General features: G+C 42.1%; 1 protein-coding gene and 1 pseudogene across 2 annotated transcripts; one reads left to right on the top strand and one right to left on the bottom strand.

Annotated features, from left to right (window-relative positions):
- Positions 1-14900: 14900 nt before the first annotated feature.
- Positions 14901-47153, top strand: Dsc2 (desmocollin 2). 2 transcript variants are annotated; one of them, XM_087592583.1, is made up of 17 exons: positions 14901-15372; positions 22962-23046; positions 24171-24370; positions 25865-25984; positions 27031-27186; positions 27880-28024; positions 29513-29679; positions 32432-32566; positions 32813-32998; positions 35903-36159; positions 36273-36415; positions 39555-39779; positions 42325-42561; positions 43143-43267; positions 44475-44735; positions 45243-45288; positions 45375-47153. In XM_087592583.1, the coding sequence occupies exons 1-16, from the start codon at positions 15304-15306 to the stop codon at positions 45276-45278; spliced, it is 2547 nt and encodes an 848-aa protein (XP_087448709.1). In that variant the 5' UTR covers positions 14901-15303; the 3' UTR covers positions 45279-45288; positions 45375-47153.
- Positions 47154-59086: 11933 nt separating this feature from the next.
- Eef1g-ps2 (eukaryotic translation elongation factor 1 gamma, pseudogene 2) overlaps positions 59087-60389 on the bottom strand; it is a 1419-nt pseudogene continuing 116 nt past the window's right edge.

The following is a 60389-nucleotide window of genomic DNA, read 5'->3' as shown; positions in this document are numbered from 1 at the left end:
AGTGCTTGAAAGTGATGGTGTTGAGGGACAGATGGCTTGTTGGGTCATATTCCTAGGCTGGGTCTCTCTTTTGTACACCTTGTCATTATGCATGCTTTTAAAGTTTTATTTGGTGGGGGCATGACTGATACAGAATTCATAGGTGTGACAAGGACACTGACAAAACCAGTCTTTTGTGTCAAGTTAATCACATTCTGTCAAGGTTGCTCCTTTATTTTTTTTTCCAGGCTGAGAAACCATGTAGAAAAAAATTGAGAGAATTCCTAAGAAGATGACTCAGTTGGTAAAAGCACTCCCTGTGCAACCTTGAAACCCTGAGTTCTCCATTGATAAGTGGCTATTAGCCCAAATGCTTGAATTACCCTAGATGCCTAGAACAAATGAAACTCAAGACGGATGATCAAAATGTGAATGCTTCACTCCTTCTTTAAAAGGGGAACAAGAATACCCTTGGCAGGGAAGAGAGAGGCAAAGATTAAAACAGAGACTGAAGGAACACCCATTCAGAGCCTGCCCCACATGTGGCCCATACATATACAGCCACCCAATTAGACAAGATGGATGAAGCAAAGAAGTGCAGACCGACAGGAGCCGGATGTAGATCGCTCCTGAGAGGCACAGCCAGAATACAGCAAATACAGAGGCGAATGCCAGCAGCAAACCACTGAACTGAGAATAGGACCCCCGTTGAAGGAATCAGAGAAAGAACTGGAAGAGCTTGAAGGGGCTCGAGACCCCATATGTACAACAATGCCAAGCAACCAGAGCTTCCAGGGACTAAGCCACTACCTAAAGACTATACATGGACTGACCCTGGACTCTGACCTCATAGGTAGCAATGAATATCCTAGTAAGAGCACCAGTGGAAGGGGAAGCCCTGGGTCCTGCTAAGACTGAACCCCCAGTGAACTAGACTGGTGGGGGGAGGGCGGCAATGGGGGGAGGGTTGGGAGGGGAACACCCATAAGGAAGGGGAGGGGGGAGGGGGATGTTTGCCCGGATACCGGGAAAGGGAATAACACTCGAAATGTATATAAGAAATACTCAAGTTAATAAAAAAAAAAAAAGAAACCCTGAGTTCTCATTCCCAGGCCCCATTTAAAAGTGGAATCCCTACTCTTCTATAGCAGAGAGGAAAGGGGAAAAAGGAGAATTCCCATAAAACACATGAGACGTGTCTCATACAAGGTAGCAAGGGAGGGACAAAACCTGAAGTTATCCTCTGACAACCATGTGTGAGCACCTGCATTTATACATACTAATGTGTGTACACACACACACACACACACACACACACACACACACACAGAGTCATATGTACTTACCTAAACTCACAGTCACACACATGTACTCACACACACACAGACATATGCCCTCATGCACACTCACCCATGTGTACTCACACACATTCACATTCACACACATATACACATATTCTTACACATAATACATTCACATACTCCTATACACTCAAACACCACACAGGCACACACTCATATATATACTCACATGCATATGCATTCACACATACCTACACATACATTCACACACATACACTGACATACTTTCACACAGTCACTCACTCTTACACACTTACATACCACAATACTCATATACATGAACTCACACAATACTCTCACATACTCTCAAACACACTCACATACCACACACTCACACACACTTACATACACTCATAACTTTTACACACAGTCATACACACTCACACACACAATCTCACACACAAACTCATATACACACATTCTTATACACTTAACATGGCACACATTCACCCATACACATGCACATACATATACTCACACAACACACAGTCATAAAAACATACTCACACGCACATACAGACAAGTTTTCACTAGCTAATTAAAAAAAAATTGGAACCATGGAGAGCCACTTGGAAAAAGGAACTTGCGGTGAAACCTGATAACTGAGATTCAATCCTGGGGTCCACATGGCTGAAGACGACTAAATCCTCCAAGTTATGCTCCATGATGTGCTTACACACATGGGTACATGGAAAATTGCTAGTTCAATGTAATGTTAACAAAACAAGTACTGTTTAAAATGTTGTGTGCACAGCTAGAATACTGCAAACACAGAGGCGAATGCCAGCAGCAAACCACTGAACTGAGAACGGGACCCCCGTTGAAGGAATCAGAGAAAGAACTGGAAGAGCTTGAAGAGGCTTGAGACCCCATATGTACAACAATGCCAAGCAACCAGAGTTTCCAGGGACTAAGCCACTACCCAAAGACTATACATGGACTGACCCTGGACTCTGACCTCATAGGTAGCAATGAATATCCTAGTAAGAGCACCAGTGGAAGGGGAAGCCCTGGGTCCTGCTAAGACTGAACCCCCAGTGAACGTGATTGTTGGGGGGAGGGCGGTAATGGGGGGAGGATGGGGAGGGGAACACCCACAGAGAAGGGGAGGAGTAGGGGTTAGGGGGATGTTGGCCTGGAAACCAGGAAAGGGAATAACATTTGAAATGTAAATAAGAAATACTCAATTTAATAAAGATGGAAAAAATGTTGTGTGTGTAACATAAACATACTACATAATATAAAAGAATTATTAAAATATAATGCAATTATTAATATCAAATGTTAAATTTAAGTTTTGTGGTTTGATGTAATTATATTTACAGTTGAACATGAAGAAGACACGTGTCACAGATCATCATATATCTGCTGCTATTTCATGGTGCTTTTGGCAGGGTATTGACCATCTGCTCCTAATAGCTATTTTTGAGGCTAATCTTATGGAATGCCTATGTGACTAGTTAAGACACCATTGTTTACCAACCCCCTAAACTAAGTATGACATTGTCTTAAATTCTGATGAATGAGAAGTGAAAGTTCTGTGCTTAGACTTCTGGGTAAGAGTGTAAAGAGAACTGATGCAAATAAAAAAGCATTTTTCTACCTACTTTACTATATGTAATATGTAACAAAATGACTGGGTCCCAAAAAGCCATTTATGAACATCAGATAAGAGGCTATGCACTGACAGTAGCAGAACTAAGACCTGAGAAAGACTAAAGCAAAGATTAGTTTGAATTCCAGCAATCAGGAGGCAGGAGGTTCTGTGGTTAGAGAGGAGCTTGGGCTGCAAAAGAAAATAAGATTCTTTTCTAAACAAACAAACAAACAATCAAACAAACAAACAAAGGAATAGATATAGATTAACAGATGGATAAATATATAGATGATAGGTAGGTAAGTAGTTAGATATACAGATAGATATAGAGTTGAGAGAGAGAGAGACAGACAGACAGACAGACAGACAGACAGACAGACACAGGCACAGGCACAGGCACAGGCACAGGCACAGGCACAGGCACAGGCACAGGCACAGGCACAGGCACAGGCACAGGCACAGGCACAGGCACAGATACAGACAGATATAGATAAATAGAATAAAAGTTCCCATGGTAGCTTTGTGGACCTTCAACCATACTATTAAGTAAGTTAATGAACTTCTGGGAAATGCAGACATAAACTTTTATTTTTTATTTTTTTTATTATGTGGCTGATTCTAAGATGCTACAAATAACAAAGATTGGTTCTAAATTTCTTTTTGCCTAAACTAGAATTCAACAAATCAAGATTTCTAGCCCCATCCTCCTTTCCTCCATTTCCCTCTCTTCCTTTCCCTTTCCCTGTCTCCTTCCTGTCTTTGTGCCTGGGCTTATGTCTTTGTGTCTTTGTAGCCCAGGCTATTCCTGGAATTTGCTGTATAACCCCAGATGACCCTGACCTTGGGTTCTCTTTCCTTAACCTCCCTGTTGGTTAGATCAGAGGAGTGAGCACCATGTCTGCCAAGAACTCATTTTATTTTTTATTCAGAGTTCAAACTAATGAGGCCTGATAATATTTTAGGGTTCTTCTGACCACCCTGAAAGCAAAGTGTGGGGGACAATTAATCATTTACTGTAAGAAGACCAGGACAATAATAGACAGCTAGAAGGTACTCTCTTGCTGTTCCACTAAATGCAGAAGCCTGAGTTTAGAGGACTTAGGGGACCTGGAACTTTCTGATGAGATGCTGTGTGGTCCCTTTCACGCCCCTGAACCGCATTAATTAGATCTTTCAAGTTTTAAGAATAATTTTGTGGTTGATTTTATGAACTACATCATAAAGCTCTTGCATGCAAGGGACCTTTGTCTATGCTGTACTTTAGCCCTTTACAACCCGGCTCAACTGTTTCACTTCTGTTCTTACTTTTTGTTATGCTGAGGACGGTATTGAATCTTTAATTGTTGCATTAAATCAAAACACCAAATAGAAACAACTTTTGTCAGTGTAAATTGATTACAATGTAAGAGTATTGTATTTGGTGTGCTTTGTTCTCTGCTCTGTGAAAATTCCCCTTGAATGGCATGATATTGCTGTAGTTGCCTTCTATCTGCCAGATTCAATACTGACTTGCAATTTTATAGCCTGAGGCATGATTACGCTTTTCAGTCCATCAAAATTCTGTCTCTTGTATACATTTCAATCCCAAATAATTTTCTGTGCTTCCTTGAATAGACTTCAGCCTTAGAACTGGTAAGGGTGACCTTGACAGAGATGGTGGAGATATGACAAGTCAGTTTTATGGTTTCACTATATGACCAATGTTTATAACATCTTTCAATGAACTGCATTGGAATTCTGTTTCCCTGTGTTACAGACTATATAAAACATCTTATTTATTGCAATGGAAGGGCTGAGGTCTGAATTAGTCTGCAATAACATGTAATCAACAATGGCTTAAATAAAGTAGAAGTTAGTTCTTCTCTAGTACAAAGCAAGGCAAATGTTGGGGTTATATGGAGGCAACTTAATCGAAGATCTGAAGTGGTTTTTTGCTTACTATCTTTTATATAAATACAAGATGAACAGTGCAACTTTACCTGCCACATCTGTCTCTAAAGTGATTGTTGAACAGACAACTAATCTAGAACTCTACAATTATCTGACCATATAAAGACTGGAAGATGCCTGACGGTGGTGGTACATGCCTTTCATCCCAGCACTTGGGAAGTAGAGGCAGTTGGATCTCTGATTTCAAGTCTATTCTGGTCACTGAGAAAGTTTCAGGCCAACCAGGGCTACACAGAGAAAAACCAGCCAGCCAGCCAGCCAGCCAACCAACCAACCAACCAACCAACCAACCAACCAACCAACCAACCATACAAACAAATGAAAGACCAGAAGATTAAAGACAGGAAATATTTACAAATCTAATCATTTTAGCTCTTCAGTCGGTTGACATGACAGAACTGTACAACAATCATCACATGTACACAAAAGAGTCAAGGGCTTATTCCTCTCTGGAAAAAGACTTCATGGCTCAAGAGAGGCAGGAGACAGCATCTTGTTGTTACAAAAGTAAAGATGAGAGCCAAGAGAAAGCACAGACAAACAACACCAGCAGGAGAAGCAAACAACCAAGGTGCAGCAAGGAGACTGATGCTCTATGAATAGGCGGGGATTGGCGGTGAGCTGGGAGACCAGATAAGGTGCTCACAGAGGAGCTGAAGAGTCCAGCATACTTATGATCTGGGAGAGCAGCAAGAGGCCCAGGGAAGAAGTAGGGCTGAATTCCATGACTCTAGTTTCTTGATCAAGTCGAAGAAGAGGAGGATGAAGAAGTCATTAACCTCACTGAGGACAACAGAGTTCATTTTATTTTGGAGTGACGACAGCTATTCAGATTAGATATTTTGAGCATGAGCTACTTATGAGAGCTTCAGGCAATCCTTCCTATTTCTAACTTAGTCATAAAGGACGTACTAAATGTGTCTTTTGCTACTATTTAGTACCTGTGCAATCTATTCCTAAGTTTTGGAAGTAGGTTCAGGGCAGGGGTCAATAATTATATAGCTATAAAAATGACTAGTGCTCTGAGTGACTCTGTGGATATTCAACTGTGTGGATACTCAACTGTGCATATTCAACTCATGCTTGAGGACATGCCAAGCATTTTGTCTCATGTCTATTTCTTCCCACTCACGTAAATTCTTCTATCCTGACTCAAGTGCTAGGACTCTATTGGGAAAGTCACACTAATATGTTATCATCATCACCATCACCATCACCATCACCATTACAATCACCATCACAATCACCACCACCACCACCACCACCACCACTACCACCACCATCATCATCATCATCATCATCACCATCATCATTGACATATAGCTGATTCTATCCGTGAACTTCTGATCTTTCTGCCTCCACCTCTCTGAGTGCTGGAATTACAGGCATGCACCACTTTGCTCTATTTGAGGTGCTGTGTATTAAACTTAAGGCTTTGTGCATGCTAGGCAAGCAATCTGCCAGCTGAGCTACAACCCTAATTCCGAGGCTTACTTTCTCATAAAATATAATTAGTAAGAGAGAGCAATTTAAGTTCTATCTCAATAAAACTATTACAGCAAGAAAAACAAAGTGAGAAAAAAACCAAAATAGCCCCATGACTAACAGGTCGCTTGTTTTGTACTAAGCAGACATGGTTGAGTAGAGACTGATGAGAAAAGTACATTTCAGCTTCCAGGAGGTAGCAGCAGGCTGTGGAAAGCCTCTTGAGGCAAGCCTCAAGGGAGGACCATGAAGGCTTCTGAACACACTGAAATAGCCATGCAACACTTGATCTTTCAAATCTTGCCAACTTTTGGATATATTTAGCATTTGATTTCATTGGGATAAGAAATCTCTTTGGGATTTTTGTTTTGTTTTTTAAAAGTTTCAGAGGAAAGATCTTAGGACAATACCAACATAATCCATACTATTGACATCTATTAACTTCTCAGTGATGTATGGAGAAAGAGACTGTCTCTGTAGCCCAGCCTAGTCTTAAGCTCTTCCGTCTCAGTCTCTTGAGGGCTAAAGGGCAGGTTTGGGCTGTTAGATTCAGTCCTAAATTGTTCAATAGCAAAGATAACAAAGTTGCTTGTTGAAAACAGATTAAAAAAAAAAAGCTAAGTAAGACATTTTTAGCATAACCCTAAGGGGAGATAACGATGGTTTGAAGCAGAACAGTATATTGATAGAGATGGTGAGAACAAAAGCCCACTGATATTCTGTAGGTGCCTTTGGTAGGATTTACTGATTGACCTAGAATATAAGAAAAAGGGAAAAGCCAAACTTTGCCTTAACTGCTGGCAAAGGGGTGTTGGTCTTGATTGAAAGCAGAAACACTGATTTTATAAGACTTTGGGGGATATCAGAGTTAAGAATCGTATCAGACAGTTGGAATTTAGAATCCAGAGAGGTCTGTAACGGAGATTTAGACATGCTGGTCTCAGTACTCTGCCAAGACAAAGTTGGAGGCTGGATGAGCTCAATGAGGGAGTGAGAATACTGGGAACCACAATGGAAGACAAGTACTAAGTCCCACGGCACTGCAGTGCTGCCGTGTAGTACAAGGAAAAGGCACTGACTGATTAATGGCATGGGAAAGGAAAAGCAGAAGTCAAGAGAAGGATACGTTTCAATGATTCCTGCAATTCAGATATTAAGACAAAGCTGAAAAAAGAAATGTGCTCCATTTAAGTGCAAGAACATCTGTATTCTTGGGGCGGAAGAAATGGGGCTGTGTAAGGTCAAGACGTTCCTTGTTACTCTTCATGTGTGATGGGGAAGATAGAGGTGGTTTAGTGGACGATGTGGGAGAGAAGAGGAGAGTTTTCCCATCAGGGGCCTTGAGTGTAAATGAATGAAGACTTAAGAGGAGAGCCTGCCTTTAGTCATGAATGGGACAGTGCTTACTACAGAAGAATGATCATGAGGAATGGAAGAAAGGATCAGGTTCCTGGCACAGGGGCCCAGGTGTTAGGTGGACAGAAACTTCTAGAAGTTTTCTGTAATGTCCAAGTGCTCTGTGAAGCAGGAAGCTGGTCAGTAGTGAAGTAGGCAGATGTTCTGAAGTTTGGACAGAGGAGAGGTATGCAAATATTGCAAAAGAAAAGCTCTAGGCAGATTCTTTTCCCACCTTCACATTGGATAATTGCTGAGCCCACCCAGAAGCAAGAGGGTCTGGCCTATCCACCATACTGTTGTCTTTCCCACCATTATCCTTTATGACTCTGAATGTCCTCTAGGCACAGTGACAGCTGCTGTTCCGACTCTGTCAGCTGCCCCGTCAACCATTCTGAAAGCCCATTGTTGGGAGCTTCTTTAACCACACGTACTTCAAGATCAGAGCTTTACATTTTATTAACAAAACTTCAACATGAGCAGGTGGAAGCTGGTCATTAAGGCTGTTTCTGCTTCATCAGTCTGGCATCAGGGTGCACTTCCCTTGGCTATGTGTTTTTGGTCTACGTTTGATGGCAACCGCATCCTCTGTCTACTCTGTCCTTCTCCCTTGCTGTCTTTCTCTGTCCTTCTTCCTCGTTGTCTTTCCTGAGACCCCTCACTTGATCTCCACCTCCTACCCTCTCTACCCAGTCATAGGCCCCAGCCACTTATCAACCAATTGGAAATTAATGGGGAGCATTCTTCAAAGTACATTGGTTAATCCAGAGACCCAATAGCAAGTGTGGTGTGAGATACAGTATTCAGCTTCTGAGTACACAACACACAAGGCAAACTCAAACAATTATGAAGACTTGAATCTGGCCTACCTTGCAGATATTTTGTTTGTTTATTATTTTGGAATAACCTGTTGGAAATCCTGGACTTTATGATTATGTATGACAACTGTCAGCCACAGACACGTACTACCAGTTGTGATATACAATATATGTGTAAAACCAATTCTTCTAGTTTCTCTCATTTGATCGATACTGATTTCTTCTCTACTTACTTGGCTTATTAATAGTTCCTTTCATTATTATTCCTTATTACAGGATAGAAACAATTCTATAGTGCTAATGAGAAGACATGTAATAAAAAGCAATATACTGGTCAGCTTTCCCACTGTTCCTCTTAAAATGGGCAATATATTCACTGTTTTCTCTTTGTTAGCTCTTCCTCTCCTGCTTCTGCCCTCCACACATGTATTTTTCAACTCATGTTTATCTCCGTGAGGAGTTTGTTTAGAATGTATTTTTGCATAAAAGCATGCCACTGCTGTAAATTTTGCCTATTTATATTTAATTCAGAAATATTCTATTTTAGCTATTTGACTAGATTCTGTACTTAAGAATGAGTAATGCTGCTCTATGGAGCTTGGTGTTTCCTACTTGGAACAGGGATTGATGGGAGACCATGAGTTATCTACTTGCTCTCTGAAGGTAGTTATCCAGGTTGTTCCCAACTTCCTTATAATAATGAGACACTCTTGGACTTGCACAATAAAGGAGCGATTGCTGAAGCAACAGGATATGAGGGTAAAGTTAGCTTAAAATTCTTCCAAATGTGCAATTCTATCAGGGTTCTCAAATTATGGAGAACTTGTCAGCTTTTGCTATTATTTGGCAACAGGATAATTTAACATTTTAGCATACCATTCTCTGATTGTTGAAATACACATTTATAGCCTTTGAGATTCCTCTGTTTTTAAAAGGCTTGGTCCCTTTCTTGCCCATTTGTTCCTTGAGGCTCTGCTCTATTCTTGCACATCTGCTGCAATTCCTAGTCTACGCTAGGTATGTTTTGTTTTTTTTGTGTCTCACACACACAAAAAATTCTCTCAATCTAACAACTGTTACAGTGTCCTTTGCTAAATAGAAATTTTGAAATTAAGTCAAACCAAAACTCTTCAAGATTTCTTTTTCTAGATAGGAAAGCAAATAAATGGGATGTGGTGACCAGCAGGAGAAATGGAGTAGAGAGGGGTTGAGGTTTCCTTTGACTTTCCTCCCATGTTGTTGGGAGGACTGAGCTGGGTTTAGTGAATGAGGTAGGGGAGGAAGGGCAGGACTTTTGCAACAATGCCCTTGAGCCAGTGGAAGCAGAAACAGGAAGGCACAAAATGAGGGGCTGACATCAGCCAGGAAAAAGCTGGTGCTTCCGTGGGGTGTAAGAAGTCGTTTGGATTTATTTTGAAAACTCCTTTCTACCTACTTGTATACGGCTGTTCATTTTGCACTGTCTTCCAGTAACTTTATGGATCTTCAGAAGCTCCTTTGCGTGTGTGGTTGAGTAAGTGCCTGGTTTTATTTTTAGTCTAACCACGAATCTCTTCTCTCCATCCCATCTCTCAAGGATTTCTCCCTTTCTTCACAATGTCTGTGTCAGGCAAGATCCTCCAGAGGGGCTAAACTGGCAGAATGCATCTGTATTACAAAAGAAGAAATCGCAACTAGGTTGATTTACATGATAGAGGCTGGACAGTGGTTGTCTGCCTGCCCAGGAAGCCCCGGACCCTATCATTGGTCAATCTGTGAGGCCGGGTGCTTCTGTTTGCCTAATATGACACTGGAGGTGGAGGGAAACTGCAGTAACAAAGGACAGGTGCCCTCACCTGGAAGAAGGAAAGGACCTGCACTCCCCCACCTCAGCCTAAGGTGCTTGTCACCTAGGGGTGTATCTTTTCTTTTATGGAATTATAGAATTTCTCTCAAGTGACTTCAGGATTAATCACTATAGTATCTGCTGCCACTTTCATTTATTTATTTTAAAAAGATAAGATTAAGGTCTTAGTGCACGCTCATTTTTCTTAAGTTATAAGCTAAAGTCAACCAGAGTATTTGTCTGTTCTTCCACACAAACAGCAGTGGTCATTCCTTGAAGGCTCATCTTTGCCAATTAAATGTGTTCAGTAGGGTTGATATGTATTAGGAATTCCTGCCCTAATAAATATGACCCAAGGTGTTAATCTAATATGTCAATATCCATGGAGAATACTAAAAGAAATAATTACTTGTTCAAAGTATGCCCAAATGTGCATATTTGTCAACCATCCATTTGCTCATTCATTTCACAAACACTTAAGTGTTAATTGTCTGGGAATTGTGCCAGTATGGGAGACATGAGGATGAACTAAAAAACATAGTTATTAAATGTAATCTTTGGTGAAAAGGAACTAGTAATTAAAAACTCACCCTAACAAACTTACCATAGTAATTGTGATGAGTGCTTTGACCTGGTTTAATGAAGAGGATTTTACCTTGTCAAGGGATAAATGAAAGTTGACATTTGTAGAAAGGAGCACAGGATTTCTTCAAGCAGAAGAAAGAACACACCATAGCGCTTACAGCAAAAAGCCTCTGAAGGCAAGGGTCTGAAAAACACAGATGCTTGCATGTGCATGTGTGCATGTGTGCACACGCATGCACCAATACTGGAGTGCAGCAATGGTTGTAAGTCACGTAAGGGACAAGGGACAGTCTATAAACAATCAGAAGAGAATACACAGGCACAGCCAACAAGAAAGAACACCAGAACGAACAATCTTTACTTGTTTGACCTGGGATTGGAACTCAAACACACCCTCTGTCACTGGCTCCCTTGTATATATGCCATCTCATTGACATTCATTTGGAGAAGCAAGCTTAATAGAAGTATACATGCAACAGTAGAAGATAAATAGTTTATTTAACAGAAATGCAAAACTGTATTCCTTGCATTACAAAATAATTCATTTAAAAGAAAAACTAGTGCAAATTTTCTAAAAGTACACAAGCTTTATATAAGCAGCCTCATTTTATTTTTATTTTATTTAATCTTTTTTACAGTCCAGATTTTATTGCCCTCTGACTGTTCCACATCCCATACCTCCTCCCACCCCCAAGCCCCCACCAGTCTCCATAAGGATGTCCCCACCCCACCCTCACCCCCTACCCCACCAGACCTCCCCACTTCCTGAGGCCTCAAGTGTCTCCAGGGTTAGGTGCCTCTTCTCTGAGTCCAGACCCAGCAGTCCTCTGCTGTATATGTGTTGGGGATCTCACATCAGGTGGTTGGTGATCCAGTGTCTGAGAGATTGTGGGGATCCAGGTCAGTTGAGACTGGTGGTCCTCCTAAAGGGTCGCCCTCCTCCTCAGCTTCTTCCAGCTTTTCCCTAATTCAACCACAGGGATCAGAGCTCCTGTCCATTGGTTGGGTGTAAATATCTGCATCTAATTCTTTCAGCTGCTTGTTGGGTCTTTCAAAGGGCAGTCATGATAGATAGGTCTCTTTTTGTGAGCACACCATAGCCTCAGTAATAATGTCAGGCCCTAGGGCATTCCCTTGAGCTGGACGCCAATTTGGACCTGTCCCTGGACCTCCTTTTTCTCAGGTTCTTCTCCATTTTTTTTCCCTACAGTTATTTCAGACAGGAAGAGTTACCGGTCAGAGTTTTTGGCAACTCCATTTTTCACTTGATGTCCTGTCTTTCAACTGCAGGAGGGCTCTACAAGTTCCCTCTACCCACTGTAGGGCATTTCATATAAGGTTCCTCCCTTTGAGTCCTGAGAATCTTTCACCTCCCAGGTCTCTGGTACATTCTAGAAGATGCCCACACCTCCTACCTTCCATTCTTTCTGCTGGCCCTCAGGGCTTTAGTCCTTTTCCCTCACCCAATACCTGAACATGATCATTTTAGTTTTACAGTTGCCAAAGGATATTTTCCCGTGCTGCAGAGACAGGGCTAAAGGATTTGAAGGGGTGAGGAGTTAGCGTTATGACTGGTCCTAGACCAAGTAAAGAGCGTCCTTCAGACGCACACTCACAAGAACGAGACGGAGCCTGCAATGTAAGTGGCCAGAGATGGGGCAGGATGCTGTGGACGGTGTGGACGGTGCCCATCATCCTGACACAGAAGGAGGTGAGGAGCATTTACAGTATTTAGTCCGAGCACTTCACGCACTATACCGTGTGATCCCCATGACAACTCTGTGCTGTGGTTATCATCAGGTTTGCTGTTGACTTCTGCCTCTGCGGGACCTAAGCAGCGCACTTCGGTCTTGTTCTGTCTTCCTTCTTAGATTTGTGTCACACTTGCTCCGCTGTCATTCTGTATCAGGGACACACCTTAAGAGGTTGAGTCCTGCGGAAAGCCACATTCATCCGCCTGGTTCTCTTTCCTGGGCTCTGGCGATGGCAGGGGATAGAGGTGGGGATCTACAGGTGACTGCATAGCTGTGTAACTGAGGTTTTTGTTTACTTCAGTGTATTTAGCTTCTGAAACTAGGAGACTATGAAGCTATTGGATAGATTTGGTCCCCAGAGTTCAAGGTCTACAATATTCTTGGGTTTAAGGAGCTTTTGGTTCTGACTGTAATATCTATGTAACCGGCTTCTGTCTCAGCCGTTTCTTAGTAAATCTCTCAGGATCAGTTCAGCAGTTCAGATGAAGATGAAGGGGGTACCGAGGGCAGCAGCCAGTGTCCTTACCAACCGTGAGCACAGAGGCCCGAGGAGTTCTCACAACAGGGCAGGACGAACAGAAAGCTGATCTTTACTTTTGACGCTCTTAGAGTACTGCAGAGCTGGCTTCTGTCTCAGAGTTCTGTCCGCAGCCGAATGGCAGTTCCTAAAGGAGCCACATCCATCCACACCTCTCAGTCTTTCACGGTAGGATGTTTCAAAACTGGTTCGAGGAGACGTTTGCAATGGCCAGCTAGTCTAATCCTTTACGGCAGAGCATTTACTTAGAGTCTGTAATTTTTATCTAATTCCTTGAGCAAACTTTCACAAAGAAACAAATAAAAGTTGCCATTGGAAAGCTCCATTTACCTGAGATTAATTGGCACATGGCTTCCTTTTCCTTAGTGAGGAGGAGCATGAGGCATTCCAAAGGTATTGGAGGCTGAGGGTAGCAAAGCGTGTGTCAGTGTCCTGTTGGCAAGAGGAGTGGTGCTGAAACCCGCTGGCTTCTGTGTTTTCTAGAAAGCTCGGAGCTGGACAGTGCGATGTCATCACCAGTGAGTTGCTAGGCATTTATGAAATCAGCACTGGGCAAGCACAAATGAGCATTAAGAAATAAGAAAACAACACATGACAGTCAGACTCATGACCCAGGCTTATTTCACTAGCAAGGGCTGCTCATTTTATGGTTCTGGAGACAATAGAACACCTACATTGATAGAAACCACCAGGTCAGGCATTAACTATTAATTTTGAATTAAGCGTGTGGTTGCTGTTACCACCGTTCTGGGGCGTTCACAGAGGGGAAGCAGTGTCAATAATTGAAATGGTACTGAGCGCTGTGGTCAGCGCTTCACGTTTGCTCTCTGCGACTGTCTTTAAACCAGGCAATAAGGAAGGGACACGTTTGCCTTTCTGGTGAAGCCTCTATAGTGTCTTAGAAAAGAGGTGCAGATGAGTCAGCACGGCGAGGCCTTCTGCAGAATTCCGAGCTCTCAGGTTTAATCTTTCTGGTTAAGTTCTGTTATAACTCATGGGCTCAAGTGCTGTCAAGTCCAGAGTGTGAATACTCCTGCTCTTTTTCACTTTTCATCACGAATTCTAATCCTGATGTCAGAACAGAGAAAAATAATTGGTACCAGAATGTCCAGAACTCCATGTGGGACGTGCTCAGAGAAAAAAAAATCACAAAAGACAACATAGAGGAAATCAGAGGGCCCACATTTAGCCAATGGTGAGGCCTCAGTTGATGGGTTTCTATAGTAACTTGTTTTATTATTCCTTCCTTTCTTCCTTCTTTCCTTCCTCCCTCCCTAGTCTCCTTACTTCCCTCCCCCTCCTCCCTCCCTCCCACCCTCCCTTCCTCCTTCCCTTCCTCCTTCCCTTCCCTCTTTCCTTTTCCTCGATAAATTATAGAACCAGTGTCACTGTCAATCTATTTTCGGAACCTTGAGACCTTTTAGGGCGGAACTCCTGTTAGAACCTTATTTATATGTCTGTGGGACTTTGATTTACACAGTAGAATGTCCCTTGAGTCCACATCTTATCAGGCTAGCTTCAGGCAGCTGTAACTCAGCCAGTTGATCCAGGGCAGTTGTGGGTTTGGGAGTTACACCCCCTCCCCGCCTCCCCAGGTAACTCCACAGGCAGTGGGCAGTGCTCTGGGCGGGGCCAGGGCCAGAGCTCCCTGTGAGTCTTAGTACAGTCAGGCCTTCTGCTGGGCAGGGCCAGCTGTTAATCCTGCTAGACCGCCATCGGGGCGGGGTGGGGGCTGGGGGGTGACAAGGGACATATAGGTGTCGTCTGCACAGGTGAAAGGGTGGCGGCCACAGGGAGTTCCCACCGGTTGAGTTCTTAAAGTCATGAAGACTCAAGAAAAATAACAAGGAGTGGCCGATTGGAGTCTTTTGGACTTGCCCGGAGCTCCACCCTCGGCCAGAGGAAAAGCCCCTGGGGACCGAGGCGGGAGCATCAGACAAGCGCGAGAAAAGTGCCTGTGCGCGCTCCACCTCTGCGCAGCGGGTGCGGGGCGGTGACCTGTCCCTTGAGTTAGCCATGGCGGCAGCGGGATCCTCGCGCTCCGGGAGCCCTGCCCTCGGCCTGGGACACCTGTTGACCCTCGCGGTGAGCACCGGGACCAACTCACGGACGGGGAGAGGGACATGTAGCCGGGGCGACTGGCCCGGGTCGGATCACTAGGTCTCAGGTCACCTTAAACTGCAGCAGTTGTTGGCGGTGAGGAAGGACGGCAGGAAGCCGAGCGACCCGGACACCAAGGCCCCTCAGGGGAGGGAGTGTAGCTGCGAGCGAGCTGTAATAGGCGCGCGCGTGGATGGAGACGGGGGCGGATCGCGGACGCCCAGCCAAAACCCTGGCCTCGGGGTTCTCTGGGCAGAGCGGGGTGCGCCAGGGCTGAGCCCCGGCCTGGAGTACCGTCACAGGAGCCCTGGGTTCAGGCGGTCCTGAGTGAAGTCAGCTGCCTGGCAGAGGACATTAAAGGCCGGCGTGGTGCCCTTGGGGTCAAAAAAAAAAAAAGACTTGTTGCTTTTGAGGGTTCCGTGGTGCTGGGATGGGAGGATTCTAGAAGTGAGAGTTGGAATGAAGGAGAGAGAGACTCTGCACTTTTCTTACAAAGTTAGGAGATGGGTCGACACGAGGTGACCACTGATTCCCTAAATCTCTGAGAAGTGAACATCCTGGTCCCGAGATCTTGTCCTAGAAGGAGTTTTGATTTTTCTTCTCAACTCCTGCTCAGATTCTTGCTGTAAGAAGTACAACAGGCAGGACCTTCAGCCCTTTCAGAGGTGTGAATCAAAATTTATGGCTTTATTGGGGACAGGTCTTGATCTCCCTAGGGAACCAGAAGACTCAAGAATTCACCTCTGGGACTGACTAGGCCGTTGGGGAGTTTGGGAAAAGAATGCTCCAGATTATAGTTTTATCGGGGGTCTCTTGTACAAGGCAAAAGTTCACTATGCCAGGTCAAATAGCTACCAATTTGATACTGTCCTTTCCCCCATAGCCTGCAGCAATCACTCAAGCTGGCTTTGAAGGAAGCCTGGAGGAACCCAGGGAACCAAAGTGTGGAAGTGAGAGTTCTTCCATTTCTCCTCAAGTTTCCTTTCACAAGGGATTCCTGCATTTTTAATTACTGAAGAATGTGATTGGTTACTGGACATCCCAAGGAATGAATTCAATCAGAATTCCCAGAGACTATTCATAAGCACAGGTTGGGACAGGAACCTTGCAGTCAGGGTTTTATGGCTAAAGAAACCCAGCCTGGGGCAAATAATCATCACAAAATATTCTGCCGATGACAGAGTGTGAACTTTGGTTGATACCTAGTGAGGGACGTTGCCACTTCCTTTTGTAACACAGGGCCTTATTCTTTGAAAGAAAAGGCATGCTTAGTCTTCCTGATATAGCGCTGCCCTGTTGCAAGCCCACACTCCGAGATCCTTTAAAAGAAGCGTAAGCCATGGGTGAATAAGTAGAGCCCCTCATCATTTCTTGAGTCTAGGAATGTGGGTTTTGCTTTCAAGCAGGAAAGTGTAGTGTGAGTCCCTTCAGTTGGTTTTACCCTCCAGGAACCATGTAAACGAAGCTTCTCCAGCCTGAGATGGGTGTGAGAAAAGCATAGAGTAAGTAAATACAAGGTCTACTGAAGAAGTTTTTCAGGGGCGAGGCTCCCTATGTGTCTCTTCTTTCGCATACACTCAGGTAATCCTTTGACACTCCACCAGGCAGTTTTTCTCCACTTCCTAGTACTGCCCCACCCCACAGTGTCTTAAGCCCCTGAGCTTTCTTCCTGAAAGCCAAAAGGTGCTTTGTTCTCTACGGCGTCTGAGAGCTCCCTTGACAAGTTCAAGAGATGTGTTCTGTTCTACACATAATTCAACCCCATGATTCATTCATCCTTTATTCTGGAAATGAACACCTTACTTAGAAAAACTTTCTGGCCCTCGGAATCTGACTCCTTCATCCCCTACCTCGCTTTCTTCTGTGTATGACTTAAAGGTGTAACATGAGATCTTTCCCCTTTGACCGGGTTTTAAGTGTACAATAACAGAAAACTAACCACAAGCAGATACCTTACCACAGCTCTCTGGATGAACGTGTCTCACACAACAGAGACAATTCTTGTTGGGCAGCAGACCGTCCTCTTCCTATGGCCCACGCCCTGCCTTCTGTTATCGTTTCTGTCTGCCTTGCCACTGTTTTTCTCACTTGTGAATACTAACTTTCTGTGGAGCCTTGTTCTAAGTCTTGTTTCTTCTACACCCCAGGTGATTTTTTTTTCTACTTTATGCTTTAAAATATCACACTATCTTAAATTAACGTCGCTCTTTCAGACAGCACCTTTAAACAAGCCTGTATATCTCTACATGGTATACTATATCATACCATTTATTATGTTTCCAAATATTGTTTTCCTTTTGGTGTCAGAGATTTCAATATATAGAACTTCTATATATCTTGATCCTCACGGAAAATGCTAGAAGCTTTTTTTTTCCCCTTGTTACTCCCTTTAATCCGTTGTTGTTTCAATAAGTTCATCTTCATAGATTTTTTCATGGGACTGTTTACTAGTACCTATCTCTTGTTACAGGCTTTTGCTCTCACTATAATGTCATATTGGATAACCTTGGCTGTATGCCATGCACGTGTATATGAGCAGGCACATTTAGGATGGGAGAACCCGGATTGGAGATGATGAACACAAAGCCGATGACTATGGTCTTGGAGATGCTGTTCTCCCCAACCGATTGTGTACGGCAGGAAACTGTTGTACGTTTCATTTCATGCTACACCCGTGATTCTCAGCCTGTGGGTCACGACCCTGTTGGGGCTGAATGACGCTTTTCACAAGTATTGCCTAAGATCATCAGAAAACACAGATGTTTATAGTATGGCTATAGTATATTATGGTAAGGCAGCAGCAAATTACAGTTATGAAGTAGGGACTAAAATGATTTTGTGGTTTGGGGTCACCCTGATGTGACTAACTGGATTGAAGAGTCGCAGCATTAGGAAGGTTGAGAACTACTGTTTTCTTCCTTTAAGGGTTGCGGCAGTATACGAATTACTGAGATTGACTTTGAGGCTATTCGGACGAGCCACAAGTGTAGGAAGAGATAAAATTGAACCCATACTTTTCACAGAACACCACAGGAAACTCCAAGTAGATGAACTATTAAAGTGCACGTTGACGCCATGTGGGTGATAAATTCCTCTAGATCTTTCAGCTAAGAAAGCCTACCTGTGGCCTGGATTTCAACTTTTAGTATGAACAAAGACAATACAAATTCTAGAAATAAAAAATATCTTTATAGGAATAAATAGTGAATTAAAAGCAGTATTTCACATTTCACGGAGTTTAAGAATGTGCTGTGTAGGCCAGGGTGTGACGAATAGAAAACTCTTCCAGGCTGTTAGTGACAGACGTTCTGCATGTCCTCTGCGGGCTGTAAAGAAACGAGGTGCAGGCAGGCATGGCGTTTGCCTCTGACATGATGTCACTAATACTTTCTACCCACATCCTGTGCACAGCCTGGCTTCCAGGTAGTTGGACTTCATGTGCTCTTTTGGCGTCTACCTGTGCTTTTGTGGCCCTTCTTTTTCATAATTTTTCTATAACCCTTGAATCAGCTCATTTAACTCCAGGAAATACTTGGTTGAGATTTTTATAGGGATCATGAAGTTGTAATTTAATCCAGGATTAATGTATGTGTGTGCCCATTTTCCCTACTGCACACTGGATCTGCCTTTCTCTCTGTGTACATCCACTTATTTTGTGTTTGGGTTCTTCTGAGGTAGGCATGTCTTCCCTGAGGAAGTCAGGGGAGGACAGCAATTCGTTTGGTCAGGAAGCAGATGGCCTGGTGCTGGCATGTGGCCTTCTAGGGTTCTACTAGGTTTACTCCCTGGCATTCCCACATGTGTCATTGCTTTAGAAAATGACTTCTTTTGTAGTATGGTACCCTTTTTATTTGTGGACACAAGAGTAGCGATAACTGTGTTTAGCAGTCGCTTCTTTCATGGAAATTTATTGTCTGGTTTGCTCGAGTTGTGTAAGTAAAGATAAAGTAAATGCAAATAGAGAAAGTTTTCCCTTTCTTACAAGCCCTCACTCCTGTCCGAGATTTCTTCAGTGTGACGAGCAGCTATGATGACCTTGGTGACTTGGCAAACCTATTATACTTCCGGGGTTATTGATGAGATCATCTACTTTTCTTGTGGCTGTGAACAAATACCCGGGAGGAAGCAGTTAAAAGGGCGAGGGTTTATTTTGGCTACGGTTTGAGGCTAAAGTCACTCTCGGTGGGACCTCAGAGCCAGTGAGGCATCTGGTCCCATTGTATCCACAGGCAGGAGGCAGAGAGCATGGATGCTGGCACCCCGTTGTTTTCTTCTCACTCAGTCCTCTGTCCCTTCCCATGGGATGATGCCACCCACATCCAGGGCGGCCCTTCTCACTTCATTTACACCATGACCATAGGGTTGTTTCTGATGCTTTCCCTGTGGCATTGTCCTTATAATACCCAAGAGGCTTCTGACCCAAACCATGGGTTCTAATATGGTTCCTATACCCATGCCAAGGCCAGATTGGCTGTGGCTCTCCCTCATATTGAAGGCGGAATGGAGGCAACTTCCTGTACACCACAGGTGTGTACCATGTTTTCATTTTACTCCATTTCTAGTGAGGCCCAGAAACCAGAGCCAATCTTGGCAGGCCAGAAGGTGTTTCTGGATTCTTCTTTTCTACTTTCTATGTTTCTGTTTATCTGTAGATCCTACCCTTCAGTTCTCTGCTTCTTTCTTAGCTCTTCCGTGCTGTGGGATGTTTCAAAATTATGTTATTCGGCATAGCTGGTTAGTTTTCTCACAGTGTTCTCCAAGTTTTTCTTGCATATCTTCATTGAAATGAAAGTTTTTTCTCAATCTATTTCTCCACAGTGTTCAGACTTACCACTTTCCAATATAAACCTGCTGAGGTAATTTATTTACTTGAGACAGATCTTCACTTTCTGTATTGGTCAGTTTTCTTCATTGTTCTGAGACAGTCCCAAGAAAAAGACGTTGAAGGAGAGAAGCTATATCCTGGCTGGCTCACAATTTTAAGAGTTTTAGTTCGTGGTTAACCGATGCCGTTGCTTTTAGGCTCATGCAAGATGAGCAGAAACATCATGGGTGAAGGTCACGGTGGAGGAAAGCTGTTTATCTCATGGCAGACTTTAAGCAAATGGGGGTAACAGAAAGGAGGCAGGACAGGGCCCGTCATTCACAGACTCGTCTCTCAGGACCTCTTTGTGAGATTCAGAAGCCAACACAAACTTTCCACCACCTCCTAATAATGCCTTCAAATGAGGCATTCGTTAATAGCCATTCACTAGGTTAAGTTCACATAGCACAGTTACCTCCCAGTGGTTAGATGTAGCACCCAGAAAGCACACTTTTGGGGTCCCAACTTATTTGTAAACCATAGCGGCTCCGTATAATGTATGAGAGAAAGGATCCACATGGGTCGTTGGCACTACACAGGAGTCACTCCATACTTAGGGTACAGAATCACTTTAATTTTTCTTCTCCTTAGATTGTGAGCAGTGGCGTCCATCTTCCTAATGTCTTGGGGAGACTCTTTAGTACAGTTTCTTACGTTGTGGTGAGCCCCAACCATTGGCTATCCCTGTGAAAAGGTTGGTTCATCCCCAAATGGGTCATGATCCACAGGTTGAGAAGCCCTGCACTGTAGATTTCTGTTCAGTTCTCTGTCCTCTGACGTTCTGTATATTTGTAGTTTCAACCCTGCCTTCTCCTATCATGACTGACTCATGGCCACTCCTCAGTTGACCTCATCTGGTTCCTAGGTGAGGCTGGCTCTCCCTGCTAACCTCAACTTCCCTTCTGTGGCATTTCTAAACCCTACTGAGTTTATAACTATGTCTTATCCTGGGGTTGAATTTTCAGTCTGATCATGTAAGTTACTAGATAAAGAGTAGACATTTAATTAAACTCATTTAATATATGAATAAATGGGTGTTTCCAAAAGCAATTGTCTTAACTGCGCCTTTCAGCTCTACCACTAACACTTCCGCTTAAGTACGGTGTCCCTACCTTAGGACAGTGCTGTGCCATTGCAGTTGTCATCCTGACTTTCATTTGTATGTGCCTGTACTCTCGTTGCTATGCAACCAGCTGACTGACTGCTGGTAAACACCAGATAAAGCCATTCTGCAGTTTAATGCCTCTCATTGCTGCTTTCCTTTGCACTCTGAACAAGACAGTCAATGTTCCAGATGGTTCTGTATGTGGAGCTGGCTTCCTCCTCCAGTTCACAGAGGCTCAAGCCTTCTCTACCGTCGTTCTCTGCCCCTTTTCTCCAATAACTGTTATCTGTCTTGGCCGATCCTTGGTGGGATGTGACATTTGTGCACTTGTCTGTCTTCATCGGTGCCATGCAACGTGATCCAGTCAGCGCAAGGTCCTTGCTTCACTTGCTCCTGGAGCAGATGACTGAGCTTAGCACCTCCTTATCCCTGAGTGTTGGTTGAATGAATAACTGATGAGCGAGTGGATGAGTAGATGTACGTTGTCAGTCACCCTTAGCCACAGTCCTCAAAACATCTCACTGTGTTCTTGCACTCTTGGCTATGAAGCCTGGGAAAGTTCCCCTCCTTTTATTTTAATTTCAATTTAGAAGTCTTTGGGTGGGTGTGGGGTGATCTACTTCATTTTTGCAAATAAATTATAATCTCTGCTTTTTTGGATCCCTTTTATATAGTTCAAATTGGATAATTACCAGGTGCTTTAAGATATACTGGAAATGAAATTTTCATCCAAATCTATCAGATTTTAGTTTATGGTAAAGGACCTCATATTTACCAGCATAGCTGCTGGTTGGATTCCTTATTTTTGGCCAAGGACTTTGGTAATGTGAGGAAAATGGAGTGTGTGTCTTTCAGAAACCTTCACAGAAAAAGCTCACAACAGAATTAAATTTGAGTCTTCAAATGCACAACCAATTGGAATTGGCTCATTGTAGGTCACTGAATCGTTCAAAACGTTTGAAGTAACGTGTTTTCTAAAACGTCCTTAACTGTCAGCGAGGAGAAGGTGTGTCCTCAGAATGAGGTCCCTGTCGTGTAGATGCAGATCTAGATTCTGCCCACCCTTCCATGGCAGCACAGTGTCGCTCGGCAAAGCCACTGCGGTTTGGTTTAGCAGGCTTTGACTCTGTAGCTCCTGGGATGTCGAACATTTATGGAAACAGTTTGATGGCTTGGTGAATGGATTCATTTCTCTTTCCTGTGTGTGTTTGGTACTGTCTCACATGTTGCTGCTGGATCTCACTTGGCCCTCCCAGTCAGTGAAGTTACTAGTAGATTCGCTTTACGGAATAACGTAAAAACAGTCCTAAGAAAGAATTTGGGCCCTTGGGGTCCTTGAGTATGAAGTTGGAAAGAAGGGAGCCATGGGAGCTTAGCCTTTTACTCATCTCCTTCCTAGATTTCAGATTTCTTACTCTAGTACACATTTATTATTTCATTTTGTTAATTTAAATTAATTTTAATTAAATTAACTATATATATTTTAAGTAATTAATGTTTCTTTTATGCAATTAAATGGCTATTACTATATAATTTTAACTCAGGTAAATTCTATATTGATTAGAAAAACCTTGTGAGTGTATGACACTTGTTTGTTTGTTTTAGATCCTTGCACTTGCCTGTGATGCTTGTAAAGAAGTCGTCCTCCAGGTCCCCTCTGAACTACCTGCTGGGAAATTTGTTGGCAGAGGTAAAGAGTGGCTACAGTATGTGCTAGACGCTGATGTGGTGTGCTCTCTTAAAAGTTCCTGTGATGTGTAGAACATGAAGGTCCTATGAATAATAGCTAAATGTGAACAATGTGGTCATTTTAGAACATGTTATATTGTGCCGATGAAATAATTCTTATTTATTGAAAAATATGATTACCCAAAGAAGATTAAAAGATGAAGTTCAAATAATAACTTTTGATAATAATAATTTTTGATGTTTGTGTTCCAAGTATGACATTGTGTTTGCTGAGTATGCTTCTAAGTATTTGAGAAATAATATTGAAAGTATTTCCCTAGTTTAGCAGTGTTCTTGGATTTTCGTCATTAAACATCTTGATATCTTACTGAACTTTACTTCTAGTTCTTCTTCTTCTTCCCCCTCCCCCCAGTGTTCCGGGCACTACATTTGTTGAGCAAACAATTTACCCTGAGATATGTCTTTACCTTGGATGCTTCTTTTTATAAGTCAGTTCTTTACTTTAACTACTAAAGTAAGTGTGTGTGTGTGTGTGTGTGTGTGTGTGTACATGTGTGTGTGTGTGTGTACGTGTGTGTGTGTACATGTGTGTGTGTGTGTGTATGTGCGTGTGTACACGTGTGCTTCCCCCACTCACACACATACACATGCAGGGTAAGAGCTTTATCTCCTGACATCTCACTGGCCCAGTCAATTCTTTATGTGATTTAGTTGTAAAAGGAAAAAAAAAATCAACTAAATGTGAAAATATGTTAATTTTACATTTGGTGTAGACTTGAGTAGTCTTTCGATATAGTAACTGTGGACTTTGATTCAAGTAGTGTGTAGTCACTAATATTTAATTTGAAATAAGAAAGAAAATCCATGGTGTCAAATGTTCAAATATTGGAGTTCACATGTCTTTTTTTTTTCCAGGACAAATTCTCTTTAAACACATGTAAAACAAAGTGTTAGACGCAATATGTGTATTTTGGGAGGACCTTAACCATATAGTTTCATATATGATTTAAAAATACTATATATTCCACTGTGTGATTTCAGTGTTTTGGTTTCTTGCATGTAAATACTGTAAATAACTTTTGAACTCTATTTTGCTAACTTAACTGCTGTTTGTATTTTCTGCAGTGAACCTGATGGAGTGCCTTAAATCAGCAAATGTAATTCACTTGAGTGATCCTGATTTCCAAGTCTTCGAAGATGGTTCTGTGTACACAACCAATTCTGTTGTTTTGTCTTCGGGGCAAAGAAGCTTTACTATTTGGCTTTTCAACACAGACAGCCAGGAAGAGAGGGAGTTGTCTGTCCATTTAGAGGGCCCTGTAGAGGTATGTGAGATGGTATACGTGAAGTGTAATTGGTGTTTCTTTAGGGCTAACCTACACCAAGGAAGACGTGGAACCAGGGAAGACTTGGGATGGATTGGTTAGGAGGGGAGTGAGAGCCAGGGTCAACCGTGTGTTAGTGAAGGAGGCTTGGTTGTGAAACACGTTGTGAAACAAGTTATCATCCCTTTCATTTGGGATAAGCCTCAGATGACAACGGGAGGCAGGACACAAACACTTCCATTCGGGATGGGGATGTATTTCCAAAAACAAGTTTGGAAACTCTACCTCTTGAAAAGCCCACAAAAGGAGTTTGGTCCAAAGACATAGACAGTTTAAGCAGGAGTTTATTAAGCCAAGCCAAGAACACAAACTCTAGAGAGAGAGAGAGAGTGCATCGTGTTGCTGCATGGCGGTGATCAGGCAGTGAATTCTGTGTTAAGGATCTCAAAAAAAGTTTTATGAATATTCTTGAAGAGGGTACCATATTCTGGGGAAACGGTGACCCTTTGTTGGCATCAAGTTATGATGGGCCACATCTCACTTTTATAGGGTTTTTCTTTCCGTGGTCCTCTAGAAAAGTCCACAAAAGGAGCAGAGGTATGGTGGGGTGGCATAGGGAGGCACAAAGTCACAATGCAAGTTACAAAGTGATGACATCAGGCCTTGCAGGATGCAGACCCTTTGTTAGGGGACGTTCGAGGGAGAATGCCCTGCTGCCTTCGTTTCCAGTGTATTGGGAACAGTCTAACTGTGGCTTCACTATGCTTACCCTCACAGTGGTTCCGAGTGTCTGGAGACTGTGCTACCAGGATTTAGCTGCAACTTTCCTTCTTTACCTCACATTCAACTCCTTGCCTACCCCTTGCCATTAGCTGGCTGTTAGTCTTAGAAGACAGATAACAATGGAGAAGGTTTGGACCACCTGTGTGCCTGTTGATTCTGACACCAAAGGTCAAAATGACCTCTCCTAGTTCCTGGCCACCTTCACTGAGGAAGTCTGAGCACTGTCACCACATTCTCTCTTTGTTCTGACAGAGCTCTCTTGGTTCCTGGGCTCTGGCTAGTTGCCGGTGAGTGGAGTGTGCTTTTGGCCAATCTGGAAGCAAAGCCATCCAAGTCATTCTCATTGCATCTCCTGTGCTCCCGCGGGCCAACATGGCAGCCAACATTTGCTTTTCAGTGTGGCATCTACTCTCCTCTCTCTCTCTCTCTCTCTCTCTCTCTCTCTCTCTCTCTCTCTCTCTCTCTCTCTCTCTCTCTCTTTCTCTTCCGTATTTCCACCAAGTTATTTTCTCAAGAGAATGGCTAACATCACAGTAACCACAGTCTTATTCTTTTTCGAAGTTTATTTCGGGTTTGAAGTATTGTCATGGGTTTACATGTTCCTAGCCAGTCCTTATGAGAGGAGACAGATGTATCAGTTTGAATGTATGGGGATGAAGTAGTCATCGACTTTAACAATTAAGGCTCATTTTTTTTGTCTTCTAAATCAAGGTCCTAAATCAAAGACTGCATACAGAAAAAGTTCTCCGCCGCGCCAAGAGAAGATGGGCTCCCATCCCTTGTTCCATGATGGAGAATTCATTGGGTCCCTTCCCACTTTTCCTTCAACAGGTATGGCTTACTTTGGCTGCAGAAGTCTGTCATTTCCCTTTTCAAAAATAATTAATAGCTATTTAAAAATAATTATGTGATGGCTGGAAGTGTATCTCAAAGATAGAACGCCTGTGTGTTATGCTGAAGATCTTGAATGAATCCTAACTAATTAAAAACACAAAGCTATATAAAATAGTAACATGTGAATATATGAATGGAAGGTTTAGATATCATGCTTCAACATATGCTTGTAAATTTTCTTAACAGTTGTGCACACACTTTGCAGCTTTAATCATCCAAACACAATCTGTGGGAACTGTAAAGCTCATCTAGTACTCTAAAGCAGTATCAGTGTTGTTCGTTTTCAACACTGTTAAAAAGAGAGCTGCTTTCAAGGGTATCGTGTGTTGACCAAATTCACTCTCACCCACTCACTTTCTCCCTTCCTCTTCCCACCACCCTCCTTCCTTTCTCCACTCCCCATTCTGATTCCATGCCATATAGGGATGGTTTTATACATGTCTATACAGTCTAGATTCCTGAACGGGAGAAAACGAGATCTTTGTCTTCCAGAGCTTGGCTTATCCACATAGACAAGGACTTGTCCCATAGCCACAGGCTGGCCCTACCTTCTAGTTCTCCATCTCTCTTCCCCAGTGTTGGGACTACAGGCAGATGCCACCAATACCCGGTGAAAACCAGCTTTAAAATACTAGGCCAAAAACAATAAAACCTCAAGCCTTAAATTGAATGGCAGCAGATAATCATTCAATATCATCTTGCTATAGTTTTCAATAAGAGAAGTCCCAAGAGTTTGGTTTATGTATATAGTATTTTGTCTATAAAGTATTTTTTGATTTGCTGCTATGGGATTTTGCAAGTATCTTGTTTTTGAAAATTTTTCATTATAATTCCTTATTCTATTGATGCACTTTTTTCTGAAAACTATACACAGTAGGGGGAAATTGTTTATTTTAGTAACTGGCAGTGTGATTGCTTAAAAAAAATGCATGCAAGTTCTGCTGAAATAAACATGTCTCATGCTTCTACTATCTGCTCTCTAGATCCAATCCGACAAAGCTCAAAACTACACCATATACTATTCCATCAGCGGTCCAGGAGTTGATAAAGAACCCGTAGGCTTATTTCGTATTGATAGAGATACTGGAAACCTGTATTGCACTGATCGTGTAGATCGAGAACAGTATGACTCCTTTGAGGTAAGATGTAAACATTATGTGTGGTATTAAGTGAAAGCTGGGGAGGAAAGGGGTTATTTGGCTTATGTTCCACAACACTAGTCCTCATTGAAGGAAATTAAGTCAGGAACTTGAAACAGGCCAGGAACCTGAAGGCAGGAGGTCATGCAGACGCCATGGAAGGGTGCTGCCTGCTGGTTTGCTCATCTTGACTTGCTCAGCCTGCTTTTTTTTTTTTTTTTTATAAGACTCAGGACCACCAGCCCAGGGATTATTCCATTGGCAATGGGCTAGGACCTCCCCCATCAATCATTATTAAGAGAATGCCCTACAGGCTTGCTTACAGCCTGTTCTTATGGAGGAGTTTTTTTCAACTAGGATTCCCTGCTTTCAGAGGACTCTGGTCTTGTCAGTTGACATAAAATTAGGCAGAACAGTTATTAACTTCAGCCACTGTATCATTCACTCCCTTATCCCGACAAATTAAAAGGAATAAATAAAATTCATGGTTATTTCTGGTTTTATGGGGTTTTTTTTCTGTTTTAACTTCCTAAAGGAGAAAATACTTGACTATGCATCTGTTTATTAGAGGCTTTAGCTCAGTGAAAAGAACTTGACCGACCCATGTGAGGCTCTGAATTCTGTCCCCAGCATCACAAAAACAAAATGTGGTTATTTTTACTTATCTTTTTCATAATTTTATTCTATTCACAGCTGACTGCATTAGCAATGACTCCAGATGGGTATATGGTAGAGAACCTGCTGACGCTCCTCATTAAAGTAGAGGATGAGAACGATAATTACCCGATCTTTACCCAGAAAGTGTACAGCTTCACAGTTTTGGAAAACAGTCCATTTGGTAAGTAGCTACACCACTGATCCAGGGCCGATTGAATGGGCTTTGGTTCACAACCTGAGCCTTGCTGTGGTGACAGGACAAGAACAGGACTTTTTTTTTTCCTGTCTTTCGCTTGTTTCTTGGTTTGGCAATCTGCTGTTTCTTGGTTTCTTATCCAATCACTGGGTTATCTGTAGACAAGGGTATCAAAAAGACTGCATGCATTCTGGTACCCTCTAAATAAGTTACTTTACACACCTATGAGAGGTAGATGGAATGACTTTAGGTGACAAACCTTTGAATGAAGTCATTCAGTATGTGAGACTCTCTACTGCACTGCTGTGATGAGTAAATGGGGAGGAGCGTTCTAGGCATGATCAAGAGTCACTGAGAGTCCTTTGGGGACTTACCCTAGGAAGACCTGTCTGGACCAATTAGTGTTTAGAAAGAACTGCCTCACACGGTTAATTTAAGTACAGGCATGTATCATTAAATAATAAAAAAGGGATTTACCATCCCACACTACGCCAGGCACCGGAGGGCCACATGTCACCGGTAGACTGTTCTCATCTCGGCAGACTCTCTGGCCTGGAGTCCAGCTGACTCCCCAAGTTCCCATGGCGGGTCACTACCATGCCAGCCCCATGTATTCAAATTCTGCGGCTGGCAGGGTTCTCTGTACCTTTCTCTGGAACTCGGTTGAGTCACTGGGTGAAGGAAAACACCACACAATCTTCGCTCAGAATCAACAGGGAGCAACTACTAACATGCTAATTAGTAAGCCATACTAAATTAAATCCTCTGGCGGATCTGCCATCTAACCGGAGGGGCCTCTAGTTTGTTACATCTTCTACCCCAAGCTCTCTCTCTGTCCCCAAAACCACAAGTCCCTCTCCTCCTCCTCTCCTCTCCCCCTCCGACCTGGAAGTCCTGCCTACTCTTCACCCAGTGACTGGTCCCCTGAAATCTTTATTCATTAGGGGAAGGTCTTTGCCACACTTGCTAATGAAAAAAAGAGTTAAAGAATAATCAGAAAAAGGGGCTGGAGAGATGGCTCAGTGTTTAAGAGCACTGACTGCTCTTTCAGAGGTCGTGAGTTCAAATCCTGGCAACCACATGGTGGCTCACAACCATCTGTAATGAGATCTGATGCCCTCTTCTGGTGTGTCTAAAGACACCTATAGTGTACTTATATTTAATAAATGAATAAATCTTAGAAAAGAAAAGAATAATCAGAAAAAAATGTTGAGAAGTGCAGAGTTCACACAGGGGTAGTGTCATCATTTATAGAAGCCGTCATGAAAATATGGTGAGGGTGGTAACCAGATTCCCAAAATATTACAGTATGAGCATATTTTGTGTAGGTAACTACTAATTTACAAAAGCTGTATTCCTGCTCTGTCAGAAAGTGCTCCAGAAGAATTCCGAAGTAGCTGAAAAGAGTGAACTAGAAGATGTAGAGCTTGTGAGGGTTTGGAAAGTAAGTGAACGGGAGCTTTTCCTCTGCAGGTTCTCACGTCGGGGAGGTCTGTGCAACAGACAAGGATGAGCCGGACACAATGCACACTCGTCTGAAGTATTCCATCCTGGAGCAGTCGCCTTCTCCCCCCATGTTATTCACCATGCATCCCAGGACTGGTGTCATCACTACCACCTCCACCCAGCTGGACAGAGAGGTAACATGTCAGCAGGGAACGCTGCATGAGAGAATGGCTCTTAGGAGCACTGTCTCAGCAGTGGGACGGAGGGGTGACAAGTGGGCAATGGACGAATCTGGCTATTTAAGAGCATGAATCCATTGTCTCTAATCTGAAAAATCTCAAGGCAGAAGTGCACCAAAATATGAGTTCTTTTTGAACAATAATCTGATGTCACAGACCAAAAATTCCACACCTAACTAACCTCATGCAGCCAAAATACAGGCATTCTAAGAGTATATTCTAAAATCACTCCGAGCTTTGAGCATAAATGGAACACACAACAATCTGTGTCTTAACGTGGGCCTGACAACAAGATAGCCTGTGACGTGGGTTCAAGTGTTCTAAAATCTGTAAACATCTGACGCATTCCTGGTCTCCAGACCCTTCGGAGGGGCGCTTACACCTGCTGTCTCTGAGCACCACCTGTGTGTGTGTTTCTGGAAAGAGTGATTACTTCCTAACTTTGCAGAAACCGATTGTCTTCATTCTGCACATGAGGGTCATAAGTAACCCCAGGGCATGTTAATTTAGAACATCTAGATTATTCTTTCCTGAACTTTATCTTTTATGAAATCAAAATTTTCATAGAGGAAGCATCTAATAAAAAGTGAACCTTCTCAAGATGGGTGGAAACATGTCATCCATATTTTAACTTTTAAAATGAGGGAAGACCTTCAGGTCTTGTTTCGGTTCTTCCCTCTGTGTAGATAAAACATCTTTACAAGCATGGCCTTGGGTTCCAAGTTTAGCTCAAGTCCTTATCTGCCTTAGATGCAGTGTATGTAAAATTTAACTTGTCTTTCCGGTATTTTTTTGTTTTGGAAAATGACTGGAGTAAGTGCCCCAATTGATGACTTTTCTAATATCCATTTGTAGTCATGCTGTCTAAACTGTGTAGTGTCCTCTCACCTAGATCCAAAAACTCTCCACAGTATGTTGATATTCCCTGTGAGGATATTTACATGTATATTGTATACTTGTACTATGACTACCCTGTTAGCCATGTATTTACTTCCTTATCCAACTATTACATTCCCCAGCAAGGGCTGGTCATGTAAACCCCAATAGCAGTTTGCTGGTCTTGTGGAATTCTTCTGTGATCTTTAATCTTGGAATAGCGCATATTTATTGGCTATTACCATACATCTCAGACTTTGTAACAGTGGCTGGTGACACACTCGTCAGTGGGCCTGGCGGCACTTTCAGGGGACCTGTGTTTAGTTCCCAGAGCCACGTTGGGTAGCTCACAACTGGTTATAACCCCAGGGCATCTGACACCTTCTTCTGACCACATGATCTCTGTGACACAAGCTGCACATGCACACACTTAGACACATACATACACACACACACACACACACACACACACACACACACACACAATTAAAATAAATAAAATCTTTAAAAAAAACTTCCTAATATTTTCTGGGAATCCCAATTTTCAAAAACTGGTAAATGATAAAACCATACCAAGTTATGTTTTCACTTCTTTATATACCTTAAATACCTTTATACTTTGTTGATACAAGTTGTCCAAAGTTGTTTTAAGTTGATTATTAATTGCTTAATAAATCACTTATAAAAATGTCCTATAAATGTTCTCTGGACAGCTGCAGGTTCCTTTCATGTATAAAAACAAACTAAAAAAAAAAAATCAGAATGGCTTGTTAAGCTTCCAAACCAAACCCTTTAGTGAACATTTACAGGGCAGGAGAGATGGCGTACTGGTTAAGAATGGATACTTAAGCACGTTGTACTGAGAACCTGACCCATATCAGCTGCTCATGGCACCAACCCCAAGGGATTGACACTCTTGGACTCTGACTGCTCTCCCTCACACAGACACACACATACACACATGATGATGAATAATTAAAATGAATCTCAACAAGTAAATGAACATTGACGACAATGTCAGTAACAAACATTGGACACATGAAGGAGTTTACTAATTAGGGCTTGGCAGTAATGTTTTAAACTCGGGATTCCAGTTTGCACAGAATACTGGAGTTTCTCCTTTGTTTGCAGATAACACAAATCTGTACTTTAGGACAGTAAAAAAGAATTTCTTTGCTATCTCAGTCAACTGACTGTTTTCAGTAATCTCAGTGCACTTTGCTGCAAAGGAAACATCACACACAGCCCCCCGCCCCCTGCCCCTGAGAGACAGCAGTGTGAGGTTCCTAAGGATAGGCAGGTAAAAATGTTGGGTGTCATTCAAGCGAGGTTGTGAGGGAGACGTGGGTTGCAAAAGGTGCCTGTGAGTAACATAAACATTAGCACTTCAGTTTTATTTTAGTTGGTTAATGGCTGAAGACAGGAAGGATTAGCAGGGGCTAAACTCATGGTATGAAGATGGCTGAAAAGGAGATGAGCGGTCATTTTAGTTATTATAATTTCGAATATAAATGTGTACTTTGGATGGACATAAAGCATTTTCTGTGTGGAATACTAACGTACCCATGGCTACAGCTTCTCTCCCTGTTGAAAGTTCCTAAGCTAACCGATTAGATATCGAGTTTATAGCACTTTCTCTTTGAGAAATGACTGAGTTCTCACACATTGACCACACGTTGCTAGAACACTACTAGAGCCAGGCACTTGTTTTAGATGTAAGTGCTGTGAAAGAGAGCAATGTTCTAAATTACTAGTGCAAGACGAGTTACAGAGAAGATTCCACCTATAACAATGCTCTTTTACCTAATAGTTACATTTTCGTTGCTTTCAGTTAATTGACAAGTACCAGTTGATAATAAAAGTTCAGGACATGGATGGCCAGTATTTTGGTTTGCAGACAACAGCGACCTGCGTCATTACTATTGGAGATGTGAATGACAACTTGCCAACATTCACGCGTACTACGGTGAGTGTGTGCTGTTTAGTGGAGAGTAATGCTTGACTCGGTGTCAGTCTTAGAGTATGTATGTCCCCTTCTGTGCCCCATGGGGTAGCATGAAATGCTCACAATGACCCGGAGGCAGCTTGGGGTTAGAGTTGGAAACATGAGAACATGGTATTTGGAGAATTGCAAGAACAAGGCTTACGTCACACGGTAAGCCTGTTTTGTGAGGCTCAATTAATGGAGATTTATCCTTCTTATTCCTTTTAGTACGTGACATCAGTGGAAGAAAATACGGTCAATGTGGAAATCTTACGTCTTTCTGTTCAAGATAAAGATTTAGTTAACTCTCCTAATTGGAGAGCTAATTACACCATTTTAAAGGGCAACGAAAATGGAAATTTTAAAATCAAAACAGATCCCCAAACCAATGAAGGCATTCTGTGCGTGATTATGGTAAGAATTCATTATTAAATTGCATATTTGTAATTTGTAATATATAATAGCAGGCAAAGATTTGATGGGAAGAAAGCTATTCTGGTAAACGGAAGCATCAAATGTCCATTTTAGGTGATGATAAATACTATTTCGTTCATATGTAGTGAATGGGATGAACACACTCATCTGAGTAACTGTTGCTTTGCTTTCTATAGCTGTGATAAAGGACCACGAACAAAGGCAACTTGGGGAGAAAACCTTTTAATTTATTGTTTGCTTGCACTTCCAGTCACAGTTCGAAGAAGTCAGGGTAGGAACTCAAGGCAGGAACTAAAGCAGAGGTCAGGGAAGGACACATTTTATTGATTTGCTCTCTTTACCTGCTTAGCTTTGTTTCTTAGATACCTTAAGAACAGGTTCTCAGGGGTGGCACCACCTGCAATGTGCCTGGCCTCCCACCTCAATCATTAATCAAAAAAAAAATGCCCCACAGGACAGTCTTACAGAAACATTTTCTTGTTGGGAATCTTCTCAAATGACATGACTTTATAATATATTCATTTGTGATTTATTCATGTGGGCCGATATACATTTTATTACATGTATTTTAACAGTTTAGAAATTAGTGTAGCATTAACCCCATGGAGAGATCCGTTCCTTTACAGAGTATTCTTCCTGTTTCTGGGTCAAGGAGTTTTTTATTTATCTACTGAGTTTCTAAATGAGTCAGACCTGGTCAGACTCCCAGGGAGACCGTCAGTAGGTTTATTTATCTGTGTCTTGTGTCTATATAGTACAGTCTTAGTTAGCATCCCCGGGTCACAGCCTGCAACTCAAGCAGTCAGAGATGTGCTCACTTCCTCGATCTCTAATGCAGCAACCCTAGCTGCTTCAACCTTAGATGGCATCTTATGTTCATTCCTGTGACACCATTAAATAGAATATAGTTCCATCCTGGGTCTAGAGCAGTGGTTCTCAACTTCTGGAGAATGAATGACCCTTTCATAGGGGCTACATATCAGATGTCCTGCACACCAGATATTTACATCACGATTCATATCAGTAGTAAAATTACAGTAGCAATGGTTGGGGGTCACCGTAACACATAGAGCCGTATTAAAGAGTCCCAGCATTAGGAAGGTCGAGGACAGACGGTCTAGAGAGCTTTCCTTTTGCACACATTCTCAAGGACTGTGGGACAGTGATAATAGGTTCATTTTCCTCACTACGATGCCATTCAGCAGCAGTTTCTGGGTTAATTTCTGTTTCCAAACGACAAAGAAAAGCCCTTTAAATTTAAGTAAGTCTCTTACTTGACACCATGGCTGTCCCAACCCTAACACCAGCCTTTGTCCCTGGATCATTTTTGTCACCTGTCCTCATCACCTCCCTAACAAGGCATAATAAAGCACACTTTCCATCGACTGTGGATGAAGAGATTTAAAAAAGGAACAAATAGTGTCTCTAAGTTTTGTATATTTTTGTTCCTCCACAGTTGTGGTGTTCAAATCCACTGGGAAAGTCCAAAGAATTAGCCGTAATTCGAATTAATTAACTGAATTTATTCTTTGGGTTAGCAGGACAGCGTCCTTAAACAGCATTGTGCCCTGCCAAAGGGGGCTAAAGGTTGGGCTTATAAAGGTGGCCACCAAAGGTGACATTACAGGAAACTGGAATCCGCAGCTGGACCAGAGAATTTTCTTACTCCTTTCCGTTGTTTCTCTTGCCCACTATATAGGAATAAAAGGACCACTTCCTCCCTGTCACATAGTTTACAGAAGCAGAAAACAGAGGAGCAAAATAAGCCTAGGGAGTTTACAAAAGCCAGCGCAAGCCCTGAAGTACCTCACAGCAGGAACACCATTCTTATCTCACCTTTGGGCCACCACAATCTCTGGACATTCCAGGGCAAAGGTCAATAGCCCTTAAAGGGTGCCTGGTTCTTTAGCAGGGGCCTTATGTGTAAATTAGTATGCAGGTCTGAGCACTCCTAGAGAAGTGTTACTGATTGAGATAGAGCAGTTTCTTTTTTTTTTCTTTTTTAAGATTTATTTATTTAATGTATATGAGTACACTGTTGCTGTCTTCAGACACACCAGAAGAGGTGTCAGATCCCATTACAGATGGCTGTGAGCCACCATGTGGTTGCTGGGAATTGAACTCAGGACCTCTGGAAGAGCAGTCAGTGCTCCTAACTACTGAGCCACCTCTGCAGCCCAGCAGTTTCTTTCTGAGCAGGCAGTGACACAGCGGGTGAAGTTGGCTGTCACATCCTTATGCCTCCCCTAAACATTTGATAGCGCAGGAGCTACAGTAGGTCCTTGATTCAAGTTCTAAACCAACCTAAAGTAGGCATGGTGGTGTACAGCTGTAAAACTCAGCTTTTGGGAGGTGGAGTCAAGACTACAGGAAGTTAATGTTATCCTTGGCCAGCCTTGGATACACAAGACAAGACAAAGCAAGAGAAGGCAAAACAAAACAAAACAAAACAAAACAAAACAAAACACCCTCTTAAAGATTTGACCTAGTTTTTTGACTTCCAAATCCAGTGCAAATAACTATCCTTCTTTCTAAGACAAGCTGTTTTAAAGTAACTACTGAGAAATAACTACTACAGTCCACTCGCAATATTGGAATTTACATCAAGCATTTAAGTGGGATAGTCTTACCTAGAGCCTTATCTGTGATACCTTTCATTTTCAATTTTCTTTTGAGGGAAAGTTGTTTGTTTATTTATTGCCAGCCCCACCCAAATACTGGATTTGTTGAAAGCTCTCCCACCGTTCAGGCCTGTGATTGGTGTTCTCACGACTGTTCCCAATCTGATCCTTAATATTTTCATATCAGCAAGACCTTCATGTAGTACACTTCACCAGCACTTTGATCGATGCTTTGACCTGATCATCTATGTATTTCCTGTAGCCTCTGGACTATGAAGAACGGCAACGGGTGACCCTGGAAATTGGCGTAGTTAATGAAGCCCCGTACACTAGACAGGCTGGTTCAAAGTCATCCATGAGCACAGCTACAGTGACTGTCAACGTGAAAAATCAGGATGAGGGCCCTGAGTGTATCCCTCAAACGCAAACTGTGAGGATTCGAGAAAATGTACCAATTGGTACTAGAAACGATGGGTATAAAGCATATGACCCAGAGACCAAAAACAGCATTGGCATAAGGTATTTGTAATGTTCTGGTTCCTTTAGCATTTACAATGCTAGAAAAGTCCATGACTCTTGTTATTAGGATTTGATTCATGCTACTTCTTGTATTCCTTCACTGTGGTTAACAGGTACAGGAAGTTAAGTGACCCAAAAGGATGGATCACTGTTAATGAAGATTCAGGATCAATCACCATTTTCCGAACTCTGGATCGGGAGGCTGAGACCATCAGAAACGGCATCTACAATATTACAGTCCTTGCATTAGATGCAGGTAAGAAATCTGTTTTTAAGATACCTACCTGCATCTTCGATTGTATGGTTCCCCACTTTTAAAGTAAATTACATATTCTTTATTTGAATCTCATGTCACATGAGATCGAACCCAGGCCCTTCAGATGCAACACAAAACACCCTGCTAACAAGCCCTGCCCTTAGCCCAACAAAATACTCATTCATCTTTGAGACAAGAGCTCATTGTGTAGCTCTGGCTACTTGGGAGCTCTCTATGTAGCCATATTGGCCTTGAACGCATAGAGATCTGTCTTCATCTGTCTCCAAGTTCTGAGGTTAAAGGCCTTGGCCATCATGTCCAGCCTACTGAAATGTAGTTTGTTTGTTTGTTTTTCCCACCCTCCTGAAATGTAGTTTTAAAACTGGCTTCATATACTCAATTTATTTTCCCTCAGCATAACATATAATTAGAAGTGTGCTGTCATCTATTAACCCGTCAGCTAACAGTATCTTCAGTGTTAGCTGTAACTATAAAATAACGTCATCGAAGATGGGGCCAATGAGATGGCTTAGCTGGTTAAGGTACTTGCTACCAAACCTGAAGACCTGAGCTTGTCTCAGATGCCAGGAGAGAACAGACTCCGAAAGCTTTTTTTTTGACTGCTGTTGTCACTCATAATAATTAAACACATTTCATAAATATTAAAGAAAAACCAATTTGGTCTAAGAAACAAAGTTACAATATATTAATGATAGACCTTAAAAAGTGGGAAATCTACTTTAGAAAGATGTGTTAATTTATCTTGCGACATTCAGGATTGTCCATAAGAAGGAGGAGGTATTTAGTCACATAGTACACTTCTAGAAAACATAACACTTTATAGGACACTAATAGTATTAAGCACATTGTATAAAAGGAATCAGTCACAGGTAATAGTGTGTTGTAAAATGAGAGAGTCCAACTGTGAGTTCACACAGCCCACTTTGTTTCTGTTGCTATGAAGAAATGACCTCATGCAAAGCACCATGGGAGAGAAAGGGACTTTTTGACTCACGAGCCTGGGTAGTAGCCCATCATTCCAGACAAGAGAGGGCAGGAACCTGAAGCAGGTAGTCACAGCCACAGTGAAGAGCAGGAAGCATGAGAGCGTGCACACCTAGTGCTTGGCGAGCTCACTCAACTTCTCTGCGGCCCAGGGCTCAACATCCAGGGCTGATGCCATTACCCTGGCCGGGTATATTCACTTCAGTTAAGACAATCAGGACAACCCCCTCTGCACAGACATGTCCACAGGCCAATGTGATTCCACTCCTGACAAGCTGACAATTACACCATATAGAACCTAAAATATAAAATTATGTTTTGTGTATCTTGAAAATTCAGGAAAATATGAGCACAGTGATTGTGTATATAAGGCCCATTTAGTGTGTAAAGTGTAATTCTGTTATAAGATATATTTGCTTGTTTGTGGTGCGTACTGGCAATTACAGTACTTGGATATTGGAGACAGTAGGATGAATTCAAGGCCAGCGTCAGTTACACAGTAAGTTTGAGGCTAACCTGGGCTACCTGAAAGGCTTTCAAACAGAGCTTGAATAACAAAAGTTATAATTGAATTTAGTGTGCCTGTAAACTAAATATGCAATTATAAGAAACATAATTCATTATGCTCTAACCTGCAAAATTAAACCGTGTAAGTGATTTTAGAGGATTTAGATTTAGATATTGCAAATCACTCTTGAGTTAACTCAAACAACCTCAGGAGTGAGTCTCCATAAAGATTGTTTCTTTTGTTGTACCTCTTCTAGACTGTATTAGATGAATTTTACTGTTTGATTTTTTACAGAGATTTGAGCTGTGATTTCATTTCTGTTTAACCTTCTTTGTGTCCTTGAAGATCTTACATGTGCTTGTTTCAAAGCTCTCATGTAGAGTGAATTCATCTTTCACTGGTGATTGTTTAGGCTAACACTACTCATGGGGACCTATCCTAGCATTAACAGGGGGCATCTGATCAGCTCTACCTTTGGATTCTCCCCTCCTACCTTACTCTGTCTTAGTTGGCAGGCAGTTTTGGAGTGAGCTGCACACACATTTCTGGTCTGTGGTTCAGACCAGTTCTTAACCTGATTTCCTGGTGTGCCCAGCCTCTGATGACTCTAGAATTACCAAGATCCAGCCCCCGTGGCACAGGGGCCTTGGCTAAAGTTTTGGTTGCCAGGTAAGCGTAGTTTCCATTTGCTTAGGTTGGCAGCTGCATGTAAGACATTGCCTCAAGCTCTGGGTGGTGCAGTTTTTGTTTTTCCTTTTCCTCCATTTGCAGTGTCCAAATCCTCCTAAATATGTAGAAAGAACAAATGGTTTAGAGACGGGACTCCTAGTTTCGTGCTTGGCTTTAGACTACATAACCTCCTTCCCCTGTGATTGCTCCGTCTTTGTGTGCCCAGACTTCCTGATGCGGTGCCTTGTATAGAGTCATCAGAAAGACTTATATATGTGAATGGCAGGTTAATTACAGAAGTTACACCCACAGTCCTAAGTTCCGTTTACTTAATATGTAGATGATAGACTATTTATGAGGCTACACCCATAGCGATAGTTTCTACATTTGGGAATGTCTCTCTACCCTCTGAGCATCTCCTGGGACTATTCCTGGTTAAGTTTTAAATACATATATTATTCAACTTCCTTGTTCTAAAACCTAAGCATTCTCTTCATGTATGAAAACTCCAAGTTCATACTGGAGTGTGATCCTGATGAGGCAGCGAACGGTCTCAGTCTAGTACACAAGGGTTAGTAGCCCTTGCCTGTGTCAGCCCTCACCTTCTGCTTTCTCCATTTTCTCCACATCATAGTCAAGCTTAGTGTGTGCGGTCCTTCTATACTTTCTTTTTGTCTCTTCAAAAATCAACTAAAACTTCTCTGTCGACATTTTCATACCTAGTGACCATGATCTAGTAAACAGATGAAAATATCTAAGTAGCAGTTATCCTACGTTATCACTTGGAAGCAGTAAGATTTTTCTTTAGTGCTCCCGGTGTTGTTGCTCATGGCTGTATTTGTGGCAGTAACATGCACTGCAAGTGATTATTAAGTATAGATATTAATTTTCAATGTAGGATTTCCTAGCAAAAAATAATGAATAAAAAAAATCATGTTCTCACTGCTCTATGTCTAGACGGGAGAAGCTGTACGGGAACTCTGGGAATCTTACTTGAAGATGTGAATGACAACGGCCCATTCATACCCAAGCAGACAGTGGTGATATGCAGGGCTACCATGTCCTCTGCTGAAATTGTTGCGGTTGACCCTGATGAGCCAGCAAATGGTCCACCATTTGATTTTAGTTTGGAGAGTTCTGATTCAGAAGTACGGAGGAGGTGGAAGTTGACAAGAATCAATGGTATGTGCTTCTATTGCCTTATTTTCTCTCTCTCTCTCTCTCTCTCTATATATATATATATATATATATATATATGTAGATATAGATATAGATATAGATATAGATATAGATATAGATATAGATATAGATATAGATATAGATATAGATATAGATATAGATAGATAGATCTCTGTGTGTGTGTGTGTGTGTGTGTGTGTGTGTGTGTGTGTCTTGGAAAATAAGAGAAAAACTTATTGTAAGAGAACCATTCAAGAAGCCACAAATTTTGGCGTAATGGGCAGTGAGCCCCTCCAGTGACTGCTGATGATGATATCAGGGTCCCCAGAGGTATTCCTTAAATCTGCATTCATATCCAAGCACTCACCTGCATGGATGTTTTATAACTGCTGGCCTGCCAAGCAGCTGGGACAGTAAGCACCTCCTTACTGGGGCTATCTGTCTTTCGGATATCCCAGCATTCCAGAGCTTCTCTCTGACGCCTTGCTTGTGTCTTGCTGTTTTGTATCTGTGTTTCCCTTGGGAATCTTACTCTCTTTGATTCCCAGTTGCCCGGAGCCCAGAAGGGACTCTATTGTGATAAGAATGGCTGAAGCTCATGTGGCTTTTCTTCATCGCCACATTGCATCACACCGACACCAGCACTTAATTCTAGTCTCCTGTACGCAGTGTCATGGACTGGGAGGTCATAGCCTTGTAGCTGTCTTCACTTAAGAAACGCACTCACCTTTGGGTGACTTGAAACTTTTCAGCCCCATGCAATCAGGGGCAGCACTTCAGTTTCCTACCATGACAAATTAAAGGAAAAGGTTTTTAAAAGCTGAGGCACTCTGTCTGGAACCATAATGATCTATGCTGCCAAGATACACAGATTTTAAAATGGCATTCTCTTGTGTGACCTGGGGAAGAGGAAAGAGATTTTTATTTGTTCTTTCTTAAGAAAAGACAACTTCATTCGTGTATTTTTTGTTCTTCCTACTTGCTTAAGGCCATAGTATTTCAGTTTAAATACCATTAATAGAAAATGGGGGATTTTGAAAAATTCTCTTTAGCCAAATAGCATTTGGCTGCAATGTTCTAGTCAGAGGGATTATAAGTCATTTTTGTGTCTGTGATGTAAGAATTGAACCCAAGGTCTTAAACATGCTGGCCATGTGTTCGTTAACTGAGATGTGACTCAGCTCTAAATTTTATTTTAAAAATGCCAGTCTTTGAACACATGTGGAAGCCTGAGAAATGCCAGGGTAGGAAGAATGTACCAGCAGAAATTTTGCAGTTACATGTCAAGAGCTGGATATACCAGTTGTTACATAAATCTGACAATGGTGTTTATTATCTTGGAGCATCGGTTTACCCATGTGTAAAATTGGATTATTCTAGAAATCAACAAGATCATGAAAGATACGGAACATGACTCACTCTGGCTTTGTTTTTTGACTCATGGTTGTGTCTTAGACAATTCACTGAATTAGTAACTGTGGTTTCTATTGAAATGCCAGTTCTGTGATTTCTTGTCCTAGGAAGCCAATTTCACATTGGGAACTTCAACTACTATACAGAAAATGAGCACACCTCATTGGGAAACTAAGTAACAGAGAGATTATTCTCTGGTTTGTGGCAGTCTACAGTGAGCATCCTACTATATCTTTTGCTTTTTGAGTCCTAGATTTTACCAGCATTTAATCAGTATATTTCCTATTCTTGTTATAAAAATACATCAAAACAGAAACAAGAAATTTAGTTGGTCCAAGATCCTTTGTTGTGCTTTGACCTGCCTGTTAAGTAATTGTGTTCCAAGCTGTCAGAACTAGTTCTCGTTGATAAACCACAAGTATCCATGTCCATTTGGCACATTTTATAAAAACAAATGAGAGACACTCCAATTTCAGATGGCTGACTCCTTGATAAGTCACACATGAAGGGAAATCTAGTGTGATGGATTTAAGTGAATAGATTAAAGATAGGACAAAGACTAATCTTTTACCAAGTCAATCAGTTATTGTAGGAAGGATTTGTTTATAAACAGATAAAATACTTTATTACAAGAATCAAAGGTCTTTAATAAAGAGGCAGGGCATTAGTTAGCTTCGTCACTGCTGTGTTAAAATAACAGGCAAAGAAGCTTGAAGAAGGTGGGGCTTATTCAGGCTCATGGTTTAAGGGTGCAGTCCATCATAACGGGGAAGGCATGTGGCTGGAGCCCCAGGCAACTGGTTACATTATGTCCACAGTCAGGAAGCAGAGAACCATCAGTGCTGGGGTTCGGCTCCAGCCCCTGGAGATACCACAGTGGTGTGTGTTTTCCCTCCCCATTTAAATCTCTCTGGAAATGCCCTGAGGCACATGCCTAGAAGTGTGTTTCCTAGGTGACTTTAAAACCGGCTTGGCCATGGCTCATAGGGTTTCAGTTCAGCTACAGCTTCAAGAAGGATCCTGGTGTTTATGATATCCAAGAGTGTCCATTTGTTGGAAAGTGGATACTTGTTTGCTAACTAGCCAGTTTTGCTCAACAAGCTTTTGTAACACCTGCTTTTATTTATTTATTCAGATACAGCTGCTAGTCTTTCCTATCAGAATGACCCTGCGTTTGATTCCTACGTAATTCCCGTCCGAGTTACAGACAGGTTTGGTCTGTCCTCAGTCACGTCACTGAATGTCGTTGTATGTGACTGCATCACTGAAAGTGATTGCACATACCGCACTGGAGAAAGGACTGGCTATGCTGACGTGAGACTTGGACCATGGGCTATCCTTGCTATACTGCTGGGCGTAGCCTTGCTACTTTGTAAGTTCTTTCTTGAGTTTAATTCAAAGTATTTAAAACAATTTTAAAACATTTTAGAATAAATGTTAATACTTGTAGGTAGTGGTTTGAACATAGATACATTTCTATTTAACACAATATATTTAACATATACACTTAAAACTTTTAATACATACATATTTTATTTTGGTGGTAGTGTCCTGTGTGTGAAGATCAGAGAATAATTTTCAGGAGTCTCTTCTTTCCTTCCATTATGTGGGACTGTGGGAGGGAACATAGGCTATCCAGTTTGGTGGCAAACATCTTTACCTACCGAGCCATCTCACCAGCTCATGTGTTTAATACATACTTATGTGTAACTCTTGTGACTTGTCAGCAGAACATAGATTTGACTGTAGAAATGTACCATGTGGTACGTGTTTGTAGCATACCTGCTCAGGGCACAATCCTATTCTATGTGCTTTGACATGTGCAAACGTATGTTATTGAAAGGTGTTTAGTATATACCGGCTAGTACATGATTTATCCAAATCAGACACTATCAACTCAAGTTTACGTTGCTTGGTGAGACACTAAAGGAGCTCCTTTCTGTCTGTCTCCAGGTATCCTGTTTACCTTAGTCTGTAGTGTTTCCCGGGCATCAAAACAACAGAAAATTCTTCCCGATGACTTAGCTCAGCAGAACCTAATTGTATCAAACACCGAGGCTCCTGGAGATGACAAAGTCGTAAGTCACCTGTGTCTCTAAACCATATACAGAGGATGATTCAGCTTACAGTATTTCTTCTCACCAGTTTTACTTTTCCCTCAGCAAACTTCTTTTGGTGTCTGATAACTTCGCCGCAAATCCACCCATCACAGAAAATAGATCAAATGCATCTAGTTCCTACGGATGTGTGGTGTCTGAGTGTGGACATGGTGCTCTACTTGACGTTAAAATAGTCCTCTAGAACACACTTCCTTTTTCTGTTTCATATCTCACGGCGTCAGTGTCAGGCCTCTATTTTTAAAAGCATCTCTCCAAGCTGCTGTCTATGTTTTTAAGTGGCTCACTTAATTACTCACAGATCACTGTGTAGTAGTTGTTTTTTTTCTTTTTTTAAAACCAGCAATAAATCTCTACAGACTTTGATCATGGTGGGAAAAAGTTTATGGGACTCTTCCTCACTATAATGTGGGTTAGAAACGAGCCTGAGGCGGGCAGTGTAAAGTGGTACACCAGTGAGGGGCAGTTGCTCAGCGGCTCTGATGTTTTTTTAACCCAGTCTGTAAAGAAAGAACAAGTAGATATCTCCCAAAAACCTTGAGCGATGGTCAGAGGAGGGAAGATGGAGACACACAAGCAACCAAACAAAATGACCTAACCGTACCTGAGAAGAAGGCCAAGAGGGAGAACCATAGCTACATGTCAGGATCTAGACACACAGCGGAGAAGAGGTGTGGCCAATGTGCTGGTGTGGTATTTTCCTGCCTGCTTTACTGTTCAATCTATGTAGACTACAGGGAATATAGGTTTTTAGTAATTTTTTTCTGTGTATTTGAGTTGGAAGGAACGGTGTTGAGTGAGAAAGCTTGCTGTTATTTCTGTTTCTTCTCTTGCTTGATACAAGAGAAGGTGTTTAACTGAGAAGGGAGAGACCTGTAACACAGCAGTGCTGCTGTCAAGATGCTCGCAGGCTGGAACAGAGCACTTGCAGTGTGCTAAGGAGTGTTTAGAGGTGGGGTCTACTTGAAGCTTTTGATTAGCACTGGCAACTGTTTCTTGTGTTAGACACTACATCTAGTACAAGGCACATGCTAGGCACTCAGTGTTGAGAGGACAGATGGGAAGAGAGATCCAGTCTTGGCAAGGACTACCCTGTCATGCCTGCATCAAATCCAAGGCAGTGTCTGCACCGGCTGTTCTTTCTCACTGTCTTTTCTTTCTTTCTCAGTATTCCGCAAATGGCTTCACAGCTCAAACTGCGGGAGCTTCTGGGCAGACAACATTCACAACCTTGGGAGCTGGAGTCAAAAGTACAGGGCAAGAGACCATTGAGATGGTAAAAGGAGGACAGCGCACACTGGACTCCCGCAGGGCGACCGGCTATCACCACCATACCATGGATCCTGGCAGGGGAGGGCATGTGGAGGTGGACAATTACAGATACACCTACTCTGAGTGGCACAATTTCACTCAGCCACGACTTGGTGAGGTACGCGTCTGAGCAGTTCCCCAAACAATGTTGATGTAATTTAAATTTTCCAAATGTAGAGTTTGTACAGACTCCTACTTTTAGTTAAAGATGAATCTATTTATTGGAAAGTTAGTATTTTCAATTAATTTGGGTTTAATTATGTTCTGATTTAGGTGATCATTTACTTTCCTGCATTTTTTATTTGGCTTTTAATACTTTTTAGGGAAATAATTTTTGGCATGATTTTGCATCTGAAAATTTTGTTTTTAGCAACCCAATATCTCGCACAAGGCAATAGCAACGTGTACCATCACTTTGCCTGTTTGGAAAGAATGGAGCTCACATCAGTTTGGGTTCAGTTTATCTGGGTGTGGTTTTCCTTTGCCATTATTTTGAAAGACAGGAGCAATGGCCCTTGGGTGAACACTTGGGTGCTCCCTGACATGCAGGACTTTTAGAAGCTAATACTGACTTAACAGCGTGATTTTATGATACAGACCAATCGTGTGCATTTTCTACACATAGGAAACCATTAGAGGACACACTCTGATTAAAAATTAAACAGTAAAAGGTAAATCAAAGCACTTCCTTTTCTGTTAGTACGTTTTGGTGCTTAAAATAATAAAAATAAAATATGTTGTGTTTTCTCCCCACCAGAAGGTGCAGTTTTGCCATGAGGATGACAACCAGAAGCTTGCCCAAGACTATGTCCTCACATACAACTATGAGGGAAAAGGCTCGGCTGCTGGCTCTGTGGGTTGCTGTAGCGACCTACAGGAAGAAGACGGGCTTGAGTTTTTGGACCATCTGGAGCCTAAATTTAGGACATTAGCAGAAGTATGTGCAAAGAGGTGAACGACTTCTAACAGGATAACGGAAACTAATGGATTTACTGCCTTGTCCTCCCTGCTTTTAACTGTAAACCAGGAGTTTTCAAAAACAGAAGATGTTATATTTGGGGCTCCCTCCGCCATCTACAGAGTCTCCATGGATATACACATTTACAGAGAAACGTTGTATATTAGTGCTCGGAAACCATTGCTCTCGAGTTTCAATCACTTCTCTTTTACGGGTGTCCTCTCACATGGAAACTTAAGGAGATTCTCATTACTGTTTACATTGAGTGTAATGACAGCAGCCAACTTAGAGTGCAATGACGTTGAATGGATTTCAGTCCGTTTCTAGACTATTGACTGTAACCCAATTGGAGACTGTAGACACCATCATCTCATCTCCAGTTAACGAATTAACTGATTGTTTGTATGGTGCTTGGAAACAGTTGTTTTCCTCAACATTCTAAACTGTGTATACTGTGTCTTACTTTTGTTATAGTCTTGTAACATGGCCTGGCTTTGTAGTGCAAAGGTAGACGGCCAGGCAGCCATCGAATGTGCTGAAGTTCTAATCCAGTGGGTTTTAGCTTCTGTTCTATGTAAAAGCCTGCACTGAATCTCAGTCTCTTTTGTACTGACTTTGTCAGTTAAATTTAGATTTCAAAACTCCTGTTTTTTCCTCCTAAAATTTTTGATCTGTGAATACCAAATGGTCTACCCTCCCATCCTCTCTTCATTTTTAATTTTGTTTTTGTTTTCTTTCCTGTTGACTTTGAAAGGTCTACTTGGGTTGAAGAAATCCAAGATATCCCTATAAGTTGTCTCATAAAATAGTTTTTCTCTGGTGTGTATGCATGTGCCTTGTTAGTTTTCTTAAGCTCAATGTAACAGCAACATTATTGTTTTGGATTTTTGGTAATTGCTTCATTTCTGTCCTTAGTGAAGAACTTTCAGTTTTTCCAATGAAACTATAGGACTCTTTCATGATCTTTTAGAAGCAACGTTCTGTGTAACAGAAGCAATAGTATACTTAGAAGTAGGTTGTGTCAATCTGATGTAGAATAGCATAGTTACAATTTCTGTTCTTAATTCAAGGACACTGGAAGTAGGAAGTAGTGATAAGAGTTTGAAGTAAGCTTCTCAGCAGAATAATCTCAGACAATCTCTAGGACAATGACTTCACTTACTTTTTAGATGATATGGTTAGTCATAATTACATGGTTGTAAAATTATTTTTAGAAAGTTTGTAATTATAGTTATTTTATGAAATATAGAAATGGGCCAAACAATTTAATCTTTTTAAGGAATTTACACATGAGTAAACTTCATAGCCAGCTACGTTCTAGAACACAGGTCATGTTTCCTTCAGTCAGTGAGCTCAGCACTTTGACTGGATGGATGGAGATTCTAGGATGGACATTCTAGGTGCAGTTCTCATGTGTGCGATTGTTCATTGTGTGGAACAATGTCTTGAATTCACCGAGTTGGCTTATAACAATTGTGTCCAGAACAAACATTGGGGAAATTTTTGAACACCAACTATGTATGCAGTGGAGTCATTATTTGTGTCAGAGACATTTTTAATAAATTATGTACAAAATGATCGTGTGCTGGTGTTTATCCTAATGTGAACTAAGCCACTTCAGGCAGCTGGTGTGGGTTGGTTACTTGGGTCTGGTGTGCATGACAGTGGTTTGAGTGTGTTTACCTGTGTCCTTCCCAGCTTCCTTTTCCCAGCGTCTGTTCCTGGGATTGTGGCTTATCTGGAGCCCAGACACACCTGCAACCTTATATGCCAGCACACTGGGTGTTATTCCTGTGCTGTGGGCATTGGCGATTTCACCTAGCCTCTGTTTTTATCATCTTAAGATAGAAGGTACTTTTAGAATTCTTACCCTGTATCTTTAAAAGATACTTGGTGTATGGTTGCGTCTTAGTTGGGGTCACTCTTGGTGTGATGGAGCACCATGATCAAAAGTAACTTGGGAACAAAACGGTTTATTTGGCTTCCATAGATGAGTTTTTAAGGAGAGAGGCAAGGTTAAGATTGAAGGTCATACAAAATGTCCTACCTAAAATTACCCCTAGTAATAATAATAAATGATTTTGAATATACCATATATACGGCCTATTTAATGCCAATGATAATCGATTAAGGAAATGATACACTGGAGACCATTTTGAGTTGCCTTTTGTTATTTGAGGCTGTGTCCCTTCCTAATGACCAGCTGATGACTGACTCTAACATGTGCAGCTGTTCACACATTTTGCACAGTTTGGGGGCAACATCTGCACAGGACTGCTGAGTGTGTTATGCTGTGGACAGACCAGGTTAAAGCAGATGGGGACTAGAACATCTGTTTTTATGTAGATAACTATTCCAAAGCCCTCTGAGTAAGAAGTCCTTTCCTTGGCTTTTCTCTTACCTGTGTTCTGCCAGGCAGTAGCAATGGATTGCTGCAAGGTCCTTCTAGTTAACTCGGCAATCCACAAGCCACAGACTTGAGTGGATTCCTTGAAGCACATCCCATTGCTATGCTTCCCTTACTATGAGCGGACTTTGAGGTGCCATTTAAATGCTCTAGGCCTGGTTCCCTACCTTGTATTGAGGGGGGAAGACTGCTCCATTGAACTGCTGTCAACGCTGAGTTAATTCATGAAGATGTTTTGCAGAATTTTCAGTCTCCATTCTGCTGCTGCTGCTCCCTGCCCCTGCCCATCTATCCCAGAAGCCTGAGCAGCATTTTACCTGTGTGGCAGCTCACCACAGTTTATACGTCTCATTCCTGCAGTTGCTAAGGCTTTGTTGTACTCATCCATAGTCCAGAAATCAGAGTGATAAGTCTCCAGATGACTGAAAAGAAACGGAAGCTTCCTAGTCAGCCATTGTTGTTTCAGGAGGTGGAAATAAGGCATTTTCTCAAAGCAATGGATGTGATGAAATTGTCACTAGGACAAAATCAAAGGCGCTCTGTTGTCAATGAATTCAATTATTTCTTTTCCTTTTAAGACAGGATCTTATTATATGGCCCATGCTAGCCTCAAACTCATGATCCTCTGTCTCAGACTTCTAGGGAGGTTCAATGAAGTTTTATTTGGGGTTTGTCTGTGAGCATTTTCTACTCCTGTGGTTTTCCTGTTAAAATATCTCATTTATTGACATGAATTTTTGATATTTGTGATTTATAATATAATTACATTATTTTTACCTTTCCTTTTTTCCCACCAAACTCTCCCGCATATCCTTCCTTGCTCTCTTTCAAAGTCATGGGTTCTTTTTTATTAATTGTTATTAGATACATACATATATGTAATATTTGTATATACATACATGCTCCTAATATAACTTCTCAGTCTATACAATGTATAAGGTTATTTGTATGTATTTTTGAAGGGCTGACCAATTGGTGTGCTTTTCCATGGGGAAGACTCTCTCTCACTCTCAGCGTTCTTTAGTTACCTGTAGTTTTTGTGTAGGTCTGAGGCCTCCAGGAGCCCTCCACCATCCACTCACTTTAGCATTTACATTGTTACTGTTCAGTTCATGCTCAGGAAGTCATGATGGTAAGACTTTACCTGTGTAACTTCTGACAGTACTAGGAGACACAGCCTCACAGTAAAGGCCCTGCTTCTCTGACTTTCATACTCTTTCTCCCTGCTTTCCTGATGTTCCCTGGGCCTTCAGTGCAGAAGTTGTTTTGTAGAGGGAGCTACTTCGTTCTGGGCTCCACAACTCTGCCTTTTGATTGGTTCCGGTTTTCTGTTGCAAAGAGAAGTTTTGTTGATAAAAGGAGAGGATTATACTTACCTGTGGGTAGAACACAAATGCTTAGCTTGTTGGCTGGGATTACGCTGGTTTAGTAGAGTGATGATTATAGGTTCTCCTCCAAGATCCATAACTTTGCCAGCTCTTCATAGTCAGCTAGGTTTCCAGTACCAGCCATATTTTCTTCCCGGTTTAGTGTATCTTAAAAGTCTAATTAGAGAGCAGTTGGTTACCACTAAGCTATGTGTGCCACTACTGGATCCTTAGAGTTAAGGGACCATCCTGGTCACTGATGTGATTTATAGTCATCATGACTAGGTAGGACTGTTGGCTGCTTTCCCCCTTTGTAAGATTGTATGATACCTTCTGGTACAATGAAAGTTGTACTCAGGGAGTCAGATCTGTTACCTCAAGGTCCTATTTCTGAAATGCATGGTGTGTTTAGCTATACAGACTTACCCTCCCTTTCTGGGGTACAACCAAGGACAGTAGTAATAGCTTGTAATGATACAGGAGTCTTTTAGATAGCCCTGACCAGCAACTCAAAGGAGGGCTTCTCATTCCTGGTGTTGGGGTTCTTGTTAGATGGTCTTTGGCTCTTGGAGGGAGCACTGTTAGTGGAGAAAAGTTTATTTAAACTATATATGTGTATTTATACTCAGGTTTGATGTCATTTTTTAAGGTAAATAGTTAATAGTTATAATTCCTTGTGACTTTTTCAGATACCTTTACTGCACGGTTGCCCTCCTCCTTTTTTCATGTTTATCTCCCACCCCTCCCTAGTTAGATCCCCCCTTTTTCTCCATTCCTTGATCATATCATTTGTATCCTGCTATTACTTTACTCTCTTCATCCCCCACCCTCACCCCCAGCAACAGCTCCTTTTTACTTTCCTGTTTTCTGCAGTTCCTCTAAGTGTTTAATCTTGGGTCCTGATGCGCTAATATAAAATCTGACTTTGAACGTACCCTTCCTCATAAGTTTCTGTTTCTACTCCCTTTTCTTGGCCCCAGATTTTTTTAAAAAAAATCTTTTTTTTCTTTTCCATTTTGAGGCCTTGAACTTAGGACTCCATGTAAAGCAAATGCACAGCAGTGATCTACAAGCTAATATCTTGGCACCTGATTTCATTCTGACCAGCCACTCTAGTAGTATCCTGGAATCAAATGCTTTTCCTTTTGTGCCCTTCAAAACTCCTTAAACAACAAAGCACTAAGAGAAGACTTGTGTCTATGGACCTTTTAGGTGGTGCTCAGTTCTGAGAAATCCACTGATTCTCTAATACTCTGCCTTGTTTAAAAGGAGGAACACTTTGCTACCCGATCAGGTGGGGTCCTCCTAACTCCCTTATTTCCATGGTGTCATTCCAGTTACATAGGCTTGAAATCTAGAACCTTTAGTCCCTCAGTCTCCTACCCAGCACATTTGTTGCTCACATTGTCAGGCTTCCTGATAATTCTTAAACAGTCTCATGCATGAAACCATTATCCGGCAGCCATTTGACGCCTTCCTTGTGCAGTTACCCATGGCCTTCTAAATTGTGCACATAAGGACTGCAATCCATGAGAAAGGACAGGATGAATCAGCTCCTCAACCCTCCCACATCCTCTCCTGCAGGTCAGGACATGCAGGGTGTGGATGCGGTGTTTGCTAGCTAAAGCTTGTAAAATGCATTTGACGCCTTGGAATATGGTAAACACTCAACATATGTGAATCAACTCCAGACGGTACAAGTAAAGGGTTGGCGTAGTTGGGAAAGTTTCCTATCACCAATCCATATACATATATATTATATGTATATATACACATATATATAGTGTATATGTCTATCTGTGTCTGTGTGTGTCTGTGTGCACGTGCAAAGTATGAGTACAGGAGCCTTTGAAGGCGGGGCAGGAGGAGGGCTTCAGAATCCCAGGAGTTGTACTTATGGGCAAATGCACACTTCAGTATAAGGTCCTGGAATCTGAACTGTGGTCCTCCTCAAGAGCAAAGCTTAGTCTTAGCTGCTGAGCTGTCTCTCCACACTCCCCTACCCAAAACACAGTCTTTCAACAATACCTGTTCATTCAAGCTGTCAGCATGTCAATGAGTGCCTCTCTAGCTTTCTTCCAACTGCCATTGAAGAGCAGGGAAGATCGTGGCATTTCTCCCGTGGAGAAACAAACTTTCCATGCATCTGAGACATACAACACAAATTTTACTACTGGTCTCTGTACTCTGCATGCTCCCTGCTGTGTGGGTGGTTGCAAGTACGCTTGTGCAGTTATTCCAGGTGGGAGGTTCTGGGCAGCTCCGCATCATTATGTGCAGAGAGCACTGCCATAAATCCTTCTTGCTCATGGTTGTCCTACAGCAACTGGCTCACTGTCCAACCGTCCATTTTTTCCTTCATATAAAATAGGACTCTCTTTGATGATATGTAGTTCAAATATCATCTCACCTAGAAGGGAAGACATCTATACATCTAGAGCACAGTGCTATGTTTATAGATTTCAATCATAGATTTGCACATACATATGTGTATGTGTTTCTTCTCGTGAGGAATTCAAGAACAGACAGGTTTTACATTTGCATGTCCTTAGTGCTGTTGAGCGCACATTTTAATGAGGCCAAATTGTATCACCTATGTTACAAACAGCAAACACATTAAAATTACACATTAGAGGTTTGGTTTGCTCACTGCTTTCTCTTGGCATAGATTTTATTCCACAGACATAACGCCTGCACTACTGCCCTGAATCCTTTTCTTACATAGAGACATTAGATAACTAGAACACTGAACACATGCATCTGTCATTCAGCACAAGAAAGAATCACTAGGGTTTTTGGATTCCCTTGTGCTTCTGTGCTGTGCGGTGTAGGTGGCCAAGAGCAGGAATTCTAAGCCATGACTGTGAGTATGTGGCTTTTGGTCATCCCCACTCCTATTACCATTAATCAGGAATTTTGTGACCCATAGGGCTCTTTTCCATCTTCTTCACTGGTCTCCAGTACTTAAACAGTAGACAGTGTTGATGGGTGAAAGGATTAGTGAAGGAGTCCATAGTGAAACTAGGTACCTCACCAAGACTGGGCTATGAGTCTTCATCTCCCTTACTGTAAAACCCATTTACCAATATGAAAGTTACATCTGAGACTATTTCTTTATTGTCACACATTCCAACATGGTAGTGATTATTTTCTAGAGATTACCCTATTTTATTTTTTAAATATTTTATTCTAATTGATTACTTCATTGCTTTACATCCCAACTGCAGTATTCCCTCCCTCTGCTCATAGTCTTTCCCTCATTCACTCCTCCTCCTTTTCTCTTTAGAAAAGGAGGACTGACTTATAAGTGGATATTAACCAAAAGATAGTGATTTTTTTTAAAAAACTGAAGAACTTCAACTTCTGAAAAAATTCAACTAGTAACTCCTCATGTTGAAGAAATCAAGAAAGGATTTCCTGTAAATTTGTCAGAGTCATTTTATTTATGAACTGCTCTAAGTCTGACCTCAACTCAAGAAATGTCATCAAGCTGGAAGGCAGGGTTGGTGTCACAGTCCCTCACTGCCTCCAGTGAGACAGAAAGAACACCATGCACTGCATTGTAGCGCTCACATACACACAGTGATGAAAACCTTCACAGGAGGATCCAAGATCTGGAAAAGAAGTAGATGGTCACGAGCCTCTAAGGCATTACCTTCTTTATAAAGTCTTATTTATTTGTTTCTACATACTGCATGTGTGTGCACTGTGGGAATTTCTGGTTTCACTGGAGACTCAATTTTGTCATGTGATTTTTTTTTCTGGCAACTGTCTTATGAGAAGATGTTTTGCTGAGAACAGACATGTGATGTTTTTCTGGAAGTTGTCTGGTGAAAGGGCATGTGATGCTTTGCTGGAGCAAACACTTGAGCAGCATGTGATATTTGGAAAGAATATAGAGATAACCCAACACATGGGATGATGCTCTTGCATTGGTTCACCTTGCACCCCTCTGATCCCTTCACTGGGCTTCGCTGACAGTACTCTTCGCTGATGATGCTCTGGTATTGGTTTGTCTTCTGTTTTTTTCACTGATCTTCACTTGACTTCATAGAGAGAAATACATCATAAATCTTCTGCTGGTATTCTGGCTGTTTCTTGCAGCTTCTATAGACTTGCTGATCAGCAGAGACTCAGGGTTTCTTCTGGATCTCAGGCTTCTTCTGCTACTGGTTTGTGTTTGGTGTTTTGATAGTGGACTGGACTGCTGACAATGAAGGTTGGAATTGCCCTAAAGAACATGTACACAGCCTCCATTTCCCATTAATCTTTTCTCCCTCTACCATAATTCAAGCAAGATTTTAAAAAAATCTAAGATGATAATGCCTAGATAAGTATGTGCCTGCAGGTATTTATGTGACTGTTACTCTCTACATGCTGAAATTTGGATTCTGGAGGTCTCGCACAAGCACTTTTGACTGCTAAGTCACCTCTCTAGCCTCCCCCTAGGTTGTGGAGATGCTTGGAAGTGTAAATATCGGTGGTAGTGACATAACTACTGGCCTTATATATTATTTGAGGTTTATGAAACAAGAAACTTGCAAAATGTAAGGTGGACACATCGTATTCCCAACACTTCCATGGTTAAGATGGAGGATTATTCAAGTAAATAAATAAATGAATAAAATAAATGAATGAAAAATTTCGAGTCTTTTTTATACATGGTACATTAAGGAAATTGCTAGCCATACAGAAATTGAAGCATAGTTGTCATCAAAATGCTCCAGTTTCAGTAAATTAAGTATCTTAGAAGATAAGTTCGTTTTTCATGGTTCCTACACATTGCATGGATGTGGACTGGTGGCACAGTAGCATGATTGGAAGGAACATGGAAAGAGTCATAGCAAGCACTCAACAAAAGGAAGTGATTATCACATCTACTGTTAAGCAGTAGGATGTACACACATTACTGAATGCATCCCATAGACAAAGTAGGTGTCTGGTCTTCAGGGATAAGTAACACCTGGTGGAAGAGTGGAACACCTGGCCAAGAAGTGGCAACTGTTAGGTAGCACTGTGCTATTATGTTGTGTTGGGAAGGTCGCAGATAGTCCTTGTGGGATGATCATGTTGTCTCAGACCTGCACAAGGGTCTAGGAAACATGGACGAGGGTACGGGCAGAGCAGCAATTTTGCAATGTAAAGTCCTCATAAGAAGGGGGTAAACTAGAAATTTCCAGGAACCAAGGACTTGAAGTGAATATTTCGAGAAAGAGAAACCAAGCAACCAAAGCTGAAGGGTTCTGAAGAGTCAATACTTAGTTCCGACCCTAAATGGGAAGTCCGCATAGATCAAGAGACTTACATGAAGAAGTAAGAAAATAACGGAAATGGTCTACTCACTAAGTGTCTCTGAGGCAGTAAACACCAATAAGCAGCTAGACTAAATGATCCAACTAGAAAACGTGAATGGTGTTATGCTATTGTGAGACAGTAACCATTACGGGGAAACAGATAGAAAGATCAGAGTCACTAACTCTAGTCAGAAAGACAGGTTCAAATTACAGCTTTGTCAAGGTAGTAACCTTCCGTTTTCCTACATGAAACGTGAAGAGAAAATAACAACAAATAAGGATCCACTTAAAGATCTATCTTAGCATTCAGTTCCTCGGTACATTAAGAAATGTTGGCTTTTATTATTGGAATAATGTTGGTGGTAGAGAATTATGTGATAGTTTCAATTTGAAAAGAATTAAATGGAGAAATCTGTAATCGTTACAAGTAGGAAGAAGAGAGGTCTGGGATGGTAGCTAAGCAACAGAGTGCTAGCATAGCCTGGACAAGGCCCTAGACCCAGTTGCTAGCACTGGCGGGAAATAAAGAAAGCATGGAGAATTTTCCAGATCAATATAATGCCACTTGAGAGAAGAGGCTTATTATAAGTGAAACATGGAATAATAAAAGGTCATGGGCTTTAAGAGTATTCAAGGTTGTGGCTGAGAAGATAGATCAATGGTTAAGGCACTTGCCACACAATTAATATGCCCACCTGGTGGGGTGTGGAAACCCACCTATAATTACAGTGTTTGAGGGCAGAGACAGGATCTCCAGAACAAACTGGCTACCCAGACTGGCCATATCAGACAGCTCTTGGTTCAACTGGCAGACACTGCCTCCACATTTAAGGTAGAGGGTGATATAAAAGACTCCAGATACCAGTCTCAGGCTTCCACATAAACAAATACGCACAAACCTGAACACATCATATGTATTCCCATGCATCTCCAAACATAGTGTATATATACATGCATCACACACACACTCACACACACACACTCACACACACACACACACACACACACACACACACACACAGGAGAGAGAGAGAGAGAGAGAGAGAGAGAGAGAGAGAGAGAGAGAGAGAGAGAAGGTTTTTAAGTTGTGCTTGAAAGGCAGACATTTTATCTTCACATGTAAAGTGTCTCTTGATACATACATTGATTAGTTACCTCTAATCTTTTCTAATGTTTGACTTGGTGTCCAGTGTCTGGAAGGGCTCAGGGTGGAAAAACTTTTGTTTCTGTGTTCTCAAACTCCAATAAACATGTAACTCATTAAAACCCATCTGTGCATGGGACTTCCTGAGGGAACCAGGAAACAGAGGTGGCATTTGTCATCTGGAGAAATATAGACAGGAAAGAGCACAGCACTCTAGGAAAATGTAACATAAGCTAAACCAGCTGATTCAGAGGAAGCAAAGCATGACTCAGAAAGCTACTAGGAACTTTCTAGAATACATAGGGAGTTTGGGAGACACTGCAGTCTTCTTTCACATGATGGGTGGCATTCAGTCCACGTCATTCAATGGCAGTTACAGAGGAATTAAAACAAGTGGGCACCTGGGTGGGGTCCTTCTGGGCCTTCTCTCTTGGACATCACTATCCTGTCCATCACAGCAGTAATCCCAAAGGGCAAGGAACTGGGTGGTACTTTTCCACACTTTTACTTTCCCTCTGAAAAGTCATCTCCATAGTAACTGTTAGTAATTTCATGGTTGTTGATTTAACTTTCATTGTTTAATGAAACACCAAGGCCTGTAGTAGAACCCAAGCCAGCTCAAGGGCCAACCTGAATTTGGTGATGATCTCTAAAAGCATCACAAATCTAAACCCATGAAGCTTTGCTTTAATTGATGACCTACAATCACCTGGGAAGAGGGTCTTGGCAAGGCATTGTCTAAATCGGATTGTCCTGTGGGGAGAGGCCTGAATTAAGTTAATCGAAATGGAAAGATGTAGGTCTCTGGCACTGGGGATGGGGGTGGGGTCTCTCCACAGGGATCTCTGGCCCGGCTAGGTGTGTGGGTTCAGGTGAGGGGGGAGAGAACTCAGGCAGGGACTGGGAACAGCTTTCACCTCCCGCTGGTCCTGCTCTTTCTGCAGCTGCCACTTTGGTTGCTTGGCCCAGGCTGAGCCAGCAGGAGACTGACTAGCATGGCGAGGGGTGCAGGGGAGCTTCTGGTGGTGATTTCCGGAGATTAGATCTTTTCCCCAAGCGGCAGTGGTACAGTTCTTAGGCAGAAGCTGTCAGACAATGGAATAATTCCTGCACACTTTTAATCCTGCACACGACTCTTACATACAGTTTTTGGATGGGTCAGCGTCTGACAGCAGGTACTTCTTATTGGTTTGGCCTGAGAGCTTGAGAAGACCTAATCTAGATATTCGGGGGCATGGTCCTGTTTCTATTAATCTGTCTTGAGCCTATGTGACTTGTAGTCACATTCTCACCTGTGAAGGAGAGGCTTGGAGCATTGCCCTATGTGACTGGTCTGTCTCAAACCTCTCTATAGGGGTCTGTGGAGGGTTGCAGCTATCGAGGCCTTGATCTGGGAGATTGGGAATGCGCCTGCCATCCCTTTTAGGGTCCCAGGGGATTCAATCTATCTTGACCAGGAATCAGGGTATCTTTCACAGCCCACCACCCCACAGGAAGAACCCAGTGCGGGTAGCACCAGTCCCTAGACAGGGTGTCCCGAAGTTTGTAAGAACAGAGAAACTAAGCTAAGTACAAGCAAGGAAATAGTCATGTGTGCATTTCTCTCCACTCCTTTCTCTCATGATGTGACTGACAGCGTAAAGCGTCTGTCTTGACTTCCTCACAGTGATGCACTGTGACCTGTATTGTGAGCTGAAACAAACCTCTTTCTCTCCTAAACTGCTTTGTCAGACTATTTGGATCACATTAACAGAAATTAAACTAGGAAACCCCACAAGTCTTATGAACATGATGTAGTCATCAGATTTTAGACTTCTCCAGTAAGAAATTGGGAGTATGAAGATTTCATTGCAAAGCCCCCTGGTAACGAATCTGCATCCTGTCATAGAAGGAAATCCTGCTCTCAGGTGGAGAGTGGATTAGAGCCACGCCTAGAGTCCAAAGGGTCCATAGGTACTGAAACCAGAAGTGGTAAATGTTATCTTATAAGGAAGACGATGTTGGCTATTTCTTACTATAACCGCGTTTTTCGGTTTTTCTGCCTGAACTCTTCTTTCCTGAGTAAAAGAATATGAAATCTGACCATTATTTCTAAGGCTAAGTCTCATTATGTGGCCAAGGCTGGCCTTGACATGATCCCTCTGGGTGCCTGAATGCTGGGAAGAGGGGCTTGCACCACCATGCTCGCTTGGCTGAGCAATCATTTCTGACTATGTGGATCTCTTATCTTCAAACTCCTTGCTGCACAACACTATAGACAAACCTTCTGAGAATAGGGATCGCAATGCTAATGCCTCCGTGTAATACAAATATTGCTAAAACTCTGTGGGGCTCAGTGATTTCCCATGAGCCTTCAAAACAACAAAGTATAAGGACAATGGAAATATGGATAATTTCCAAAAGACAAGAGCAAGATTAGACTTGCAAGTATGGCTTCATTTTACACTGCTATAATTAGGCATCCTGTTTCTCCCAAGAAACACATTAGTAATTGAAATCTTGCCAAGACCTTTCTAAAGTATAAATGAAGAAAACAATATTACCACTTTAGTTTTGATTGAAGGATTACTTTATATTTAAGAACTTCTTAAAGAGATTGGACTAGAAATAACATTGCACATTTTTTCTTAAGCATCTTTCTTCCTCCCTTCGTCCCTCCCTCCTTCCCTCCTTCCCTCCTTCCCTTTTCCTTTTCTACAAAGACACATGTAGCCCAGGCTGACTTTGAACACCCCATGTAGTTGATGATGACCTTGAATTTCTGTTCCTCTACCTCTGTCTCTTGAACACTGAACCACCACAGTTGCATAACTACATTCTGAGAATTGAACCAAAGAGCTCATGATGTCACTCTCACTCTACTAAGTCTAGGTCTTAGTCGACCACTCTTAGTCTCCTACTTAGAGCTGCCTCTCAGTTCAATTTGCTTCCTTAGAAAGTTGCAGTGTGTTTTAGGTAAAGCATATAACTTGGGCATACATTTCTTCAGTATAGTAAAGATTTGAAGCTAGCAAGATGGCTGACAGGATAAGGGCCCTTGCCACTCAGCCTGATATGCTGAGTTGTATGGTGGAAGGAGAGAACCCACTTCCCTGATTCCATGAGTTGAGTTGCCCTTTGACCTTCACATCTGTGTTGTGGCATGAACAGGCCTCTCTCTCTCTCTCTCTCTCTCTCACACACACACACACACACACACACACACGTTTATATAAAATAACGATGTAATTAAAACTTTAAGGATTTAGATCAGACTAAATATAAGATTACCTTTAAGTGTTATTTACTATAAGGATATGCTAATTAAATATGAAAGAAATAGCATTTAAATATTGTTTTTTCAATGTTAAGTTTCTTTTAGTGACCCCCATCTCCCTTGAAGGATAGGTGCAGGCAGCTAGGCAACTGGCAAGACATGTTTGCTTGAAGATCGTGCCTTGATTGATTGCTTTGCCCATGTGCTGGAAGGCCCCCTCCCAGGAAAAGTACTCTCAAACCAGGGTCTGGGTCTTCTCGCTACCAGGATCCAGCTTCTGCCATGTATACAACTCATAGTCCAGCTGCCAATCTGGACTCAGCAGAAAGGCAAGCTCTTGACCTCGGAAGACCCCAATGCCAGAAACGGAGCTGCTGTTGTTGGTTCCAAAGAGGGTAACACTAGCAAAGTCATTCCTCCTCAGTTTGTCCAATCGCTGGAACATTCCAGTGATGAGGTTGCAACTCATGGGGTCTGGGTGAGCTCTTCAGGGAAGCATAACACAGGGACCAGCCATCCTTATCAAAGTGCTCCCAAAAATATGGCAGAGAGGGTGTCCTCATTGGAGTACTTACGCTTAAACTCATCCAACACAAAGGTACTCTTGGGCAGGTGAGGGAAAGGGTCCTTGGCCTTGGGCTCAGCACCCAATGCCTGCTCACACCCATCCATCTCCTCCTCAGGAGCTGGGGCTGCTGCCAGGGGTTTTTTTGTTTTTGTTTTTGTTTTTGTTTTTTCCTCTTTCTGCTTAGCCTGGGGCTTCTGTTTCTCTTCTGGTGAACCCTTTTATTTCCTTTGAGTATCCTTTATAGACTGGCTCTCTGAAAACTTCTTAGCATCAAACTATGCCATTTTCTCACACAGCTCTTCACCTCCCCCAAGATGGCCCTGAACTGGGGCTGGTTAATGCAGGTAAGGAACCATCGGTTGGCACTGGGGAAGGCCTGGCTAAGAGAAGGCTCTAGGACCTGTTTATAGAGCCACAACAGGGTACAGACAACTGTGATATCAGCCAGTATCACTCGCTCACCTACCAGAAAAATCTGAGCCTTCAAGTGAGTGTCCAACAACCCCAGGATTTGCTTCACCTCCTCTTTTGCATTTTCCAGCCGCCTGTTGGTTGTGATGCACAATACCCAAGGTGGGGAACACCCATGTGCTAGCTGGAGGGATGATACCACTGTCAGCAAAACTCACCCACTGCACCACATCAGCTGCTGCCTCTGGTGTACTTTCCCACAGCTCCTCGTTGCTTACATAATAGGCGATGGCATTGCTCTCAAACATGCAGAATCCGTCATCACCCTCTAATGCTGGAACCTTGCTGGCAGGAAATTTTCCGAGAA

The sequence above is a fragment of the Rattus norvegicus genome, chromosome 18 (genome assembly GCF_021556685.1).
Source record: "Rattus norvegicus strain SHRSP/BbbUtx chromosome 18, alternate assembly SHRSP_T2T, whole genome shotgun sequence".
NCBI lineage: Eukaryota > Metazoa > Chordata > Mammalia > Rodentia > Muridae > Rattus > Rattus norvegicus.
This window is presented reverse-complemented; position numbering and strand designations above follow the sequence as displayed.

Bases quoted from the DNA above. Each gene is read 5' to 3' on its own strand.
- Dsc2 (XM_087592583.1), top strand. From the start codon at position 15,304: ATGGCGGCAGCGGGATCCTCGCGCTCCGGGAGCCCTGCCCTCGGCCTG. The intron at 36,416-39,554 runs GTAAGAAATCTG...CTCTATGTCTAG, and splicing joins AGTCCTTGCATTAGATGCAG to ACGGGAGAAGCTGTACGGGA. The intron at 42,562-43,142 runs GTAAGTTCTTTC...GTCTGTCTCCAG, and splicing joins GGGCGTAGCCTTGCTACTTT to GTATCCTGTTTACCTTAGTC.